Source organism: Panicum hallii, chromosome 3, assembly GCF_002211085.1.
Source record: "Panicum hallii strain FIL2 chromosome 3, PHallii_v3.1, whole genome shotgun sequence".
Taxonomy (NCBI): domain Eukaryota; kingdom Viridiplantae; phylum Streptophyta; class Magnoliopsida; order Poales; family Poaceae; genus Panicum; species Panicum hallii.
The window spans coordinates 14,787,686-14,856,685 of record NC_038044.1 but is presented as its reverse complement, the minus strand read 5'-3'; the positions used below and the strand labels follow the sequence as shown (position 1 = coordinate 14,856,685).

The window sequence follows — 69,000 nt, the reverse complement described above, 5'->3', positions numbered from 1 at the left end:
TCTGGTAGATATCCTATTATTGTGGATGGCTTTAGGATAATATTGGTTTATTGAGTCCGCCAAAATATATACTAGAACGCATTTTCTTGTTCTGCCTGTGAATTATGCCAAGCTTAAGAGCCCTCTCTGGGGTCCAATTACTGGTTACCTGCTAATAGTTTCAATTGCCTGCAAAGAAAGAAGTGCTAATAATTTCATGCTCTTTTCATCCTGTCCTGTTCTCTTATCAAATTGTGAACATCACCTTCTTCATGTCCTAGCTGTTTAAAATGATCTTTTCGTGGACTTTGTGTTTCATAAATTTCAGATACATAATTGATGTGAAAAATGGATAATAAAAGATTTATCCTCATCATGGTCAAAAGCTTCATACTGGTATCTAAATGTTTTTTTCTTCATATAGGTTTATACTTGTGAAATTAATGGATGTTCGGAAGGAAGTGCAGTGCCCTATATGCTTAGGTAACCATATGCTTGTCAACTTGCTTTCAGATTCAGAGTTCCTCTTTACTTTGTTCTTTCTACAGTTCTTCTGATAAGTGATAACTTTACTTGCAATTGGAGATAGATGTTGCTGTTACCTAGATGTGAGGTTACTATTAGTATTTGCTACAAAGATGAAACTAGTGAATTCCATAGATTACATGTATGCAGGTTTGTAAATTGTCATTGTTTTCTGATAAATAAGGAGATGTATGTGGAAGTGGAACTGCTTATTTGAAACTTTCAGAAAAAGCCAGAAAGTCGACCTCATGATCTTAGCATTTTATGATTTTCTTCAATAAGTGGTTCCTAGCTGGTTTACATTTGGAATTTCATTTGTGACATTGTAAATAGCATCTGCGTGCAAAATATGCATACCTGACCATCTGTCCCTCCTATGGTCCTATTTTGCAGGCATTATTCGAAAGACAAGGACAGTCATGGAGTGTTTGCACCGGTTTTGTAGGGACTGCATAGATAAATCCATGCGACTTGGGTAGGGTCCCATATGATATCTGTCAAAAATGTCTTGTGCCAGTGTCATTTCTTAAAAAGTGGAGGCCTAACCTGGCTTCAGTGTCAAACCTAAAAATACACTTTATTTCTATGACAATGTAAGTGCTGCTTTCTGTTTGCAGAAATAATGAATGCCCAGCATGCCGCACTCACTGTGCAAGTAGGCGTTCCTTGAGGGATGATCCTAACTATGACGCTTTAATTCTGGCTTTGTATCCAGATATTGATAAGTATGAGGAAGAGGTGATGTATAAGTTCTCCAGAAACCGCACTTTGCTTTTTTTGGTTATTCTGTTGCAGTGCTTCTAAATTTGTTCAATACTACAGGAACTTGCTTTCAGTGAAGAGGAAAGAACCCGTAACAAAAAGGTAGATCTATCTGTCTGTCAATAAACAATTCATTTGAGGCTGAAGGGAAATGATTTTGCTTTGTTGCTTGATATTTTGTTCTTGCTGGTTGTTATTGACATTGGCTTCATTTCTGATGGAAGATTCAAGAATCCATCGCTGAGACATTTCGGAGACAAACAGAAGCACTTGTGAAGAAGCGCTCCACTGCAAAAACAACAGATGCAGCTTCAACAAGAAAGACTCGACGGAACATGCGATCAAGGAGGAGAGGGCGAACTAGTTCTCCTGATATTGTTCCAACTGATTTTGAAGATGAGGATAGGGAAGAAAATGGTAATGATGGAAGCAAGGAGTCATCATCTGTTGATGACCGCTCCCCAGATGTAAGGCCGAAAAGAGCTCGGAGGTGGCCCGTGCCACGGCGTTCCCCTGCTAAGACTACTGGGAGTATCGACAATGGCATTGAGGACAATGATGACTCAGGAGGTGCTAGAGACTTAGTGACTGCTTCTCCGCTGCGGGGAGAGATGCTTGCATGGGGGAAAAATGGCACTCGCAGCCAAACCAGGCATGGAAATGCCAGTGGCTCCAGTGGAAGGATGGCCAAGGGTGGCCGTGTTGCTAAGTTGGTGGATCAGCTCCGTAATACTGATGACTTTGATCGTAAGGTAAAAAGAAAGTACAATGCATGCACGACCTTCTAAATTTTCCGTTGCAATTTCCTAATTATGCTTCAGAATGTTCATAATACTAATGGACTGACAAAAATGTTGGCTAGAAAGGGTAGCTGAGGTAGCATAACTTGTACGAGAAGTCCATGACTAATCGATTTGGTTTGCTGAATACTGTGCTTCTTTCTTGCAGTTGAGCTTGTATCTTGTCCTGCTTCCACTTGATGGACAAAGTATGCCTACACTGGAAAAGCCCTACCTCAGTTGTCAGCCAACACTATCTGTTCAGCATCTCTGCCAGGTAATCATTTGCTTCCAGAAACTTGTTGGTCCTGAGCAATTTTAGTTTACCAGATGAATAAGCAAAGGCTCTGCTTCTGGATCTTTGCAGTTTGTTGCTCTTCAGTTATCTCGGCAACCCAAAGAAGTCGAGATATACATTAGGAAAAGTTCCATGGATGCATCTTTGTCAGCCAATAACACCTGTAAAGATGAGATAAAGCCAGATCAATCTAATGGTTTGGAAAGATTGTGGGAAGAGAAGTCTCTTTCGGAGCTGTACCCTTCACTCACCACCTGTCAAGGAGATCTGGTATTTTCAATCTCCAAATTACTACCCAACCAGTCTTGTAGCTATTTCATTTCTGCTTCTGTTCTAACCCTACTGCATTGTTTTCCTGTCTACCCCAGGAATTGCTATACTCTCTGAAAAAACAAGTGTAGATCAATTTTCTTCACAAGTTTTCCTGCACTATCAACTCCGATCATCGCCTTGAACACCATGGTCTGCAAGTATCTTCACCTGGTGAAAGCTTTGTACATAAAGCATTCAATATAGAAAAAGGGCGCAAAATAGCCTATTATTTACCGTTGCTTGTTTTAAACTTGCTCTGAAATATTGTGACATATGTACCCGGTTCATTGGTTAAAAGTGTATGGAACCGAGTACAATATTGATTGTGCCCCATTGGAACTGATTTAAGTAACCGAGCAACTCTGTTCCCAACTGATGTTTGGCTTGCTGTCGTCATCTTGCGTGCTGTGTTCACGTAATCCATGTTGTCGCTGCACGTGTCAGTGGATCAGAATCAGCTGTTAAGTTGACAAATACTAGTTTGCGGCAGGGCTAAACTTTAATCCTATTATAGTTGTGTTTAGTTGATAGAATATTTAGTTGTGTTTAGTTGCATCATATACTTTAACCCTATCACATCGAATGTTTAGTTGTGTTTAGTTGCATCACATCGAATGTTTAGTTGCTAATTAGAAATATTAAACGTAGACTAATTGTATAACCTCTAGGTTAATTCCCGAGAGAAATCTATTAAACCTAATTAATCCATGATTAGCCTATGTGATGCTACAGTAAATATATGCTAATTATAAATTATTTAGGCTTAATAGATTCTTCTCACAAATTAGCCATAAGTTTCTGCAATTAGTTTTATAATTAGCTCATGTTTAGTTATCATAATTATCGAAACATACGATATGATAGAGCTAAATTTTATTTTCGGATCAAAAACACCCCTTAAAATACACACATAGAGAGGTATGGATCGTAAAATCTGCAGCTTTATGGGGGCAGTATTGGAAATTTATTTCTTAAGTCGAGTGACAGTAGAGTAGCCTAGGTCCTGAAAAGTTAAGTACAATAAAGTTCACCGGTCGTTGCTTGACCTGTGCGAAGCTGACAGAGCATATATAACAGGTGACGTTGCTTGCGCAGTCCACCAGCCTTCTTCCTTCGTTGCTGGCGTGCTGCGGCGCCCACTTCGTTTCGGTCAGCACTCAGCAACAAGACCCCCCGAGGCCCCGAGTTCAAACTGACCAGTGGGGCCAACATCGCACAGGTCAAGGTTCGCGACAGCGAACTTCTAGGTCTGACTCCTTTCAACTCAAGGTAGCGACTAGCGAGGGGTATAAACGTCACTTTGATATTTAATCGCTATACTTTTATCTTCTCCTTCTTTTAGTAAAATAATATTAGCAAGTTCTCAGTTTCTCTCACTGGATCACCTCGGGATCCAAAGTACCACTAATTATAAATTAGTAATAAGTTACTTCTAGTTTTCAATTTATATTTAAAAGTGATGGTATTCGGTGGACCAATGGCTTCATCCTAAATTGTATTGCTAGGTGGAACTATTTACTTTGTCGTAAAATTTAGATTCTATTTGGTAGAGCTTCTTCTCCGATTTTTCCAATACCAAACGGGTAAAAAAAAGCCTCCAAACAAGAAGCTCTTATGAAACCTCAAAATAGCTTAAACTAAAATAAAGGAACCGAGCAAAGTAACTTCACCTGTTTCTCCTCTCTTCTCAAATATTAATTGTTCATAAAATCACCTAGTTTGCCATCGAGAAGCTATTTTACTAGATATTTTGCTAAATTACTTCAGCTGCACCGAAAAACTGCTTCATCACTAAAGTCGACTCCATTTTATGAGAAACAAGAGCCCAACCAAACTAGCCTTTACTTCAAACAACTTATCTTCAAAGCAGTACAAAATGTCCTGAGCTGTGAATATTTATTGACAAAGGCACTATACACTATAAAACATACTGAGGTTGTCGGCATTTTACCGCCTGCCCACCGAGGGATTACCCAAGGTGGTAAGTTTTAGGTAGGGTGTCGCCGAGATCAGGAACTCGAAGGTGCAAGCAACACAAGGTTTAGACAGGTTTGGGCCGCGATGTGCATAATACCCTATGTCTTGTTTGGTAATTTGTATTGCCTCAGATGTTTATCCTCTTTGAGGGGATCCCTGCCCGCCCTTATATATCCAGGAGGATAGGGTTACATGAATCCTAGTCCGACACTAGCTTAGGAATCTTACTCAAGTATAACTCGAGTAGCTTTCTTCTGTATCGACTAGTTCTACTTCGTATATGAGTAGAGTACAATACAGATAAGGTGTAGGACATGTCCCATTCTCTATTCCTGTATGAACTACGTTATGTACACAGTCCCGTAGTCCCGGGTCTGACAAGCCCCCGAGCTCTTCGTAGCTGAGTACTGCAGGTTCCTCGAGTACTTCCGAAGTAGTTTTCGGCTTCCTTTGAAGCTCCGTCTTGAAATTCTTCTTCGAGTACTTCCTTGGCTACATCGAAGCTATGAGGTGCTCATGCTCCGAATTACTTCTTTTGTATGGGGTGCGATGGAAAATCGCACTCCGTATGGAATAGCCACCGAGTGTTAGGTTGAATCGAAGAATCAGGCTGAGGGTCAACTTAGTTTTGAATCTTCCTTGCTTACTCTTCGAATACATTCGAAAAATAAGTAGTCGATGTCACATATCCCGCAGCCACCGAGCCTTGAATCCAAATCTCTTAAGCTTGGAAAAAAGGATCCAATGGTCATGGCATGCAGTGAAAAAATGTTCCCTTGAGAAATAATTGGTGTGATGGTACAAATAATAGAAATTAGATTTGTAATTCGAAAAATCCTTTTTTTGGGACAATTAACCCTGAAAAAATGGTTAATCAAATAACTTTTCCAAAATCTACCAAATAACCTCTCATCTTCCGAATATTCCCTTTAGCGACTCTTTCAACTTCCACACAGTAAACCGCTAACCTCCTGCTGGTTATTTAACCCCCGCGGTTACTTAGGGTTAAACCCGTGCTTTCAATTTTCAATCCGTCGAGTAATTTCTGAATCCCCCAATCAGATCCATGCTCCTTCGTCAACTCCATTCCCCCAAACTAATCGAAACTCTCCGCGCCCCTCTCTGTAGCACCCGAGCGCATGCGAGTGAAGCGTCTTGTGACAAACAGATCTGAAATGGCACCCAAGAGATCCAACGAGAAAGATGGGAAGGAATCGCAGTCATCTTCCGGGGAGTGGACTTATAGTAAGTGCTCCTATAACGATCTCCTGAATCTTGTTTCTGAGGGTTTGCTTCAGGGAAAGGATCTTGTCAACTGACGCCCCTCTTTTCGCCAATCTCTTCCCATGGAGAATGTAGACGAGATCGTCTCATTCTACCATTTTGCTGAACGGGGTTTGGCCCTCCCCACCTGTTCCTTCTTCCGTGGCCTTCTTTATTTCTACAGGCTTGAGCTCCATCATCTCAACCCTAACTCGATCTCCCACATTACTATTTTCATTCATTTTTGTGAAGCTTTCCTTGGAATCGAACCCCATTGGGATCTTTTCCGCTATCTCTTCCGTGTGAAACCGCAACCCACCTCCAATAATCCATCTATTGTAGGGGGCGCCGGCATTCAGCTTAGGCAACATGCCGGTGACAAATATCTTTCCTACAAATTCCCCTCCAACATCTCTGGATAGAAAAACCAGTGGTTCTACATCGGAAACCATGCCCCCCAACTTCTTGAAAGATCGGGTAAGCCCCGTATCCTGCGTCCGGAGTGGAACAAAGAGCCCTCCAAGGAGGACATGGACCAAGTTGATGAGCTGCTAGCCCTCATAGCAGCCCATAAGGAAATGGGGGTAACCGGTGCTTCTGTAATGCTGTCGTTTTTTAAACATCGAATCCAACCCATCCAGCAGCGCCACACTTTAGGCTACGAGTACATGGGTGCTGAAGACCCATCTCGGATGTGCGCAGAGGAATTGACTGACGATGCCGTGCTCATCCGGGTCAAGCGGGTATTGCTGGATGTGAATACAGTTCCCTACGTCCCGGAGCTGTACTCCGCACAGAATCCTCCAGAGCCGGTAAGCTTTCGACTACTTGGAATACTGTCTGTTGTTCTGAAACTTCCGCTAACTGATAATCTTCTGCAGGGACATACCGCCTTGTACCGGAGTTACCCGCCACAATCCGACATCCCTCGACCGTACCACCTGCTCCCCAGCGCTGCAGCTGAAGCGAAGAAGGCTCAATCGTCTGATGATCTGTCCAGCGGCGAGACAACCGAGAGCGAGATCCCCCTTGTGGAGAAGGCGGCTGAAGGGAAGGCGAGCAAGGACAACTCCCCCGGCTCATCCGTGGAGTTGGTAGAAGCCTTGCCATCGGTCCCTCGGGGTCGTCGGATGGTGCGCAAGCGCAAAACGAGCATCGTCGAATCCACCAGGTATGTAACCACCGTCTTTTGGGATTGTCGAGTCTTGAGGTTGTTGGATGCTCACTTTAAGTCTGTGTTGCAGTCCTTCTTCTTCTCCTCCCGACCCCAAGCGCCGAAAGGTGGCCGGGACCGCTTCTGCTGGGGATGATGTTCCAGCGGTTGGTTCTGCGGAAACTGCTGGGATGGACCCGTCGACTACTTCTGCAGGGATCGTGACCATTGCCGTGGCGGTACCTTGCCGGGGCTTCTCGCGCCCTCGGCTGGTGTAACCCCGCCACCGGCAGTGAGTACCGTGGTTGTAAAACCACGGGTACTGAGGCTGAAAAAGCCAACCCTGAAGAAATCCTCTCTGTAAGTGCAGCTCCTTGTTCATAATGTATCTTCTGCGCGTAGCGAAGTGCTTGGCGCAAGTTTGGATCATTGCTGCGTTCGAGTATGGCGGTTACCCTGGCGATGTTAGCCACGGGGGTTCTGAAGCCTCGCTCGCTTACGACGGCGAATTCGGCGTCCAGTTCACTATGCATAGATCGTATGCGCTCGTTGACCCTCCTTCGCCGGGCTGCGCGGGCTCTATTCCTGGCCCTTCGTGCCTCGCGCTTGGTGTCATTTTCATTGCCGACGTTGGCTGTGGACTCGTCTTCGGATATCATACCAAGTGTTTCGTTGGGTGAGAGGCCATCGTCCTCCCCCTCTTCTGCCATCAACACTTGGCGTGATATGAGTTCGTCGGAGCTCGCTTCGACTAGCTCAGTCGATTCTTCTGCCGTGGTGGCTAATGGCTTACCCTCCTGGAAAGGCAAGGGCTCGAGGTGTGCCATGAGTCGGTCTTCATCTTCGAGTAGATCGGAGAGTTTCATGCCCTTCCAATGCACGAAACGACCTTCTGAGGTGGAGGTGATCATCAGACCATTGTACCCGCCGAGGGACGGCCTGGTGTCTTGGCCTGATTCTGAATTGTCACCAAGGCGACCCGCAGCCCCCCGCCATGCGGTGGCTTCGGGTTTCCTGATTTGGAGTAAAAAGTCCAAATCCTTTTCCAATACGGAGAGGGGCTCTGAATTGTTGGCCTCCTGAAGTTCAGTGGCCGAATTGCGTGGACTGAGTCGTGATCGGCTACGCAAGTCCTCAGATTGGAGCGAGTCCGATCCGAGCGTGGTTGTTGCAGCACAGGGTGGAGTCGCGTTGAAAACGGACTCCTCCTCGATCTTCCTGACGGAGCCCTGGATCAACAATTCGTCGAGGTTGTCGATAAACTCATCGAGCTTGCTGTGAAAACTTACTGCAAGAGTATTCGGCTTCATGACGTCGATGGTGTGTCGATGGAAATCGCCTGCGCCGTCTGCAACACAGACCCATGAGCCAAAAATGAACGTCGTGGCCTCGGGGAGCACGGCACTGGTGAACTTGAACGATGCCATCGAGTTCGCCGGTGGATCTTCGATGCGCACTCCTACCTGCGCGCCAGCTGTCGGTGTTTTACCGCCTGCCCACCGGGGGGTATACCCAAGGTGGTAAGTTTTAGGTAGGGTGTCGCCGAGATCAGGAACTCGAAGGTGCAAGCAACACAAGGTTTAGACAGGTTCGGGCTGCGATGTGCGTAATACCCTACGTCCTGTTTGGTGGTTTGTATTGCCTCAGATGTTTATCCTCTTTGAGGGGATCACTGCCCGCCCTTATATATCCGGGAAGACAGGGTTACATGAATCCTAGTCTGACAGTAGCTTAGGAATCTTACTCGAGTATAACTCGAGTTGCTTCCTTCTGTATCGACTAGTTCTACTTCGCATACGAGTAAAGTACAACACAGATAAGGTGTAGGATATGTCCCATCCCCTATTCCTGTATGAACTACGTTATGTACACAGTCCCGTAGTCCCGGGTCTGAAACATTAAACGTTAGCATGTTACAATCTCTCTTCTTCCTCTTCTCATAGTCCACTCTCATCATTCGCCTTTTATTTTTCCCTTTTACAAAGATAATGCATGAGTACATAAACTCCTCACAATCATATGTCCGAGTAAGCGAATCTATCACAAAATAAACTCTAAACCGCAGTGGGTATAATTATACCCTTATCTCTCACTACCACATTACAAGATGATTCCAGTTTCACTTCTACACGAAGCATAGTCATCCTTTTCTTTTATAAGGGTATGTTTGGGAGCACTGCGCTCCACCAACTTGACCATGGTCCATGGAGCAGCTCCAACTAGGTGCTCCGAAAAAATATGGAGCCGATGATCTGTCTGGCTGATAGCATAGCTCCAGCTCTTAAAATTGTGGGATTTGATACGAATGGTCTATTTTACCCATGGACCATGGTGCATGGAGGATTGTTGTTTCAAAGCGGTTTGTTTTTTCCCTGCTGCTGCTACAGTACCGCTGCTACAGTGCTCGTGAAACTGTTCGCTCCTGCGGAAAAAAAATGATGTGTATTTGACATGTTCTAGTGACTTGTCCCATAAAAAAAAATGATCGAATGCAGCAGGCAATTTGCATTGATGTTGCTGCAGCTCAGGAGTGCGCGGGACGAGTTTGTGCTTGATATCATGAATCCAGCAGTTTGTCTTATTCAGTTATTCAAGCATAACATGGTTGAAGATTTTCTAATCAAGGCATATACATGAAAAATTTATTTCGATTGTCAGATCATATGCGCTGGTTGATGTAACGATCCAGGTCCGTGCGGAATCGAAGACGCTCACCGCCGCCGCCTGATTGGTCGTCGTCGTTCATCACAATGAGCGCCTGATTGTTTCCGTTTCGAGGTCATCATTGTTGTACGATGTGGAACCTGCTCTGAAGCTTGTGACACCTTGCTGTCCAATTTGTAATGTACAAACAAACACCGGTTTCTTCCGTCCGTGTCTAGTTTTTATGTGGTGGGTTGGTTCTAATGAATTTTACCTTTTGTCCCCTTGGCATTTTTGTGGCTCAATTCGAGCCCCTCTGCTGCATTCCTCATCAGTAAATGAGTTTAGCAATTGGATACGGATCGAGAGCGAAAACCTTGGAATTGCCTGAATCCTGTAACTCCTTTATCGCGTCGCACCAAATGCTGCTATTTAGTTCGCTTAACAGTTGACGCTACCATTACCATGGGCCTTGTTCGGAGGGGACTGGTTAAGGAATTTTTCAGGATCAAGGAATTGGATACAATTCTCCAGCTCAAATTAGCAAGCATGTTGATCATCTCAAATTTGCCACACTGACGCTCCTTTCCACAAACGAAAGCGTGCATCGGGTGCTCTGGTATTTCTGCTGTTCTGCATATGGCTCATCACACACAAGAAAAAAAAAACGCATATGTGCAGATGCAGCACATCTCAAACGCTACAATGGGAACAAATGGTTCCTTGAACTGGGCAAAAGCTGATCTACATACAATTACCTCGCATGTCTTTGCTATATGGATATGGACAAGGAACTTTATAAAGCAAAAGCAGATGAAACTAGCAAAAGATATCTGAGTTTGCCTAAAACTGCAGATATAAGGACAATCAGCTGAGCTCCTAGCCCTCAGTGTCGCTTATGGCGCACCTCGATCATGTCATCGTCCTCCAGATCAAGGTCCTCAGGTGTAGATGATAGGTTAATTTTCTCACCATCAAACACAAAGACCAGATCGGATGGGTTGAGCTTGGCCTTCTTGGCGTACACCTTGAGAAGCTTGTCAAACTTCTCGTCCTGGAACAGGTATATACAGCACAAGGTTAGTTTAGGACTCCATGTAAACTAGAAGTCAAAGGTAACATAATAATGTGAAAAAACAGAACTAGGCTCCTACATGCTTTGCACTACTTGTTTTCGCAGAATCAAGTTTCAGCAACCAAAGGTGAAGATAGGTTCATAACCACGTCATCTTTTCAACGAGATTGAATGTGCATTAGTTAGGACCTATAATAGCCAAATTGTTGTGACTATCTGTTGGAGAACCTGAACTCTTGAACTAAAGTAGCATATGACCCTATGATTGGTATTCAAAGCAATATATCAGATGGGATGAATTGTGAACAGCAACAACACTAGTTTATGCAAAAAGATAATAATAACCTTATATACACGGATCTGCTGCTGGGCATTCTTGTCCTGAATTGATATGACTATCTTTTCCCTCGCTTTCTCCACTTGTGGTTCGGATTCATCATCTATAGTTATTTGTTCAGGTTGTTCCTTGGACACAACTTCTGTCTTGGCAGTTGCATCCAAGTCTTGCAATATATCATGAGCTGATTCAGTCAACTTTGCCAACTCTTGTCTCTTTAACCTGCATATTGTGCAACTCAGGTGATGGTAAGTCTGCAGCAACAGCAATATTTTCTGATGCCAAATCTATGAACATGAAACACATATGATTAAAATGCCACAGCAATAGTAAGAGCCACATTAGATGCAGGACTTCATTTCAACTTCACTGCTCTCAGTAATGAAATAGTGTACAAGTTTTTACTCATTCTCATACCAGACTATAGTGTTCTCTGAAAGACACTAAAGGCTGGCAAGTTACAATCACCTTAAACATTAGGCTGCAGCTATATTCTCCAGGAAAAATTCCCGAACACCTGACTGCAATGACTTATCTATGAACTTGCTTGCTGTATCACATATAAAAGATGCTCTAAAATTCTTTCTGAGCATTCTTCTAAGTAAATCAAAAGCAATTCTGAGCATGATTCCACTAGTGCAATTCATTCCACCATTATGAAGCATGCCAATGGCAAAGACAACAATATTTTCCCCTTCCAATGCATTGTCATTTAGAAGACTAGCATGCCTCACTTTCTGCAATAAGTAACCCAACAGCAAACATTGCCCCACAAAGGACATAGCCCAGCTTCTAACCGATATATTCCAGCCCTTGTAACTGTAAGCCAGCACACGATGTCTCCTCTGCTCAGCACGAGTGCACACAAGCGATACAGTCATGCAGATTTGAATAAAACTCAAAAGTTATACCTCAGTTCTCGCAACGCGCTATCCTCCTCTGCAGAGGGCTTGAACGCGGCCTTGGGCGGCGGCGGCAGCAACCAATCCTCCTCGTCGACATCCACCACCTTGACGGTGGCGGCCTTCTCGTCAGGCTTACCCTCCTCCTCCTAATGAACACGGACCGAGCAGCAACACATCAACACTCCAGAACAGATCACGCCCCCCGATTCGAAATCGGAGTCGCGCGCACTCACCGTGGCGGTGGCGGCGGCGTCGACCCTGGGGCGCTTGTTGCAGTGCTTGAAGATGTCCGCCTTCTCCAGGTCGCTGTCTGCACATCGAAACCCACAAGGCCCTGAAGCGACTCGCCCGAACGAAAACCTAGCACACGGAGGAGACGACCGGATGCGTACCGTCGAAGCGGAAGTTGATGGTGGGCTGCACCCGCTTGTAGTCGAAGAGCGGCTCCAGCTCCTCGCCGGCCGCCGCGGCCTCCTCCCCTGCCTGCACCAACCAACAGGCGCCATCCATCGACTCGAGCAATCAACAACACCAACAACAACAACGGAGAAGAAAATCGGATCGAATCCAGCAAGCGGACTCGGGTGACGCAGATGGGGACCGAGGGAGGCGACGTACCGTCGTCATCGGGACCGGCGAACTGGGGATTCCTCCGGATTTGGGGGATTTGGTGTGGGGGAGGTTCGCTATCGCTACTCGCTAGGTTTGATTTGAGTTTCTGGAGGGAGGCGGCGGAGCGAAGCGGCGCCCGTTGGCTTTTGCTTGGGAATTTCGGGATTGGATTTGAATTCTGCAGGGCTCTCTCTCTCCGCGACTCCGCCAGGGGAGCGTCTTGGCTCTTGGGAAGGGTCTGAAAGCTGGCGGCCAAGCCTTTTTGGTTTTTAATGGCAAATGGGTAATTCTTCCCGTTTACACAGGTGCTCCATTCACAGGTGCCCTGACCTAGAGATTGCTATTGGGGGGGGCAGCCACGTCACTTTTCATAATCGTTTTGTGCTTTCTAAGATGTGCAGGTGTTTTGAGATATGAATTTGAAATATGTACCAACAATTAGTTTGAATGATTTACAATAACTAGTAGTGATCTGTATAAAAACAGTGTTTTGTTGGATTCATTTTTGAAAGGTTTTTCCTTGTTGTGATTTGTTGCTAGATAATCTATTATCTTAATACAATAGTGTTAAAAAAACCCACCACATTCGCCGAGAGAGTCTAAAAATTCTCATATTAATTAGAAAAGAAGAAAAAATACACCATTGGATTTTATGAAGATCTAACCGTCTATATTATGTGAAGAATTCATATATGATATAAAAATCTATACTGGATAAAAATTTGGCATTTCCTGTTAGATGTGGACTCTATTGTTTTTGTGATGTTAAAAGGTGTACAGGTACTTGGAACTCCATCTTTCCGTTGGTATATATCCCACAAGATGCCTTTCTAGAAACAAATAATGAATCCCCTAATCTAGAGAGAGAAGTACAACAAGCAAAAGGAAATATCAGAGGTACAAACGTCCGGAATAGTTCTTTTCAGCTGATATAAGTTCAACACGTTCAAAGTCAAAAGAAAAAGCCATACGGTCCAGAATACAATTCGAAGTTCACCTCTTCATGAGTCGTGACAGATTTGGAAATAAAATAATGTTCCAAAATAAACTCAATACCTAATAGGATACAAACTGATATACTCACAAGCCTATGTAAAAATTCTACATGCAGTGCGACACAAAAATGTAACAATCCTACTACATGCTATTCACCGCCATAATCAACTCTCATCAAATAATTCGTCTGATGCCCTGATCAAAGAAAAGATTGTAAAGCATGAGTCTACATCTATCAGTAAAGTTAAAAGTTTGCCTTCCTCCTCAATGCACCACGAAGATATATTTGCCACCACGTTCACCGAAAGGGTATAGAAATTCTCACGTTAATCGAAAAATAGCAAGAATATACACTGTTGAAAACTAACAGTGTAGACTAGCCTAAAGAGTCTATGTCCAATACGCCATGTAAAATACGATTAATAAATAGCTAGATTCATAATTTAAAAGTAAAGAAGATTAGTAGTTGATTTCTATGCCATTGATTTTGTGGATCAGATTTTCATAATTTAAAAGCAAAGAAGATTAGTAGTTGATTTCTATGCTACTGATTTTGTGGATCAGATTATGACGGTGTAGATTTGTTTCGATCTTAGGATTTTGAATCACAATATATTTGCTGAGATTCTTTGAAATAAAATTCAATATAATTAAATTTTATCAGTTCTCCATTAGCTTTAGATAGAAAAATCATGATAGGACTATACAAATACAATATTATGTTCAGTTTGATTTGGTAAATATTTATTTTGTTGCCCATCTCTTCGGCGAATGCGACCAGACTAATATCCTTCTCATTTGTGGGTGATGGATGAAGAGGAATAAAGATAAGACCAACGAAACTTAATCCTATAGTCAGGTGTGTTGCAGTGTCGTCCTCGAGGAACGAGAGTCAAGAATAAGTAGTGTAATAAATAAGAAATCGGCTTCCATATTTTCTTTTGATGAAACAAGAGGTACTGATTATTGTTGCTTTCTTCAATGTCGAACAACAAGTTGCTAGCAAAGCAACATGCAGCCGCATATGAAGAAGCGTGGCTAGACAGTAGCAAATGAAGACTAATTGCACAATCATCAAAATATAGAAGAGAAGAGTGGCACATGTTAATTAAGAAGTGATTTTGATCTACAAAGAGATGAGAGAGAGCTCTACTTGGAGAATGCAACAATAATAACCAGTGCATGTAGATTAGGGGTACGATAATAAAAATTCGGTTGTGCAACCATGTTGAGCAACACAATCCAACATGGTCACTAGGTCGGATATCATCCTACCCTAGCACTTTTGGTTCTGCTGAGGCATGGTCATCGTTAGTGCAAGTTGCAACAAGAAGCAAAGAAACGTTAATATCTTGTTGTGGACATCAGAAATGCACCCTCGATTACTATGGTGTAGCAGGGCGGAACTCATTAGAAATTGAAGTTGGAAAAAAGATAAGTACAAAGGAGAGAACTATACCTTGCTTGCACAACAACAAATTTGTTGACCGTCGGCATATAAGCTATGGAAAAGATGCAACAACTTGAAGAAAAAGAATATATAGAGCGGCAGCAATAGAAGATGGGAGAAATTTGAATATGATCAAAACTAAAGAGGATGCATCCACTACACGTTAAAGTTTGGATTCAAACTTCAAAAGTAAATTTTAATGATCTTTGGAGTATTCATTGAGCCACTCACTTAGATCTTCTTCTTAACAAAAAAATTAAGGATAATTTGTCACCGTAACTAAAATTTTCAAACAAAAATGTACACTACCATTCAAATATAAAAATTAATATATATTCCTTTTAAAAGGTAAAAACTTTATATTGCTTTTAATATATACGAAAAATATATTTCTAAATAAGATGTTTCAAAAAAATATGCCATATAATAGGATGATGGAAAAAAACATAGATGGTGTCTTCGTCTAGGATATCATGAGTAAGAAATTACAATGACATGGTACACAAAACTATTTGTATAAATTTCTTTTTGAGTAAAGTACAAAAGTTACTCCTTATGTTTCAAATTATTGGTCACTTTACTTTTGTTCTAAGTCAAACCTCTCTAATTTTTATCAAATTTATAAAACTATTATGATAATTTTCACGATAAAAAATACATATACTATCATTACACAATTTATGATGAAACTAATTTAGTAGCGTAGACATTGCCTTTTTTAAAACAAAGTGAGTAGCATAATAAACCTAGCTACCTGCGCTATTTGTGCGGGACACCTCGCGAGTTCTTAAAAATTCAATGGTCATTGTTCAGGTTGGATATCCAGAGAGGGCAAAATTAATATAATTCTATGTAGTATTACTTTGATATTCCAACATCTATATATATGCACTGACAAAATATTGTATAACCCAATTATGCGAAAAATAGTATGTTTTTGTTGGTTTTCATGAAAGTTTTACATTACGAACTCAATACTTAAATCCTGAAACTTTTGAGATTATTGGATCATCGTGAATGGACTTGGGCTTGAAACATTGGAATTGGATTCATTGTGTCTTTGGTTTGGATTGGATGGTGGTGCCTTTTTTGGGGCTGCCTTTTACTGACACTCGGGTTAGTGGCGGAACTAGGTGTATGGGTGTACATCTGTACACCCAATATTTTGGACAAAAATTTTCAGCAAGTATGTATATACATATAGGTATAGAGATAACTGGGTCAGATCATGTTTATTTGAGCCCAAATAAGAGAAATAGGCATGTTGGGCTGGCCTACTTGCTTTGCCTGCTGCCTCACGGTTGCAATCTCCTCCCGACTTCTGAGCCCTGTCGTTTGTTCTTCTCCCACTCGACTTCTCATCTGAAATCGTTGTGGACTGGAGCAGCAAACAAACCCAAATCATATTTGTATTGTACCTTGTATCCTTAAATCTCTGTTTTCGTGAACCTTAATCGTTTATATACGATGATTGATATAAAGGATGATTGTTCCGTTCGCTCATATCTATGTACACCCAATCTTGAATTCCTGCGTCCGCCACTGACTCCGGTGCTTTGATGTCTAGATCACCTGATTTTTGGGGGGCACTTGTTTACCTCTACAATATAAGACACAATGAAATTCTGCATCCTAATTTTGATGCAGGTTGCCTTGCCAGTCTTTCGAGCAAACAAACTAGCTACAAATCTCGTTTTCTTCCAACTCTTCCCTGCCTGATCTCCCGTGGAATGCCTCCACTCACGCCAATTTTTACTGGCCAAATCAACCAGCCACCATACAACAGCAGCATCTAGCATGCGAGCAGCAGCCTCCACAGTGACACCCTGAAACATCCATCCCATGCCACCGCACACCACCACCAATCCACCATCCCAAGTCCCAAACAGCGCGTTCAGTTCATCCGTCGAGGTTGGTGACGGGGCCCTTGAACCAGTGCCTGGCGCTGAGCACCCAGGACGAGGGCACGAGGAAGAAGAGCTCGCCGACGGCGACGGGTGTGTAGTTGAGCGTGTCCTTGGTCACCGGGTACGTGACGGGCAGCGAGAAGAGCACGGTGATGGTGGCCACCCAGAGCACGCCGACCCAGCCGACGAGCGCGCCGTAGCGGCCCAGGTTGAAGGGCCCCGGCGAGAAGTGCTTGCGCGCCAGCGTCACGCGGAACAGGATCGGCAGCGCGTACGAGATGTACAGCCCGATCGTCGCGATCGACACCATCGCCTGGAACGCCACCAGGCTGCCCAGCGACTGCATGCGGATCCCATCACGAACGGAGCAAGCAGGTCAGCGTGGCGATCGATCACGGCGCGCGAGCTCGATCAAGAGGCGAAGAATCTGATTGAAAGGGCAGGATTACCGGCAGCGCCATGCAGAGGGCGACGGAGACCGAGAGCCAGACGGCGTTGATGGGCACCTCCTGCTTGTTCACCTTGTGCCACACGGAGGAGAAGGAGCATGGCGCCGTCTCTCGAGAACGCGTACGCCATCCTGACAGAAACAACAGTGACAAGATCAGTGAGTGGGTGATTCTGATTTCTCTACCGGCAGCTGCAGACGATTCCAATCAGAATCCAGAACGGAGCAGAGTGGGTCACCACCTGGAATTGCTTGTGACCGAGCTCATGCCGCAGAAGTAGATGGCGACGGCGACGATCCCCAGGCAGACGATCCCGCCGGCGCCGCTCCCGTACCGGCTCTTGAAGGCGAGGTAGAACACCTCGGCGATGGCGTACCCTCCGGCGTCGTTGTCGGGGCTCAGCAGGTAGGGTATGTCCTTCACCGCGAACGTGATGCCGAGGATGTAGCCCCAGCCCACCACGATCGAAATGCTGATGGCGCTGATGATGCCGATCGGGCCGTTCTTGTCAGCGTTCTTGGTCTCCTTAGTCTGCATCAGCAATCAACCGAACCATCATCTGGAAAGCTATCTACTCTGAACAAGTGATGTTGCTCCAGGTTCTTCTTGCGTGTACCAACCATGTGCGCAGAGGCGTCGTATCCTGTGAGCGTGTACTGGCTCATGAGCAGGCCGAGGACGAAGATGTAGAAGTTGCTGTGGATCCCGGCGCCGTTGTCGGTGTTGAAGTGGGTGAAGACGAACTCGGCGCTGGCAGCTCGGTGGCGACGGTGGGCACGGCGATCATGAGCACGAAGACGCCCAGCATGTTCCAGGCCGCGGCGAACTGGCCGAAGAAGGAGAGCACGGTGATGGGGAGGCTGTTGATGACGGCGTGGCTGAGCAGGATGGCGACGTGGAAGGCGATCACCACGTACTTGGACGCCAGGTACCCGCCGCCGTTCTTGCCGCCGGTGCCCAGCAGGATGATCACCTGGATCAGCTGCGCCAGGGAGTAGTTCACGCTGGTGGTCACCGCCCACTGCACAGACAAACAATGAGGTCAGCTCAGTTAGCACCCACTCAGTTCAGAGTTTCAGACAGACAAAAGCGAGGTTCAGAGGAACGACTGCTGCTCACCTGTCCAACGATGTTGAACCTGAAAGAAAGACAAAAAAAAAAGAAGGCAAAATCAGAGCCCAAGAAAAGAAATGTGCTGGAATCAAAAGCATCAACATCGTGACGGAAACTTGCTGGCTACACAGTTTTAAAGTGAGAATGAACGTGACCGAATACACCATGTACAGATGCAGGAGAGTTGTCGCTGTGTTCGTCGCTAAAAGTCCTTGTCTCAATTACAGCCAGTGCTTGCCAGTAGAGAGCATACGGGTGGTTAAGAACAAGCACATGGGAGTGATTAACCATGTGAACGCGATGGAATCACTAACAAAACCCCAAATAGAGTAGTAGCTTAAGCAGCCGTTTAATAATACTGAAAGGTACTGTATGATATTCTAAGCCTCAGCTAACCATTTACTGAAGGACAAGAACTTTACCCCACCCTCTTGTTTTTTACCGGAACTGTAAAAATTTAGCCACGCTGTTCTTCCAGTTCCAGCAAAAGGTCAAAGCACGCGCATTGACCAGAAACCAGAGAGGCAACATGATCCGAAATCAAAACAAAATAAAAGATTCCATGCATTTTTAACCCCGGCCTACACCAGTAAAAACCAACATGAGTAAAAAGCACAGGTTAGCAATCCTAACAAACTACTCCCGTCGAGTCCGTCCCCATTTGGTGGACTCGATAAACGAATCGCTTGCTCCATCAGAGAACAAACGGAATAAAGAAACAGAGGAACGCCAAGCTGTGGCTCACGCCGATACGGTGTCGCAGCAGAGAGAGAGAGACCCACGGGGACGCAACGCAAGAGTATTCTAATCGCAGCCAGTTCACATGATCCTCGCTCGCCGCTGGCTCCTCCGATCACCCCACCGGTTTCCCGACGGGGCAAGGAACCCGGCGGCCGTTCCAAGGACCCCGCCGCAGCATGGGCATGGCGTGTGAGTGAACGGTAAGAGTAGAGCGGCGTGCGTACCATCCGGTGATCCAGGAGGCGAAGGGCGCCCAGCGCTTGCCGGAGAGGCGGGCGCTCCAGTAGTAGAGGCCGCCGGAGGTGGGGAAGGAGGAGCAGATCTCGGCCATGGAGAGGCCGACGGTCATGGTGAAGGCGCCGGCGACGAACCAGCCGAAGGTCATGGTGGCGGGCCCGCCGAAGGTGAGGCCCGTGTTGTAGAGCGTGGTGATCCCCGTCAGCACCGAGATGATGGAGAAGGAGAAGGCGAAGTTGGACAGCACCCTGGAGCACGCAGCGGCGATACGATCGCCGCCGTCAGGGACCGACCGGACCGATTGGAGAAAAGAAAGAAAGAAAGAAAGAAAGAACGCAGCCGGATTGAGGCGAGAGGGACGTACGAGAGGTCGCGCTTGAGCTCCTGCTTGTACCCGAGCTCCTGGAGGCGCGCGAGGCCGGTGTCTTCGCCGACGTCGACGGCCGTCACGGCGGCGCCGCCGGCCGGGGGCTTATTCCACGTCATGGCGCGCGCGCGGGCCGGTCGAGCTGCGACACCGTCACCGTGCAGTGTGTGCTGCAGCAGGCTCGCGCAGGGGGGCAGGGGATGGCGCCGGGTTGGAGCTGGTACTTGAAGGAACGGAATGGAGAAGGGGGCGGGGGGAGTCCACGAAGAGGAGGAACAAGTATGGCCGGCTCTGGGCGCGCGCGGCGGGTGCAGTCAACTCGAGACTCCGATGGGGCCCGAGAAGATGGGCACCAGATGTGGATATTAGGGAATGGGTTTGTTAATTTTAATCTACTGGTACTCCGGCTCGGGATCGGGAGCGACACAGATTCTGCCCAAGTGGACGATGGATCAGCGACAGTGGTGGTAGCAGTAAACGATATTCCCTCCCTGTAAGATGATTCCTAAACAGATATATTTTGAAATTAGAACGATGCATATCTGCCATCTCGCATCAACTTTTTCTATTCTTTCAAAAAATATTTTTTCTAAGACTAAAATTATTATTATTTATTGGAGAAGTCCATTTTACTCCCATCACCAATCCACTTTGTACGTTTAACCCGGAATAAAATTTATGCTCAATTTACATTCTCAAACTATTTCAGTTGATCCAATCTACCCTCTACTAAGATTTCTCTTTTTTTTCTCTTCGTACAAGTGAATTTTTAACTTCAAATTTTGCACTGTGACCTGCAATATGATGCCCTATGCTAGAAAAATGCATTATGAATTTTTGATGATTAATTTTCATGCAGAATTGTATCTTTATGATCAATTTCGTGTTAAACTTTCCTAACCTACAAAAATAATCATGAAAAAATTTTAATGTATTTTTTTAACATAAGGCATCATGTTCTCTATCCGCTCATAAAATTTGAACTTAAAATTCAATTTGTACGTGAAGAAACAAAAAAGAGAAATATCAATTGGGGGTATTAAAATTGTTCAAGTGAGTAAATTGAGCCTAAATTTTGCTCATGGGGTTAAGCAGATAAAACGAATTGGCGATTGAGTAAAATGGGCGTTTTCCTTATTTATTTGTGAAGAGGACTAAACTTATTCTCGACTTACTTGGATATGTAAGCCACATGCATGGTGTATATCCTTGAGTACAATATGCATGGAAATATGTATCCTCCTACGTATATACCAGGTGGCACACAATGGATAGGTCCAAGATACGGAGTAAACGACATGGCGTGCCATATGGCATGCAAGAAAGACAAACGGGCATTGGCATGTTTAGAGTCAGCCAGTCAGGGGGCCTATGGACATCCTCGATCGAGTAGAATGGTTTGCTCTTACACGCATATAAATAAATTGGCACCCTATCCCTGTCCTCTTTACATGTAGTCAATTCGGTATGTAGCACTTGTGGAATAAGGTCTCTAATTAACATTGATTCCCCCGGGGTGTCATTTGCGTGCTCGAAAGCAGTTTTGGTTCTTCTCGCCTCTCGTTTGGAATTTTTGTTTTTGGAGACCATGTGTGCACGTTTGTCATTAAGAATATTTATAATCTTTTCCTAAGCGAATAGAGGTTTCCTAACGTAAAAATTTGAACGGTTTTCCATACACAAAACAAAACTAGAAAAAAGTCCTACGGCTTTACTCCCCTAAATATGATCAAAGTCCGAATAACTTTCTAAACTTTTAAACCGTTTCTTTAACCCCCTAACATTCCAAAACTGATGCACTTTGCACCTTTTGTTCTAAATCAAAAGGCCTTTTGCGCTTACTTTGGGTTTAGAGAAAAGGGTGCGAAAGTGCACCGGTTTTGGAAAGTTAGGGCGTTAATAAGTAGACTGTTATAAAGTTCAGAGGTTATACAGACTTTGCCGTACTTCAGGAAGTAAAGTGGACCTTTTTTTAACAAAAAAAACTATATCTATAGCAACGGAATTACGTACACGCACATCGGACGCTTAGTAACGTAACTCGCTGACAGAAGACAACGTTCACCTCAGGCTCGGCAGGATCCATGCATGCATGTATAAACAAATTAAAATGAAGAATCACGCTGGATCGCCATACCTGAGAGTGCGTGCCCAACTGGAGTCAGCAAAAGCGTGCACCGGTTCTTCCACGTGCCGATTGGTGTGCGTACAAGACGATAGCAGTCCTAACTGGATCCTATATTTAAATATAGAGTTTAAGGGAAAAAATAGTCTCCAATAGGAGTTCTATTTTATAAAAAACTGACAAATCAATTTAGGACTCAGTCTCCCGGGATTTAGATATAGGACTCAATTGGTTGTGTCCTATCTCCCTTTTGCCACGAAATCTAAGTCACGGAGACTTCTTTCCCCAATACCTCTGCTCCAATCTTTCTCCAATTAGTTGTAAATGATATGATTTGAGATCCCGCTGTTGGAGTATAAGCTTTTTTAGATCCTAAACACATCAAATATGTCCCTAATACAAATTATAGAACTCAAATATAGGACTTATGGTTGGAGATGCTCTTATACCAGCTCTTACGTGGTTCGGGATGCGGTTTCAGCGCTCGCACTTCACATGCGGCGCATCCCTATTTGATCAGTTGCTGACTTAAGCGTGTTTGATGCAAGTGCTAATGCTCAAAAATACTAAAATTTAACGCTAGTCTATGGAACGAGTAAAAATTTTGGAATAAATATGAGTGCTAATAAGTGCTAAAATAAACTCGTTTGCGGTGCAGAGCACGATCAAGTAGCAAGGAAAGGAGGTACTGTTCGTTCTGATCGGGCATCATGTGGCCATCCGGGCGCCTACGTCACGCACGTACGGATCCCGCACGGCAGCAGATTAAACAGGGCCGATCGGAACAGGAGACCATTATATTTGTGGTCCGCCGGGCGGCACGCACGACAATGATTCGAACCGGCCGGCAAGATCTTGCCGCCACCGTGCGTCGCCGTCGGAGCTGTACTAGCATCTGACCGGAACAGGAAACCATACCATTTTGTGGAGCTAGCGAGAGGGGATGGCTGACGACCACGACGTGGAGACGGGTGTCGGGAGGAAGAAGCAGCTGGTCGGCGCGCGCCCGCCTCCGCCCGCCCGCCATGGAGCAAATAAACCCTGTCGGCCGGCGCGTCCGCCTAGCCTTTGCGTGCGACCGTGTCAGTGCCACCGACCACCACCAGCGGCGCCGGCCACGAGCCCGGCGGTGCAGGAGGCTGCAGGCGTGCGGCACGGTGGGCAAGCAAGCGAGCTATAAGAACGTGTGCGGTGCGTGTGCGTTCTGCTTCTGCACGTGCGGAACGGAAGATGCCATGCCACCACCAGCTCCGGAAAGCGATCAGCGATGGGTGGTCAAAAGCTTCAACCCCAGCAGCTACAGCGACAGCGGGCTGGGATTATAGTGTAACACCGTATTGTTATTCGGACAAGAATAAGGCGAGCTGCTACGAGTACGGCCAAATAGCAGCGACGTGATCTTTGCTACTACGCTGACGTTTCCCCGTTTCCTCGACGAGCTCTTTTGCCAAAAAAGTCGCGCAGCTGATCGCGTTTCAGGGAAATCTGATCCCCCCGTGCATAATCGGTGACACAAGTTGCAATGGGGAGACTCTTTTAGGGCCGTGCTATCGTTTGTCAACCCATGACACGGCGGCAGCTGCGGTACTAGGGGCTAGGGCCAAACACGAATCATATGCTTCGTAAGAGCTAGTATCTTCTAAATATTTTCGCGCGACTAGCTTTGGTTTTTGAAGCAGCCAGCAGGCCAGCGTTCGAAAGAAATAAAAAAGGAACAGCTCGTGGTAGTATTCCAGAAGACCACGGCGATCAGCATATAGTGTCACTTTTGGCCTGGCAAATCGGCGTCTCCTGCTACGAGAATCCTTCTTGGCCGCTGCGCATCGCAGTTTGTTTATCGACAACTCTCGATAATTTCATAACAAAATTCACGGAGTACGATTTAGATCTTTACAGCAGATGGTATACTTGCATATACAAAATCAAAGAAATACGTAGGGATCTTCAGTGGTCTGCGACCGCAGGGCAAAGTGTGGGCGAGCACAACGGTAGCAAGAAGCCAAACACTAGCAAAGAAAGAACCCAGTGGCGCACCTAACTAGGGGAATGACAAACTGTAGCCACCATCCAAACAGGCCATCACACTGCTACCCTAGTTCCCGGGTTTCTTTCAGTCTTAGAAAAGAGATTTTACTTTTCTGGAATAAAGTAATCAGGATATGATTAAATAGAGTATTTCTAGGAACAAACCTCAATCGGATCCACATGCAGCAACTAGTCACCCCGATATTTCTTTTACAATATAACGGCATCATATTGTCCAGGGGCTTTGCCAGTCTGCGCTATAAAAACTGCCACCTCCAACTAATATGACACCATAGAAAACCACTCGCATTTGAAAAAAAGACGTGCAATATACTCATTCCTGGTTGTGGTTGTGGTTGGGGAAATGTTTAATTTACCGGAATGAAGGTCGATAGCTCAGCACGCATTTGGTATTGCTGTGCTAATCTAAAGGCCCGGACTATACCCTAACACGAGTACATGGCAGGCATTCCTCGAACTAGGAAAGAGACCAGTAAAGCCCCACGGTTCAACTCTGACAACGAATGCCTCCATGTTAACTCCCTAGGCGTTCTCTCATCACAGATTCCTAATGGCAGAATTAGTTTGTTTCAGAATACTTGAAACCATGCTTCTTGAAATATTCCCGAAATCCATACACACTCTGATCATAGTTGAACTGCAGGAGACATAATTCATCGTCAGCTCACCAAAAATATTTGGATTCAACTATTAAACTGATTGACACAAGCTCAAGAATTACTTACAGGTAGCACTTTTACATAATACTTGGTGATGTTAGGATCCACGCTCTTTCCTTGGCTTGCAGCCTGGGAAAGTACAGAAAAGTCATTACCAGACAAAAAGAATGGAAAACATATGCCATCCAAATTATGGTGGCAGAAAAAAAACTATCAGCTCTACAACCAATTAATACAGAATACCTGAGAATGTAACAACATTTTAGTGTTGTACACAGCTGAGCAAGTAATTATTTAGGCTTCCGATACCATTTAAAATCAACCAGCAAACAGTAAATGTAGGTGACATAGGGTTTTTTTCTCAAAGTGAAAGCACTATAGCCCTGAATTAGGTTCCAAAGTTCTGAAAATTCACGAAGGGGTTTGAATCATAGAGGATATATATCTACAGGAACTTGCTTTATATTTACAATATCAAGCAAATTTTTTCTTGAACTTTTTATCAAACAAGAGCACAAGACCTCCAGCTTGTTGAACATCTCATGCACAAATAGTTTCTTCCTCTGGGATCATCCAACAAATATATTATTTATAGCTAGCAACTTATTATCATCTAGCCATGAATACTAATGAAATTATAAAGAACATAACATCAAGACCTATGACAAAAATGCTCATAAAAGAGTGATAGTAACTTAGCAGGACTAAGGTCACAACCAAATTGCATCTTGATCCATTATGCTAGTATCCAAAATCCCAGTGGGCACAAATCAAATAAAAGAAGGTGTGAAATAGTAACCAGAGTAGGAATGGAAATTGCAATGAAGAACCAAAACAAAGAAACTGAAACATTTGAACCTATGTACATGAAGTAAACGAGTATAACCTGTTCCGGATTGTAAAATACTTCAACAAATGGATATTCATTCCTTTGCCTTGTGAGGCAAAACCCTGGATACTTTGGGCACTCGACCTGACAGCAGAGAAGAAGAATATTCACTGCCTACTTTGGAGGGAAGCACAATTTGTAATGTGGCCAAAAGTATCCAACATATATTTGGAGGAAACCAAAAGTTGATATAGACTGGTTTGGTAAGCAAAGCAACCTTATGAAAATATAACTACTCACTCATTTCTAGCTTAATCGAGCATGTTTTGTCAATCCTAATAATGAAGTACCAAAAAGAAATAAGCTATCTGCACACCCAAGCTTTTCATCAAGCTGCTTGTCTAAGTAAAGCAGAAAAGAACATATTAAGAGAAATATGCAAACATAGGCAATATTGAATTTCCACAAATGAAGCTGAAAACTACAATTGAAAGCATTCACAAATGATGGAGGCATCAGATTAAGTTACACAGTAAAATTTGAATGAAACAATCAGGACAAAATTTGTGAATTTATCATCAGATAAACAATGGTTTTAATTCCAACAAATATATTGCAGTTTAGGCCTAATAAGCTATAACATTTACAGTGTTAATTTGGGCATTAAGTAGTTATTGAAGCATTACAAGTCCACAGCCTTGTTCAGGTAGTTCAGCAAATAGAAGTGATCTGACAAGACTGTAAATGGAAATTTTCGTGTAAATGTAAATCAATAGTAGCTTACTCTGACAAACTTGATATGTGGATAAAATGTGGCAGCTGCCTCTTCCAGTACTTTATCAAGATGATGTGTATAAGTGCACCTAAAAAGGTAATTTTCAGGATTAAAGTGAGTGAATGCTGTCATATATGAGTATTTGCTATTCTATTTAGTGTTTCTGAACATAATACAGCAGAGTTAGTATACTTAATAGTAAAGGCAACAACTACAGGCCTTCCTTCATGCAATAGCTGTACAAACTGACGCTCAGATGTGAATGGTATAATTCTTGATGGCCCTAGGTCCTTGGGATATCCAGTGTAATACCTGTATTTTTCAAGTTTAGGATAACATTAAGACATAGCATGACATGATAAAACTAAAATATGTTAGTGCGTTTATTTCCAAGAACACTATATATGCAAGCCGCTAATGCATTGGGCGTGTCTAGATATTTTATTATAGATTTAGATCTAGCAATGACTTCTAGTGCTGGGAAACTGTTTTGCATACTTGTTTGGTATGTAGGCTATGAATGGGTTCAGAATCTATCTTCTTATCTAAATGAAAAATGAGCCACGGTACCAAACCATCATCAAATAGAGCATGCTCAGAGTTCTCTCTAATAATTAAAAAATATAGCAAAGAACATTAACTAGAAGATCAAGTATAAATAGTGTATTCTTCTACACTCCATATATGGTCTGTTATGGCTAATCAATTGACATAACAGCAGTATGATAAATCAATAAACCAGGGTGAGCTGCATGGTACTCTTACTTGCGTGTTGACCGAAGCTGGGAAACCATCCTATCAAGAAAAGACTCGTTCATCATCTCCGAGGATCAAATGCAGCTCTGGTGCAACTTTACCCTATGATAATGAACGAATTACATCAATAATTAACAAAATAAGAACGAACTGATAGAATCTTGCATGGAAATTTAATCACTGACGTACCAGAGAGAGAGAACAAAGACATGAAAAGAACACTGATCACAGGCTTATCTAACATAGTAAAATGGCCTTCTCACACACAAACATAAGCCCATAAGTAACTGATCATTTACTTCACTCCCACTCCCACGCGCAGTGCTGTATGTATGATATGATTAACAACAAGGAGCTGCTAACGAATAGGAGATCGTAGGGCTTGTGAGCGCCACCCAATAACTTGCCTCACGGAACCAAGCAATCAACTGGCCTAACACGATAAGAACTAAAAATATCACAATCATAGTAATAATTCCAACCTAAATGCTCCATTGACATCAACAAGCTAGCAGGTTAAGTGGAAGTGTGAAACAGTGTTTTCTGCAGCATAGCCAGCAGTTCCTAAGGCACTTTTAGTCAATAACAGACACAAATTCATAAGATGATCTCAGAATTTACAAATATCACACAAAGCAATCAATATATCAAGTTATACCTTTACACATATTGCCCATCGTAATACACTTTATATCTGTAAAATCCACCCAAGAACCAAGAAGAAACAGCAATTAAGAAATTCTTTTACCACAGACCAATAGCGCTGCTCTGATTGGTGGAGGGTTTGGATTTGGAGTGGCACGTGTTGGTGCTGGTGGATTGGAGGCGGCTGGAGCTGCTTGTATTTTAGGAAATTCGTAGGGAGAGAAGTGGCGTGTGGGAGATGAGGCCCTGCCTGTTGCTTTTGTCGATGGGGACAAGGTAGGAGCTGGATTAATTGGAAGTGCTGCAAGCTGGTTTGCTCTAGGGGAGAGATTGAGAGGGAGAGGTGAGGAGTGAGCTGCTGCCTCCGATTGGAGAAGAACATAGACAAGCCTCAGGTGGTGACGTCAAGGAGAATGGTGGGAGAGAGGAGGGGGGGGGGGGGGGGGGGGGGGGAATAAGGCGCGGGCGAGTCGAACTGGTGGCGGCGCAAACGTGCAGGGCACTAGGGCAGCGCGGGGTGGGTCGCTAGATGGATGGCAGCTCGAGGCGCACGGGGCGGGCACTCGCGCGCCCAGGCGAGAGAGAGGAGGGGGAAAGAGGCGCGGGAGGGAGGACTCACCTAGTTACTTAACGAATAACACGTGGATAATCCATGTCAGACAAAGAGAAAATAAAGATACTGAAAATAAAAGATACAAATATTTTGTTATACTATATAGATAAATTTATGCATGTTACGTACGCAAGTTTATCCATGTCAGCATGCCATCTAAGCAAAACCACCCTTCAAAACTATCTAGAAGGTTATTTAGACGGTTTTGAATAGTTAAGTGTGTTCAATATCCGATTTTATAGTTAAGAAGAGGGTTATGTAGACTTTTTGGTTATGTTTTGATGCGAAGGGGCATGTGTGTAATCTATATTTATTTTCGGAGTCGGGATTCATGGAACTGGACGTTCAGTGTGGGCTTTCGGTCTTACGGAACCAAACTGATCGGTCCTCGGTTTCTTGCGAATTTCAGTTATCAGAAAATTGGAACCATTCGGTTCCTAAAAAATCTCGGAACCAAGCAAATCGGGTTCGGTTATAACGGAACTGTGAAAGGATCGATGGACCAAGAGGGGGGGTAAATTGGGCCTTTTTCAATTTCTAAAACAAGATAAAGCAACCTTAACCTATGCAAAACTAGAAAGGCACCAATTCACCAATCGGGTAACTAAACTACTTACACAAGCTAGGAAGAATAAAAAGAGACAAAGCCTAGCAAGGTAGAGCTAACTAGTGATCCCTAAATCAAGCACATAAATGAATTGCATGAAAGATAATGCTTGAATAAGTAAAGTGGACAAGGGACAACCGGATTTTTTTCCGTGGTGTCGATGTGTTGGCACACACCCCTAATCCACGTTGTGACACTCACAAAGAGTATTGTCACCTCCCAAGTCACCAAGACGAGGGCGCTCACTAAGAGTCTCCGTTCACCATCCCGGTGTGGTGGAGATCAAGCCACGTACAATCTTCTTCTCCGGGCTTCCACAATCCTTGGCAAGCTCCGCGAGAATCACCTCGATCACCAAGATCGCCTAGGTGATGCCAATCACCAAGAGTAACAACTAAGGCTTTCACTTGAGCAAGAACCAATCACCAAGAATGGATGCACACAAGCTTCTCTCTACTCAAGTTCTTAATCTTGCTTCTTGAATGATTGAATGAACAAGTGTATGAAATGATGAAGCTCAAGGTGGCTCTTGACTGTAGTATGTGTGTTTGGGTGTTGCCTGGTGTCAAGAGTGGTAGAATGACCCATTGGAGGGGTATATATAGGCAGCTCACACGAATAGAGCCGTTGGAGAAAAAAGCTGCGTAGCGCCGGTTAATCCGACGTCCCTCCAATTGTCATCGTCGGTTTAACCGGTGAATGTAAACTGCCCCATCTGAAAACTAGCCGTTACAGCTTGGGCAGATTAACCGTCGTTGCATCGGTTTAACCGGTGAGTGTAGTCATCCATTGATTAACTGAAATACCAAGTCACTGGACAACTGCACCGACGTCCAATTTCAAATAGCGTCGGTTTAACCGGTGAGTGTAGTTGTCCACTGATCAACTGAAAACCGAGTCTCTGGACAACTGCACCGACGTCCAATTTCAAATAACGTCGGTTTAACCGGTGTATTGACTTGTCCTGACCTGTTGAAGCGTCCCCCCATCAGGGAAGACTTAAAAGTGTTAATTTATCAGTCCCAGGAGGCTGATAACACTTTTATTACAATAGATGGTACATCACTGTACAACTCTTCGCGGTAATGGGCAGTGAAGCGCCACTATCGCGAGGATTACAACTAAAACCCACACCACTACACTAGTTACGAAAAAAAAACCCACACCACTACACTAGTTCGCGGTAAGGACCTATTTACGATTCTTGGAAATACCCTGAGCATGTTAAAATGTGTCGAGTATAACTAGGTTTATATATCGAGGGGTTTGGTTTGAAATATTAGAAAGAACAAGGTTTCTTTTGCGAAAGGAAGTGAATAGGAAGGGTATTAGAGGGGGGGGGTCTTCTTGGAAAAACAGGGAAGGCCAGGGGGTTTTGCGTCAAAGGGCCACCTTCTTCCTCCCCCCCTTCACAGGAAACAGGGGAGAGGGGAGGGGAGCTCCGGCGCCGGCCATCCCCGGCGGCCCGGGCTCGATGGCAGCCCCGAGGGTGGGGGAAAAGGAAGAGGGGGCCAAGGGGACTCGATTCCCCCACTCACCTTGAGCCGGGGCAATGTGTGGGAGTGGGGCGACAGAGGGCGGCGGGCGGCGGCCGTGCGAGGCGCGGCGGCGGCGCTGGAGGCGAGGGAGGTGGCAGGCAGTGGCAGTGGAGGCCGTGGGGGAAAGAGGGGCGGGGTGAGGGCCTATTTATAGGCCCTCAAAGGCGGCGGGTGGCGGTGGCCGGTGGGGAGGCCGGCGAGCGGCGCGGAGCGCCTTAATGGCGGTCGCATCGTGGCATCCGTGTCGCCGAGTGGCGGCGCAGGCGGCGAGGTCGGGGCGACGTGACGTGTGCGGGTACGTGGGGCGACGCTGTGCAGCGCGCGCGGCACAGCAGCGGCGGGCGGCGCGTCGTCCGTGCGCGCGTGCGCGCGTGGCGCGGCACGGCGCGGGCCAGGGCGAGGGCGCGGCAACGGGCGGCGCGGCGCGACGGTCAGCGCGGTACGCGGGGCACGCGGAGCACGCGGGGTGGGCGTGCGTGCGCAGCACGGCCGGGGCAGCGCGGGTGCGAACGGCGGCTGGCACGGCGCGGCGCGGCAGGGGCTTGTGCGCGGCCGTGGCAGGGGCTAGCGCGCGGGGGGGGGGGGTGCTCGGGCGCGCGCTCGCGCGTGAGGGAGGAGGGGCCGTGGCTCAGGGCCAAGCAGGAGGGGGTGGCGGGGCTGAGCAGTGCCCGGGCAGGGGAGAGGAGGGGAAAAGAAGAAAGGAGGGGAAAAGAAGAAAGGGAGGAAAAAAAAAGAAAGAGAGGGAAAAAGGGAAAAAAAAGAAATAGGAGGGAGAGAAAAGGAGAAAAGAGAAAGGGAAGAGAGGGAGAAAGGGAGGGGCGCGTCGGCGCCGATCGCGGCGGCGACCGCGGTCGGTCGGCCACGCGCGTGCGTCGTCCGCGCGCCGCGCGAGAAGAACAGTATCGCACTGGCACCAATTGCGGCGGCGACCGCGGCCACGCGCGCGCGGGATTCGCGCGCTGCGCGAGAAAAGAATCGCACCGGCGCTAATTGTGGAAAGGCGGTCGCGCGCGGTCGACAAGCTACCGAGCGGTGCGGGACGGGACAACGATCTGGTTAGGGTTAGGGTTTTGACAACGAGTGATTTCTAAACGAAGCACCCTAGCGCGTGTTTTAATTTGGTGGATTTTCAGGGCGTTACAAACCTACCCCACTTAAATGAATCTCATCCTCGAGATTCGGCTGACTTCTAAACAAATGGGGAAATTCCTTCTTTAGAGCCTCCTCGCGTTCCCAGGTCGCTTCTTCTACTCCGTGTCTGCTCCATTGAACTCTGCATATCCGTACTTCGGAGTTTCTCGTCCTCCTAGTGACGGTGTCCAGAATTTTGACCGGTACTTCCTGGTATCGCAAATCCGGCTGCAGATCTATTGTTTCCACCGGCACATGTTCTCCCTCGGGTACTCTCAAACACCTTCTTAATTGCGAGACATGAAACACTGGGTGTATATCCGACATTTCTTTTGGTAACTCCAGTCGGTATGCCACGGCTCCGACCCTCTTCAGAACTCGATACGGTCCAATGTACCGAGGGGCCAATTTTTCTTGTACTTGAAACCTTCGCGTTCCCCGAATGGGCGAGACCTTGAGATAAACAAAATCACCTGGGTCGAAACTTATTTCTCGCCTCTTCTTGTCTGCGTAGCTCTTTTGTCGCGACTGGGCTGCTTTCATTTTCTCGCGGATTTCTGCTACTTTTTCTTCTGCTTCTTTTATGAGTGCGGGTCCAACTAGGGCACGTTCCCCAACTTCCGACCACATCAAGGGGGTTTTGCACTTTCTTCCATAGAGAGCTTCGAACGGCGACATGCCCAAGCTGGCTTGATAACTATTATTGTACGAGAATTCTGCATAGGGAAGGCTCTGCTCCCAGTCCTTTCCGTAGGTCAGGACACATGCTCTCAGCATGTCTTCCATAATCTGATTTACCCTTTCGGTCTGACCATCCGTCTGTGGATGATATGCGGAGCTGAAATCTAATTTGGTGCCCATGGCCTGATGCAAGCTTTTCCAGAACCTAGAGGTCAATTGGGTCCCTCTATCTGAGACAATCCTGCTAGGTACTCCGTGCAGCTTTACTATGTTCTCCACATAGAGTTTTGCCAGCTTTTCTCCTCCATAAGTGGTTCGTACAGGTATAAAATGAGCAGATTTGGTGAGTCGATCCACTATTACCCATATGGAATCGTGTCCCTTCTGAGTTTTGGGTAGACCCACTACGAAGTCCATTCCTATTTCATCCCATTTCCAGACCGGAATAGGCAAGGGTTGTAATAATCCTGCCGGCTTTTGATGTTCGGCCTTGATCCTTTGGCAGGTATCACAATGAGCCACGAATCGTGCAATATCCGCCTTCATTCCATTCCACCAATATTTTTGCCTTATGTCCATATACATTTTGGTGGATCCTGGGTGGATGGAGTAGGCTGAGTTATGGGCTTCGTCCATGATTAATTGCCGGAAATCTCCTTCCTGGGGCACACAAATCCTATTCTCGTACCACAGCGTCCCCTTATCGTCTACTCTGAATCCTGGTGCTTTGTTTTCTCCAGTTCGTTTGTAGATTTTCATTAACTCCCGATCCGAGCTTTGGGCTTCTCTAATCTTATCCTCTAATGTCGATTGGACGTTTAGCACTTGGCTGGAACTTTGAGGTATAATGTGCACATTTAATCGTGCCATTTCCTCTCGCAGGTGGCCATTCGTGGGCCCATAGGATTTTCGACTTAAGGCATCGGCTACTACGTTTGCTTTCCCGGGGTGATACTGAATTTCCAAATTATAGTCCTTGACCAATTCCAACCATCTTCTTTGCCTTAGGTTTAAATCCGGCTGAGTGAAGATATACTTCAGGCTCTTGTGGTCGGTGTAAACCTCACACTTATTTCCAATCAGGTAGTGTCTCCAAATCTTAAGGGCATGCACTACGGCTGCTAATTCCAAATCATGGGTCGGATAATTCTGCTCATGAGTCCTGAGTTGGCGGGAAGCATATGCGACGACTCTCCCGTCTTGCATCAGTACACACCCTAATCCTTATCGGGATGCGTCACAATAAATGACAAAGTCCCGATGAATGTCCGGTAGGGTCAGCACTGGGGCGGTTGTCAACCTTTGCTTCAATTCTTGAAAACTTCTTTCACAATATTCCGTCGAGGCAAACTTCTTCTCCTTCTTAAGAAGTTCCGTCATGGGTCGGGCTATCTTGGAAAATTCCTCGATAAATCTCCGATAGTATCCGGCTAATCCAAGGAAGCTCCTGATTTCACTAACGTTAGTTGGTCGCTGCCAGTTGGAGACTGCTTCGACCTTCTCTGGGTCTACCGCTACGCCTTCCGCGGTCAGGATGTGACCAAGGAAAGCTACTCTTTCCAGCCAGAATTCGCACTTGCTAAACTTAGCATAGAGCCTATGTGTCCTCAGCTTATCCAATACTACCCGCAGATGCTGCTCATGTTCCTGAATACTCTTGGAGTAGATAAGTATGTCGTCGATAAAGACTACGACAAACTTATCCAGCTCGTCCATAAATACCTTGTTCATGAGGTTCATAAAATAGGCAGGGGCATTGGTTAGTCCGAAGGACATTACGGTGAACTCAAACTGCCCGTAGCGGGTGACAAAAGCTGTCTTAGGGGTGTCACTTTCCTTAATCTTGAGCTGAAAATATCCCGACCTTAGATCGATCTTGGAAAAGTACTTGGCTCCTTTTAGCTGATCGAAAAGGTCATCAATCCTGGGGAGGGGGTACTTGTTCTTAATGGTAACCTCGTTCAGTGCCCGGTAATCTACGCACAACCTCATACTCCCATCCTTCTTTTTGACAAACAGAACTGGGGCTCCCCATGGTGACGAGCTTGGTCTAATGAAACCAATTCGTTGCAGTTCTTCTAGTTGCTTCTTTAATTCTGTTAACTCAGAGGCTGCCATCCTATAGGGTCTCTTGGCTATCGGAGGAGTTCCGGGGATAAGGTCTATGACGAACTCTATATCCCTGTCCGGCGGCATACCGGGAAGCTCTTCGGGGAACACATCTGGGTATTCGCTCACTACCGGAACTCCTTCTAAGGGCCTGGCTTCCATGCTAAACACCATTGGGTCAAACTTACTATCCCGGGTACGGCAGATCACTTGTACTCCTTCGGGGTTTGTTAGGTGTACTACTTTGTCGGTGCAGCCTATGAGACCATTGTGTCGGCTTAACCAATCCATCCCAAGGATCACGTCTATTCCCCCAGACTTAAGTACTACCAAATCTGCTAGAAAGTCTACCCCACTTAAATTGATCCTTACCCGTGGACAACCTAATTGACAATTGATGTCGCCTCCAGACGTCCGGGTTAATAGGGGTGTTTTTAGTAGTACTGTAGATATTTTGTGTTTCTCCACATAGCTCGAGGATATAAACGAGTGCGATGCTCCAGAATCAAATAATACTGTCGCCAGAGCCGAGTTGACTAGGTACTCACCGAGCACTACGCCCTGAGCTTCTTGAGCCTCCTGCGCGTCGATGTGATTGACGCGGGCTCGTCCGAATGATTGCTGCTTCATCTGCTGACTGTTGTCGTTGTTGCGGATAGGCACTCGGTTGGCGCCGGTCAGGGCTGGTCTGGGCCCATTCACCGTGTTGGAGAAGGCCGATGAAGCCGGCTTGCTCTTGGCATAAGGGCAATTGGCGATGAAGTGCCCTGTCTCACGGCAGTTGAAACAGGCCCTAACATTGTTGTTGTCGGAGGCGACCAGGCTTGTGTTGCCCTGCGAGGCCCTCATGGTATTCTGACTCTTAAGCTGTGCTTCAGGGGCTCGTGATCCTGTCACTTGGAACTGAGTCCTATACTGCATTGGGGCCTGAGATCTTGGTGCAGTGTAGTTGGTGTTCCTCGGCTTTTGGAAGCGGTCCTGTTGGCGGGCCTTACTTTTCAGGAATTTGCGTTTATTATCCTTTCTCTCTTCAGCTTTGGCCCTTTCTGTGAGGATAGCCTTGTTCATCAGGGTGTTGAAGTCCGGATAGATCTGGGGAGTAAGCAAGGTCCGGAGTTCTGGGCTTAACCCCTTCTTGAACATGTCTTGCTTCTTATCGTCGTCATTCACTTCTTCCGGCGCGTACCGGGCCAATTCTATGAACCGGTGGGTGTACTCTTCCACCGACATGCTTCCTTGTTGTAGTGCGCGGAATTCATCCGCCTTGCGCTTCATAGTGGCCGAAGGGATGTGGTAGCGGCGGAACTCCCTTACGAATTCTCCCCAGGTGATGTTAGAGGCATCTTCGGCTGCGGCACAATAGTTTTCCCACCAGAATAATGCTGTTCCGGTGAGCTGGTGGGCTGCCAGAAGGACTTTATCCCGGTCCTGGCATTCGAATGGTTCGAGCTTCCTCTGAATTACTCGCAACCAGTCGTCAGCATCCAACGGGTTGCAGGATCCGGCGAAGGTAGGTGGCTTGGTCCTTAGAAAGGCCGTCAGCTTGTCGCTCATATTCTGCCCTCGTGGCTGCCAGTTAATGAGGGCATTCGCCAGAGTCTCCAGTATGAGGGTCTGGTTATGGATGATCTGCGCCAGGTCTCCGAGGGGTGGGGGTGGTGGTAGTTGTTCTCCTTCTCGACTTCCCCCTCGGTTCTGGCTTACTTCTTGTTCTCCTTGGGGAAGATCTTGTTCAACGGGATGTGCTCCGACACTAGCGGCTACGGGGTTCCGGCCACGAGAGGCCCTCGCGACGTTCCGGGGGGTCACCTGTTGATTGGGTAAACTAGGGTTACGATTATGTGATGTTTAAGTTGTTTAATTCGTATATATATAAGGCAGAATCTACCTCCTGCCGGTACTCATATAAATAATCAGCACACAACAAACCAGCACACAACATCACAAACAACAAGCACAAACCATTTTATTACTGCAAGGGGGGTTACAACTTAGGGTAAGGCTAGGTATCGTACTACTCGTCTGGGATCAGGTACCACAACAAAAGTGGCTGGGGACACATTACTAGGGTGGCGCCGGTCATTTCACTCGCGGGGCAGGCCTTCTTCTGGGGCGGGAGCGTGAGTGATCCCTGCTCGCCGTCCTCTGGGTTTCCATTGGTCGAGGGTTGCGCTGCAGCATCTTCTTCGGCGGCAGCAGCGGAACTTTCAGGGTTCTCGGGTGGGGCTTGTGTGTTTCTGAAGAGTGTCCCCCATCCTATGATGAGTGTCCTGAGTAAAACATGGTCTTCCCCAATTGCCGGGACTGGCGTTCCACTTCGGGTCCAATCTTGCATACGCCGGTCTCGTGCTTGTCTGAGGCTCTCTTGGGCTACTGCTTCGCTGCTAACCGCGGCTGCGGCTCTTGCCTCAGCATGGGTGGCTCGGATCTGCTGCAGTCTCACTGCGAGCTCTGCTTGCTCGGCTCGATGGGTCTGCTCCCTCAGACGGTTAGCTTGCTCATCAAAGAGTTGGTCCAGGGCGGCTAGGTAAGTAGCCACTTGGTACAGGGGGCCTTCCTCGTGGCGACGTCGTTCCAGGTTTCTCATGCGCGCTTCCCAGACTGGGGTCCTGATGGCCGGCGGGAAGAATTTCGCTGGCGTGGGGGCGAGGTGTTCTTCAAAAATCCGGCACAAATAACGGAGTGCTTTTCTGATGGCCAGGGGGTAGGTATCTTGGTGTCTAAATCCTGTGGCGGTCGCTCGCCAAGGCTGGATGTCGGGGTAGCGGTTGCTCCTGGCGATGACCAGGATCACCCCGCAGCGGAGGGTACCATGGTGCTCATACTCTCGGCTGTAGTACCTTGGACGTTCTGTAACGCCAAGGTTCTCCAGGGTGTTGATTAAGAGGCTGGGAAATCCAGGTGCACCTTGGCAATCGCCCTGGGTCCATCCTTCTTCAGCCATCTGAAACAGAAACAGGGTAAACAACCTGGTACAGGTGCAAAAGGGAGTGGACGATATTTATTATTACAACAGGGGTGGTACAGTTTTCATAGATGCGTGGTCATTAGGGTAGGGTTTTAGCTAGAGGTGCTAATCCTATCATGGGGATTCTTCCTCGGCCCTGATAGAGCGCTTCTTTACTGGAAGGAACCGATCCATCTCGTTTTCGGTCTGAGTACCCTTATCCCAATGGGTTTCCATGGGTTCTTCTTCCTCTTCCTCTATCCATCCACCTATTCCATTGCGATTCTCGTATTCTTGTATCTAGACTTGGAGGGCGGCTAAGGAATACTCGGCGTTTGCAGCTCTTGTCCGTTGTTCCTCCAGCTCCTGGGTTAACTTTTCAATCCCATGGATTAGCTGCTTCAGTTGTGCCGCCTGCTCGCGGTAGAGTGCATCCAAGCCAGTGAGGTAGATGGACAGGTGGGAAACCGTGTCTTCTAGGTCTTCTTCTTCTCGTCCAAGTCCCCTCATCCGGGCAATCCAAGTGCGTCCTCTTCCCTCGGCGGGTGGGAAAAATCCCATAGGAGTCCGCTGGAGGTGGCGCCTGTAGAGCACACGCAGCCGTCGCAGGGCTTTACGGGCGGCTTTTCGGTAGGTGTTGGGGAAGCGGAAACCAGCAGTGGAGATGAACCAAGGGTCCACATCAGGGTAGCGGGTGCTTCTCTCCACAAAAACCATCATGTCGCACCGAAGGGTGCCTCCGGCGATGTACTCACGGTAGGCATACTCCTGTGGTTCCATGATCCCAACGCGTTCCAGGCTGAGCAATAGTAACTTGGGGAGGCCAGGCTCTGCGTGGCAGATTCCGCTAACCCATCCATTGCTAGCCATCTGGAACAAGGCAAAGACCAGTGGTGAGTGTTTGTGCAGAAAATTTCTAAACCGGGACAAGTCCTAGGGTCTGAAAAGGGGTCTCGCTCCTAGGGTCACGTCTTGCGGCCAGCCTACGGCTCTGATACCACCTGAAGCGTCCCCCCATCAGGGAAGACTTAAAAGTGTTAATTTATCAGTCCCAGGAGGCTGATAACACTTTTATTACAACAGATGGTACATCACCGTACAACTCTTCGCGGTAATGGGCAGTGAAGCGCCACTATCGCGAGGATTACAACTAAAACCCACACCACTACACTAGTTACGAAAAGAGGATCATCAGAGTCTTGCGCCATGCGGAATCCAACGGTGGCCTCAACCACAGGCAAGACTGGGTGCAGGACGAAACCCTACTCGTTGTCTTCGGGGACGTAGTCTGGGTCTTCCACTGTAAAAGTAAGAATGGGGTGAGTACAAACGTACTCAGCAAGTCCAATTACACCCACGGAGGGGTATAACAGAAGTTAATGCACAGGACAATCCAAGGATAAAGTTATGGTTCATTTGCGGAAAACTCTGTTGTGTGCAGGGGTTTGTTTTAAAAGCATTTTTAAAACGAGTTTTCTTGTACCAAGGAGCACACGGTGTTGATCCACACAGGATCCAAGTTTTAAACTGCTACCGGACTCCCCGTCCGCCGTAGCACACGGCACATCTGCCGGACACCTTCCAAACAACTCACGCCAGCCCAACCATTCCCGAAGAGAAACACTAGTTATGTGACCACACTATAACTTGCCCAATACCGTGGGCACGGCTATTCGAATAGATTTTTCAACTCTGCAGAGGTGTGCAACTTTACCCACAGGTGGGGTACCACAGCACGAACACCTTAGTGCCGGTGCAGATCCCATCGAAGCCCTTACCCACCTTAGCTAGACCTGACTAGCCACCACGGGATTTATCAAGGGGTCATTCGACCTACCACCGAGGTTTAACCGGGGCATAAGTCACACAAAGCTTATCCCGTCTCCTTGATCACCCGTTGCTCCCAGCTCTCCTGATGGCTATCAGACTAACTAGTGGGGTTAGGCCAAGCCGTTGCCCATACAACGGTCAAGTGGTTTGCACGACAGGAAGCTAGGTGAGACGACACATCAACTCGGTCCTTAGGGGTGACAAGATGGATATCTCCCCTCCACGCTCAACCACACAGGTACGAGCACACCAACGGCAATTCACACAGAAATGCCATCCATCCCGTCCGACTCGTTTCTCAAATCCACATTTTACCCTTTCCCACACACACGCATTTTCTTTATAAAATTAGGTGGTCAAGGTATGGTTGTCACAACAAGGGTGGCTATCCTACCATGGTTACGACACACAAAACTATGCAATTTTATAAAACAGGCCATCGGGTTGTGTTTATAAAAACTAGGACAAAAAAACATGCATCAAAGGGCGGAATTGAACTTGCCATCGTCAAGTCCTTGCGGGAGGTCCTGATCGAAGCACTGTCCCTCGGGTTCGGGGTCGCAGTACTGGTCCTCGTTCACTTGGTCACAGTCGGGACCTTCCTCGTTCACTCCGTGTCCTACGATGCAAACAAATAAACACACAATCAAGCACAAAACTAAAAGCTTTTATCGTTGAGCTTGAGTCAGAAATAATTTAGTTACGGGGATAGGGTTAATATTTTTGGGTGGCTTCTTAATGGCATGGCTAGAACTATACTAGAAAGGGCGTGGTAAAGTTTCGGGTTGATCGGAGGTCGTTTCGCACATAAAATGACGAGTTAAAGGTGGTTTCAGGGGTTAGACGGGGGTCCAGGGGCTTGTTCATAAATATCCGGAAAGAGTAAGGACCTATTTACGATTCCTGGAAATACCCTGAGCATGTTAAAATGTGTTGAGTATAACTAGGTTTATATATCGAGGGGTTTGGTTTGAAATATTAGAAAGAACAAGGTTTCTTTTGCGAAAGGAAGTGAATAGGAAGGGTATTAGAGTGGGGGGGGGGTCTTCTTGGAAAAACAGGGAAGGCCAAGGGGTTTTGCGTCAAAGGGCCACCTTCTTCCTCCCCCCCTTCACAGGAAACAGGGGAGAGGGGAGGGGAGCTCCGGCGCCGGCCATCCCCGGCGGCCCGGGCTCGATGGCAGCCCCGAGGGTGGGGGAAAAGGAAGAGGGGGCCAAGGGGACTCGATTCCCCCACTCACCTTGAGCCGGGGCAATGTGTGGGAGTGGGGCGACAGAGGGCGGCGGGCGGCGGCCGTGCGAGGCGCGGCGGCGGCGCTGGAGGCGAGGGAGGTGGCAGGCGGTGGCAGTGGAGGCCGTGGGGGAAAGAGGGGCGGGGTGAGGGCCTATTTATAGGGCCTCAAAGGCGGCGGGTGGCGGTGGCCGGTGGGGAGGCCGGCGAGCGGCACGGAGCGCCTTAATGGCGGCCGCGTCGTGGCATCCGTGTCGCCGAGTGGCGGCGCAGGCGGCGAGGTCGGGGCGACGTGATGCGTGCGGGCACGTGGGGCGACGCTGTGCAGCGCGCGCGGCACAGCAGCGGCGGGCGGCGCGTCGTCCGTGCGCGCGTGCGCGCGTGGCGCGGCACGGCGCGGGCCAGGGCGAGGGTGCGGCAACGGGCGGCGCGGCGCGGCGGTCAGCGCGGTACGCGGGGCACGCGGAGCACGCGGGGTGGGCGTGCGTGCGCAGCACGGCCGGGGCAGCGCGGGTGCGAACGGCGGCTGGCACGGCGCGGCGCGGCAGGGGCCTGTGCGCGGCCGTGGCAGGGGCTAGCGCGCGGGGGGGGGGGGGGGGGTGCTCGGGCGCGCGCTCGCGCGTGAGGGAGGAGGGGCCGTGGCTCAGGGCCAAGCAGGAGGGGGCGGCGGGGCTGAGCAGTGCCCGGGCAGGGGAGAGGAGGGGAAAAGAAGAAAGGAGGGGAAAAGAAGAAAGGGAGGAAAAAAAAGAAAGAGAGGGAAAAAGGGAAAAAAAGAAATAGGAGGGAGAGAAAAGGAGAAAAGAGAAAGATAAGAGAGGGAGAAAGGGAGGGACGCGTCGGCGCCGATCGCGGCGGCGACCGCGGTCGGTCGGCCACGCGCGTGCGTCGTCCGCGCGCCGCGCGAGAAGAACAGTATCGCGCTGGCACCAATTGCGGCGGCGACCGCGGCCACGCGCGCGTGGGATTCGCGCGCTGCGCGAGAAAAGAATCGCACCGGCGCTAATTGCGGAAAGGCGGTCGCGCGCGGTCGACAAGCTACCGAGCGGTGCGGGACGGGACAGCGATCTGGTTAGGGTTAGGGTTTTGACAACGAGTGATTTCTAAACGAAGCACCCTAGCGCGTGTTTTAATTTGGTGGATTTTCAGGGCGTTACACCTGTAGACCATGTTTAACCGACGTATAGAAAACTTGAGGCGTCGGTTAATCCGGTGATAAGGATTTTTCTGATTTTGCCTTTTCTGACTTGAGTTTTGAATGAAATCCAAATATTTCTTGAGATATAAGTTAAGAACCACGTATTTGAGCTTCTAGAAACTTGAGTGATCATTGTGTGCATCCATTTTCAAATGACCATGTCCATGCTCACGTTACTAAGCCTAAACCCCTCTTAATAGTGCGATCACTACAAAACTATAAAACCTATACTAACCTAAGTGTCCTTCTCAACCTTATGACACTTAGGACTAGAGAGATCCTTAGTCTTGACATATTATTGAGTTGAATGCCGAGATCGCCTTTTTGAATAATGAAAATTAGGGGCCTCTTTTGACATATAACCAAATGAGCGATAATGATCTAAAAATCTGCACAAACTCATTAGTCACAATAATGGTTGTCATTAATCACCGAAACATACCTTGAGGGCCTAGATGCTTACAATCTCCCCCTTTTTGGTGATTGATGACAACATAAACATAGATAACGAGAGAGCGAGAAAGATAAAGCGCGAATAAACACAAACAAACTTGAAAAGAGAGAATCAAGAAACTCAATAGCTCAAATGAAATCCATAGATATGTCTCAAAAGCTCAGCATGCTCAAATGACAAATGTACATATCCATGAACTAACACCAAATATAATACAATAAGAAACATCAAGGTCCTGATCACGAGCTCTCTCTAATGCTACCCTCCCCCTGACTCCCTCTCCCCCTTTGGCATCAAAGCCCAAAAAGGGGCGATCTACGGATCCAGCTGACGAGGTACTGCAAGAAAGCGATCTGGGTCATCGTCGTCGTCGGATGGTGGATCCTCGGAGACTGAAGGTAGCTGCTGATCTGAGGTGCCGGCAGGTGCTGAGCTGACTGGAGGTGTAGCAGTCGTCGAGGCTCTGGTGCTAGCACTGCCGGGGAGAGGATCCGTGGAAGTAGTAGCCGGCTCAGCAGAAGATGTGTCAACATCTGAAGTAGTAAGAGCTGATGCTGCCGGCTGTGACGACTGCGGAACTAAGGACACCTCTCCGCCTCCCCCTGAAGGTAGTGGCTGTGGTACGACGGGGAGGCCAACTGACTGCACTGCTGAGGGTGACTCCTGGAAGAGTGAGGTCGCAGGCAGTGGAGAGAAGAGGGGACGACTCGCAGACCCAAGTAATGCTGACAATGAGAACATGATCTCCGGGGTCGCGGAAGAAGCTGGAGCAGTGGAGGCTGGAGCTGGTGTAACTGCAAGTGGTGGTGCTCCAGCACTCTGAAGGCCTGTCTGTCCTGGCTGCTGTGGGGCGAGTCCGGTGTGAGAATATAGCTGTGAAATCATCCCGAACATCGCCATCATGCCCTGCTGCATCTGCTGAAACTGAGCGTCTGTCCTCTGAGATACTCTGTCAATGAGGCCGACAAAGCGCTCCTCTGTAGCAGCTCGCTCTCGGGCGGCCTCTCTCTGAATCTCTGCAAGCTGGGCCTCATGGGCTCTCCTGGCCTCCTCCTGTGCACGGCGGTCCTCTCTCTGCTGTGTGACCAGCTGCTGCAGAAGTGCGGTGAGCTCAGACGGCTGAGACACCTGTGACTCTGAGACAGTAGTAACAGCAGCTGTCACTGGAGCTAGCTCTCCGGAACCTCCTGCCTCGTGATCATGACTCGCTGGAGCAGGTGCAGGGAAGTACTCCTCGTCCTCGGAGGAGTCTGACTCTAGGTCTGACCAATGAATCTCATCATCTCCTCCGGGAAGCTGTGCCTCTGCGGCTAGCAGTGCCTCATCCTCCTGTGCTACACGTGCCTGTACCTCAGGTGACAGCCGTGCCATGGCAGCTCTATCAGCCTGCCTGCCTCTCCTCCGGTCCGAAGGAGCTGTCGGACGGTAGACAGGGAACCATGGAACCTCGTCCTAGCGGTATACTGCACTGACTGGTGACTCAGCTGGCACAATCATAGAGCAGATAAAACTGATCCAGTGAGCATATGGAAACTGGCGCACGACCCCCATCCCATCAGTGATGACATCCTCAATCTCAGCCAAGATAAAATCAACTATGTCAAATGGCTCATGAGTGAGTATGTGAAGAAGTAGCAGCTGCTGCAGACCTGTAAACCCCTCTGGGTAGCCACTCCTCGGGAGCAGAGTCCTCCGGAGTGCCATGTGAACAGCGTAGGCCTCTGGGGTCAGTAGGCTCGGGACTCTGGCGTAAGAAGCCGGGAAGGGCTGGCGGAAGCACTGTGAGATTGCCTCGTGAGAAGGTGCAATTCCGCCAATCATGGCTCTGCGCGGTGGATCTGCATCACCATATACCATCTCATGCAGGGAGACGTCAACCAAATCAACTCCTAAAATCCCTGCAAGTATCGCTCTGGACAAACCAAATACCTGCCCTCCAAACATAAAGTGAACAGCTCTGCGCTCTGGGGCTATCCAAGCTGTGGCATAGAAAACCCTGACCCAATCCTCAATGTATCTGTTCCTCTCAATCGAGAGCAACCTGGGCAGACCCCTGAAGTGAGCAAAGTGCTCCCTGACATCAGCTCCCCCTGCAGCTGTCCTCAAAGAAACCCAGTCGAGAACTCTGTGAGGAAAGATCCTGTGGCCCCGCCTCTGATAGGTCTCGTAGAAACTGGCCTGAAGGAGTGTCCAGAATCTACGATCGACCCTGCTGTCTCGTGTCACCGGGAACCACTCCTCCTCCTGTACACTCCACCTGAGCCTCTTGACCTTCGCCGCATTGGCCTTGGTCAAGTTCTGGAGCAGCACACCTGGCTCCAGACGCACGACAGTATCCATGCGGAACACTGCGCGCTCGGCCGCTAGGGACTCGGCTCGACGAGCTGCTGCTGCTGCTGCTGCTGCTGTGGACCTGCGAGGCTCCTGTGGCTGGTGACCTCCTCGCGTCCTCGGTCCGGTGCGACGCTCGGTCGCTGGTGAAGTCTCCTCTGCGGGGGACGTCTGCCGGGTGCGGCCAGAACGTTGTAGAGCTGGTGACTGCTGTGTATCCTGCCCCTGAGACTGCTCAGACTGCACTGTATCTGAAACTGAATCGGACTCTGCCGCTGAAGGTGACTGCTCTGACTCTGCTGCTGCTGCTGCTGCAGCTCTGGTGGCCCTGGCACCTCGGACTCTGCCCATCCCTCTGCCTCTGCCTCTGCCCCTGGCTGGCGTGTCCCTGATAGCAAACGGACGAGCACGGCCTGATGCCTGCTCCTCGGCGGCCTTAGCCACCAACTCGGCCCTCTCGGCCTCTCTCGCTGCGCGAGTCCGCTTGCGCGCGGGCTCCTCAACCACGATCTCCTTTCCTTTCCTCTTGTCACGACCCATCTCGACAAACAACAGAATCAAGAAAGCGGAGCGGTCAGCGAGGGCTAGCGCGAAGGTTCGGGCAAAATGCCGAACACGTGGCGTGCGAGGCGTGGATGCGTGAATGTGGTGCAATGCGCGTGGGCAGCGGCACGGTGGAGGTGCAGGACGTGCAAGCGACGGTGTGGAACGCACTGGCGATGGCACGGTGGAGCTTGGGCGGCGCTGTGGTGGCGGCGACGGCGTGGTGGCACACGGGCGCAAGTGTGCGGGGCGGTGCGCGTGTGCACGGGCGGCAGGTGACGGCGGCGGTGCGCAAAGTGTGCGGGAGCGGTTGTGCGGGTGACGGCGCGACGCGCGGCGGCGCTACGGGCGGCGGTGTGACGGCGGCCGGTGGCGCAGCGCGGCGGCGGAGGCGACGGCGAGAGGGAGAAGGCGGAGCGACGGTTGGAAACCGAGAGTGAGCAGAGGGTCGTGAGCGGGCAAGAGAGAAATATGACAGGTGGACCCCGCAGATTTTCTTATCGCCGGTTGATCCGACGCTTAGGTTTTGAACACCGGTTGATCGCGTCGGTGTAGTTTACCAGAAACTCTGCCAAATCTGCATCTGTACGCCGGTTGAACCGATGATCTGAAAAGTGAACTCGTCGGTTGAACGATGCAAATAACAGTTGATTTTCAGGTCGGAAGCATGTTATGTTCACCGGTTGATCCGATGCTGCAAACTTTGTATACACCGGTTGAACGCCTGAAATGACTGAGCTGAGACTGACATTTAGCAGCGCCGGTTAAACCGATGGGTATAGATCCATTGAACGTCGGTTTAACCGGTGAACCCAAAAACCCTCTCTCAGCTCACTTTTCTATGCTAAGTCCAATGAACTTTTAAGATTCAACTAAACTCAAGTTAATGGACTTGCATAGGCGACTTTACCCCTCAAAGTAAAGAGGATAGCTTGATAACTTAAATAGTTTTACTTTTCAAATTCAAGGATAAGTCGCAAGAGAGACAAAGCGCCAAATTAAGATGCATGAGTCATGTCATAGGAATATTGAAGGAGGAAAGCTTCAAACTCACCATGACATTGCTCACCAGGCAATAACGCACCTAACACTTTACTCTTTTCACTTCTCATGAATTAAGATCTTGCACGTAAAACAAGTCTTATTTTCATCAAGTGATCTCCTTTATGACCCTTACGCATGCAATGATAATGCAAACCATATGCGAAGGAAAGGTAAACATAAAGTGCACAACTATATGACAAGCAAATGCATGGCGAGAATTTAAATCTACTTGTCAAGTTTGATCCCACGGAAAGCTTCATCATGATGAGCCTTTCTACAAGCCTAAAGGAAAACAAGTGGACCACCACCTCTAGCTAAACCCTTGCTCATCACTATCTTACCCTGGTTAGACAAGTGTCCTATATGTATGCATTTTTCTATATGACATGGCAACTTACATGACGTTTGCCGCATCTAATACATTAAGCTCATTTCTTAGCCTAACAAAGGTACTCTCGTCTAAAGGTTTTGTGAAAATATCCGCCAATTGCTCCTCGGATCTCACACCTTGAAGGGAAATGTCCCCCTTGGCTTCGTGATCACGCAAGAAGTGATGGCGAATATCAATGTGCTTTGTACGAGAGTGTTGAACTGGATTCTTGGCAATTTTTACGGCACTTTCATTGTCACAAAGGAGTGGTATTCTTCCTAGTTTCACACCAAAGTCCAAAAGGGTTTGCTTCATATATAGAATTTGGGCACAACATGCACCGGCAGCTATATATTCCGCTTCCGCGGTGGACAAAGCCACGGAATTTTGCTTCTTACTCGACCAAGAAACTAGAGAACGCCCAAGCAAGTGGCAACCCCCGGAGGTACTCTTGCGATCCACACGGCTTCCGGCAAAATCCGAATCCGAGTATCCCAAGAGATCTAAGCTAGCACCTTTGGGGTACCACAAGCCTATGCTAGGAATGTGCTTGAGATACCGAAGGATCCTATTCACAGCCGAAAGGTGTGATTCCTTAGGGTTAGCTTGAAAACGGGCACACAAGCACACACTAAACATTATATCGGGCCTAGATGCGGTAAGGTAAAGCAAAGACCCTATCATAGAACGATAGAGGGATTGATCAACAGTTTTACCGTCCACATCCATGTCGAGATGCCCATTTGTAGCCATAGGAGTCTTAATTGGCTTGCATTCATCCATCTTGAACTTCTTCAAGATATCTCTAGTATACTTTTCTTGATAGATGAATGTCCCTTCCTTCATTTGTTTGACTTGAAAACCAAGGAAGAAAGTCAATTCGCCAATCATGGACATCTCGAATTCCCTAGACATCATAGTAGCAAACTCATGGCTTAGTAAATCATTAGTTGAGCCAAAGATAATATCGTCAACATAAATTTGACAAATGAAAAGATCCCCATTGACGTCTTTTGTGAACAAAGTGGTGTCCACCCTCCCGATCTTGAAACCTTGCATGATTAGGAAGTCACGAAGCCTCTCATACCAAGCCCTTGGGGCTTGTTTGAGTCCATAGAGTGCCTTGTGCAACCTATAAACATGGTTAGGATTCCTCGGATCTTCAAACCCGGGAGGTTGCTCAACATAAACAAGTTCGTTAATAAAGCCATTTAAGAAAGCACTTTTTACATCCATTTGATATAACTTAATATTATGATGTGAAGAGTAAGCAAGAAGAATGCGGATAGCTTCAAGTCTTGCGACCGGAGCAAAAGTTTCACCAAAATCCAAACCTTCGACTTGAGAAAACCCTTTTGCCACAAGTCTTGCTTTGTTGCGTACCACCACCCCATGTTCATCTTGCTTGTTTCGAAAGACCCACTTTGTGCCGATAATGTTCTTGTCTTTCGGAGGAGCTTCGAGGACCCATACTTCATTGCGGGTGAAATTGTTCAACTCTTCTTACATGGCCATCACCCATTCCGAGTCCTCAAGTGCTTCCTCTATGCTAGTGGGTTCAATACAAGAAACAAACGAGTGATGTTCGCAAAATGAAGCATACTTAGAGCGAGTTCTTACTCCTTTGGAAGGACTACCAATGATTTGACCGATTGGATGATCCTTGGAGATGCGACCATGCTTCACTAGCGGTATTTGCGTGGATGCTTGTTGGGGTGGATCATGAGTGACTTGTGCTTGTGGTGGAACATTTTGCTCTTCTTGTTCTTGGATTTGGGGTGTTGGCGTTGACACATTTTCTTGAGGTAGTGGATCAACTTTATCTTGATCTTCATTCACTTGGGGTGCCGTGGAGGTGTTTGGCAAAGATGAGGAAGTTCCTCCCCCTTGATCATTGTCTTCATGCACCTCTTCCGGCTTGATATCCCCAATGGACATCTTCTTTAAGGCTTCTTCAATCTCTTCATCCCCTACATTTTCATAGCCAACAACCTCCTCTTGGGAGCCATTAGATTCATCAAACTCCACATCACATGTTTCTTCAACTAACCCGGAGGTTTGATTGAATACTCTATATGCTTTGGAGTTTGATGCATAACCAAGAAAGAAACCTTCATCACATCTATTTTCAAACTTACCGAGCCTTTTCTTCTTATAAATGAAGCATTTGCAACCGAAGACTCGAAAGTATGATATATTTGGTTTCCTCCCGGTGATGAGCTCATATGGAGTTTTCTTGAGGAGTCGGTGAGGATACACTCGGTTGGATGCATGACACGCCGTGTTGATTGCTTCCGCCCAAAACTTCTCGGACGTGCCATAATCATCCAATATTGCTCTTGCTAGGGTGATGAGTGTCTTGTTCTTTCTTTCCACCACACCATTTTGTTGAGGCGTGTAGGTGGCGGAAAACTCATGTTTGACTCCTTCTTCATCGCACCATTCTTCAATCTTCATATTTTTGAACTCGGTGCCGTTGTCACTCCGGATCTTCACGATTGGGGAATTGTATTCCCTTTGAGCTTTTCTTGCAAATGACTTGAAAATTTCCGGAGTTTCACCCTTATCGCCTAGAAACATGACCCAAGTGTAACGTGAAAAATCATCAACGATTACTAGGCAATAGAGGTTACCACCAATGCTCTTGTATGAAGTTGGACCAAAGAGATCCATGTGTAGTAGCTCGAGCGGCTTGGAGGTAGACAACATCGTCTTGATAGGATGATGAGTTGCAACTTGCTTCCCGGCTTGACATGCTTTGCATAGCTTGTTCTTGTCAAAAGTGACATCCTTTATGCCGGTGATCATCCCTCTCTTGTGGGCTTTCTTAAGGTTGCTCATGCCAATATGAGCAATTCTTTTATGCCAAAGCCACCCAAGAGACGACTTGGTGAAGAGGCAAGTCATGGTGCTTATTTGCTTTGTAGAGAAATCCACCAAATAGATATTGCCATGCCTAAACCCCGTGAATACCAATGACTTGTCTTTTTCATGAGTCACTACAACACCATTCTTGTCAAAGGCACACGTTAGTCCAAGATCACATAATTGTGCAATAGAGATGAGATTAAAACTAAGTGCTTCTACAAACAAAACATTTGAGATGGATAAATCTTTTGAAATTGCAATTCTACCCAAACCTAAGACTTTCCCCTTTGAGTTATCACCATAGGTGACATGTTCATGATCGCCGGGGTCTTCAAGTGAGGTGAACATGCTATCATTGCCGGTCATGTGTTGAGAGCAACCGCTATCAAGTACCCAATGTTTTCCACCGGCTTTGTAGTTCACCTACACACATGAGAATTCATTTTTGAGTTTTAGGAACCCAAACAAGCTTTGGGCCTTGCACATGTGTGACAAGAGCTCTTGGGACCCAAAGTTGCTTGGGGAGCTTCTTCTTCGACTCCTTAGCAATTTTGCCAATGAACTTGGCCTTCACCTTGCCCTTCACTTTACTCAAGAGAAAATGATTATTTTGTAACATTGATGAGGAATTCTTGGGTAATTTAGGAAGAGGACGTGATGGTAAAGTGCACTCCCTAGTGTAATGCCCGGTGACTTGGCAATGTTGGCAATATGAGCCAACTTCCTTGATGAAGCTTGTCTTGATCTCCGGAGAAGGAGTTGTAGCCATGTTTGGCTCCGGAAATGAACCAAGACCTCTCTTACCATAGTCACGGGCATTGTTGAAGAGAAACTCCTTGTGGATGTATTCTCCCCTTGAGAGTTTCTCCACACTACTCCTGAGGCTTGCCACTTGATCCATCAATTCCTTTTCCCTAGAAGAAGCAAGCTTGGGCACAACACTAGTGGCATATGCATCAATGAGTAGGTCATCACATGAAGTAGAAGCATTGACCTTTTCATGAACAACTTTCTCAAGACTTGGGTCAATTACTTCATAAGCAAATTCAAGTTCTTGATACTTGTGAGCCAACTCCCTATGCTCTTGTTTGAGCTTTTTGTGGCTCTCTTCAACTTGCTTAGCAAGTACAAGTGACTTATTGTGCTTTTTGAGCAAGTCATTGTACTTACTAAGTAAGTCGGAGTGGGCAAGCTCTAACTTGGCATGAGTGCTCTCAAGAATTTTGACTTTGCCCTTTTCCCTCTTGATGACGGATGTATACTCATTGATGAGGTTAGTAAATTCATTTGGATCAAACTCTTCATCACTATCATCTTCACTATCTACCTCACATACCTTGATGTTACCTTTTGCCATGAGGCACATAGGAGGCGGAGGTAGAGATGGTTCTTCATTGGTGAGGGCGATGGTGACAATGTCTTCTTCATCACTTGAGTCTTCGCTTGATGAGACATCGGTCACCCACTCTTGTTTCTCCACCAAGAAACTTTTTTTGGTATGCCTTTCTTCTTTGGGAAGAGCTTGGTCTTCTTGTCATGGGTCTTCTTCTTCCCAAATCTCTTGTTTTTGTTCTTCCTCTCCTCTTCTTCATCATCGCTTGAATCATGGCGATGCTTACTCTTGTTGTCCTTGCTTCTTTTGTCCGGCTTGGGGCAATTTGGACGGATGTGTCCTTTTTCGCCACAATTGTAGCAAATCTTGTTCTTGACATCCATTGGCCGGAACATTCCCTTCCTGGAGTCAAAGTTGAAGCCCTTCTTATTGATCTTCTCATTCAAGCGTGTGAACTTTCTCATCATGAGAGCAAGTTCTCCATCATCTTCAACATCGGATGAGCTCTCATGATGATCATCTTCTTCATTGCTTAAGCTTGAGTCTTGTTTGACCATCTTGAGCTTGCGGGATTTGTTTGTCTTGGTCTTTAGAGTAATTGACTTGCTTGATGTTGGCTCTTCGGACATACCAAGAATGCTCATTTCATGAGCGCGAATTTCGCCCACAAGTTCTCCTACTTCCATTGTGGCGAGATCCTCCTTTTGAAGCATAGCATTGATAATGTTATACTTGGGCTTCGGGAGGAGCATGAGGATCTTGCGATTGATGGATGCACTGTCAATTTTGGATATTTCAAGTGCATTAATGTCCTTGACAATGACATTCAAGCGAGAATACATATCATTGCAATTTTCATGAGCTAGCATTTTGAAGGAATCATACTTAGCTCTAAACAAGTGATATTTTTGCTCACGAACTTTGGTGGAACCTTCATGAATCTCAATGAGCTCCTTCCAAATATCACTTGCTAGGTCCATGCCATTTACTCTAGCAAAGACCTCCTCACTAATAGCTTCGAAAATTGCATTTCTAGCTCTAACATTCCATTTTAATTGGTCGGGGGTGGGATCTCCGGTGAACCCGACTTTAGTTGCCAACCATACTTCGGGGGCAATCGCATCAAGGTATGCGGCCATGCGAACTTTCCAATAGGCAAAGTTCTTGCCCTCGAAGTGAGGCGGCGAACCACCCATCTTGGCCATAGCTCTAGGCGGTGAAGCCTAATGATCCAAATGAGCAACGTGGCTCTGATACCAATTGAAAGGATCGATGGACCAAGAGGGGGGGTGAATTGGGCCTTTTTCAATTTCTAAAACAAGATAAAGCAACCTTAACCTATGCAAAACTAGAAAGGCACCAATTCACCAATCGGGTAACTAAACTACTTACACAAGCTAGGAAGAATAAAAAGAGACAAAGCCTAGCAAGGTAGAGCTAACTAGTGATCCCTAAATCAAGCACATGAATGAATTGCATGAAAGATAATGCTTGAATAAGTAAAGTGGACAAGGGACAATCGGATTTTTTTCCGTGGTGTCGATGTGTTGGCACACACCCCTAATCCACGTTGTGACACTCACAAAGAGTATTGTCACCTCCCAAGTCACCAAGACGAGGGCGCTCACTAAGAGTCTCCGTTCACCATCCCGGTGTGGTGGAGATCAAGCCACGTACAATCTTCTTCTCCGGGCTTCCACAATCCTTGGCAAGCTCCGCGAGAATCACCTCGATCACCAAGATCGCCTAGGTGATGCCAATCACCAAGAGTAACAAGCTAAGGCTTTCACTTGAGCAAGAACCAATCACCAAGAATGGATGCACACAAGCTTCTCTCTACTCAAGTTCTTAATCTTGCTTCTTGAATGATTGAATGAACAAGTGTATGAAATGATGAAGCTCAAGGTGGCTCTTGACTGTAGTATGTGTGTTTGGGTGTTGCCTGGTGTCAAGAGTGGTAGAATGACCCATTGGAGGGGTATATATAGGCAGCTCACACGAATAGAGCCGTTGGAGAAAAAAGCTGCGTAGCGCCGGTTAATCCGACGTCCCTCCAATTGTCATCGTCGGTTTAACCGGTGAATGTAAACTGCCCCATCTGAAAACTAGCCGTTGCAGCTTGGGCAGATTAACCGTCGTTGCATCGGTTTAACCGGTGAGTGTAGTCATCCATTGATTAACTGAAATACCAAGTCACTGGACAACTGCACCGACGTCCAATTTCAAATAGCGTCGGTTTAACCGGTGAGTGTAGTTGTCCACTGATCAACTGAAAACCGAGTCTCTGGACAACTGCACCAACGTCCAATTTCAAATAACGTCGGTTTAACCGGTGTATTGACTTGTCTTGACCTGTAGACCATGTTTAACCGACGTATAGAAAACTTGAGACGTCGGTTAATCCGGTGATAAGGATTTTTCTGATTTTGCCTTTTCTGACTTGAGTTTTGAATGAAATCCAAATATTTCTTGAGATATAAGTTAAGAATCACGTATTTGAGCTTCTAGAAACTTGAGTGATCATTGTGTGCATCCATTTTCAAATGACCATGTCCATGCTCACGTTACTAAGCCTAAATCCCTCTTAATAGTGCGATCACTACAAAACTATAAAACCTATACTAACCTAAGTGTCCTTCTCAATCTTATGACACTTAGGACTAGAGAGATCCTTAGTCTTGACATATTATTGAGTTGAATGCCGAGATCGCCTTTTTGAATAATGAAAATTAGGGGCCTCTTTTGACATATAACCAAATGAGCGATAATGATCTAAAAATCTGCACAAACTCATTAGTCACAATAATGGTTGTCATTAATCACCGAAACATACCTTGAGGGCCTAGATGCTTACAAACTGAATGAACAAAACTATGAAAAAATTGGAGAGATCAAGTCATCAATCTTCAAATGAATCAAAACTAAGAATTATAGATTTGAAGCAGTGCAAACACATCACCGACGAACGCCATCATCTTTTCCGCTTCAAGTCAATCTCCACGCCATCCATGCATTCAGCCAGAGGAGAGCTGCTCGTGCGCCCAAATGCCACCGCCGTCGTGTGCCCACCCGCAGGTCTCGCCTCGCCGCCGCGCGCTCGTAGGCCAAGCTCGCCTCGCCGCCACCCGCGCGCTCGCAGGCAGCCTCGCCTCGCCGCGGTTGGGCGCTCGCAGGCTGGCTCGCCTCACCGCGGAAGGGAGGCGTGGGATGATGTGCGCCGGGCGAGAGGCCGATGGCGGGCGGGCGGCTCCGGCAGGCGGCGGCAGCGGGGAGCGGGCAGGGTGGTGGCGCGGCGGCCCGCGGCTACAGGCGGGTGGCGGCGGCGGGCTGCGTGCAGGTGGCGACGAGAGGAGGGGCGCCGGGGTGATGGGTGGCGGGTGGGGGCTGGATGGATGAGAATTTGGTTGGCCGGGTGGAATGGAGGTCGGCGGCTTATATATTTAGGGTTTGCTGGGTGCATTGGGCCGGGCTGCATGTATTACTGGTCCCAATGCACCCAGCCAACAATGGATAAAAAGATAATGCCGGGAAAAAATTGTTTGATTCTTCATCATGCATGCCTATGTTTGATGTAAGCTTGCCTATGCACTTAATCTCTGTTGTAATTACAGTAAATGAAGAAAGAAATAGGTATTTGCAACACAACTAGGCCAAGTTACCACAAAATAAACTCCAAACCATATTCGTGCGCATCAAAAGGTAAATAGACATTAAGGTAATTCTTTTATACCTTTTGCAATGAAAGGAGTCGATGCTCTGTGAAATCTTGCTGCTTTTCTACAGGGGCTGATGCTTTAGAGGCCTCTGTTGCTGCTGTTAGCAAATATGGTGGTGCCAGTGTAGGGTACCGCACAAATGTTGGATGCCCTAATTCCTGCTTCTACTGTGATGAAACAGGTTGCTTCTTGATTCTTATTTCTCTTTCTTCAATCTTCAATCATCCATGGTTTTCTGAAAAAATTACCATGCTGAGCAGAGACTTAAGGCTGGGGAGGATCCTGTGACTGCCTTCATTGCATCTTCTGAAGCAGCATCAGCTGGTGCTGAATCCACTAAACAGATGCAAGCAAAGGTACCTTACCGCGGCGGGGGGCAACGGAGGTCGGCGCAGGGCGGTCGCGCGGGGGCCGGCGCTGGGCGGCGCCGCGGGGGCCGGCGGGGGGCGGCGCTGGGCGGCGCTGGGCGTCGCGCGGGGGCGTCGCGCGGGGCGGCGCAGGGGGGCGTCGAGGAGGGAGGATTGGATCGGGGAAGAGGATAAGCTGCGCGAGAAGCGGGTCCGGTCCGGCTGCTGCGTCCAGTGCGTTTTCATGCGATATCCGGAAGTGCTGCTGGGAAGCTGGGCCTAGAAACGGGGTATTTGGCCAGTCCACGACTTAAACTTGCTCAGGAGCTGTGCCAAACAGAACCTTAATTCGGATACTAACAATCTGGGACCGAACTGATAACTGATTTTTTCGGTTTCAGATATTTCGGTTCCGGTTAGTTATGCCCACCCCTCACTAGATGTGTTTGGCATGGAGATCTGGGAGCGGAGCTGAAATTTGTGGAGCGGAGCAGTTCCAAACACATCCTAAAAATAAGCAAACTTGCTATGAACCCCGTAGGAAGTAGTCTTTTAAGCATGCAAAAACAACTTTGAATTCATTTTCGTTTTCAACTGTGCATCAAAACAACTTTTTAGTTTTTTTGCGAAACAAAAACAACTTTTTAATTCAATTTCATATCAGTTTTCTAAATAAATTTTACTTGACATATGTCAAAGAAAGCAAGATTATGGCAAACAATCATTGATGCCAGTACTATCTCTACTACCTACCGTAACCGTAACGCCGCTAAAACCACATGTGGCAGCACGATTTTTTGAAGGAAACAGGTAAAAATAAAAGCCAAAAAGGCAAATTCTGAACTGTAAACTCCACGCTGTGCATAGCCGCCAGGAGCGGAGCGCATCAGGTCTGTCATCTGTGCGGCGTGCGAGTGTGCCGCCGGCGCCGAGATGCTGCCGTCGCTGGCTTGCGCCGGCCGCGCTCCTCTCCGCCGCCTCGTCTCCACCACCTCCTCTCCCCGGGTCCTATCGCCTCACGTCCCGTACGCCATCAGCAGCCGCGGCGGCGGTAACCTCCCGCCTCTCCTCCTCCCGCTCTACGCTTGCTCCTCGCCGTCCCGCGACGGCGCGTGCGGCCCGGCGAGCGGCGCCCGGAGAGGAATGAGCTTCTGCGCCCGCGCGGTGGACGTCGGGGACGAGACGCCCTCCAGCTCCGCTGCCGCGGGCTCCGACCTCTCCGCGCCTTACCTCTCCGTTCGCATCAGGTGCCGCAAGCAGGACGCGGTCAGTACATCGCGCTCTCTCGGAACTTCGTAGACACTTCGATTCCTTAACCTACCTCGACTAATTTCAGTGTCTTATGCACTTTTTTCGTGTGGCATTGCGAACCAGGAAGTTCTCTCCGAGGCGCTCTTGTGCTTCGGTGCTAGCTCTGTGACTGTGGATGACATTGCCGATGCTGGAAATCTCGATGAAGTGAGTGAGTACTTTTTTGTGCGAGAATATTTGCAATTTCCTTGAGCATATACCGTTCAGATGAATTTCCGGCAATTGTTTGGGGGTAATTTGAGTCCACAAGAAATGTTAATTATGCAGATCTCCATAACCTCCATATATGCCGATGGGGAAGACGTGGACTCGAGCGTTTCAAGTGCCGCTAGCTCAGCTGGTTTGAACTACAGCGCAGTGTATGAAACCTCTGTTGGGAAGCAGGGCGATTGGGTGGCAACTGTGCAGGTTCGGACTGGATGTTTGTACACTTTTCCTGTACATGGCCTTTAAATGCCACTGTTGCTCTTCTGTTCCCTCCATTACGTGTCACACACAGTCCCTGTTCGTTTCCTGCCCCTAAACTTTAGACCCATCACATTAAAGAAAATTAAATAAAATCTGTTTATAAAACTTTTTACACAGCTGGGTGCTAATTCGCGAGACAAATTTAATAAACCTAATTAATCCATAATTTGCCACAGTGATGCTACAGTAATCATCCGCTAATCATGGACTAATATACCTCATTAGATTCGTCTCACGAATTAGCACTGGGGTTCTGCAATTAGTTTTGTAATTAGACTTTATTTAATACTTCTAAATGACAAGATTCTCTTTGATGTGACACCTCTAAACTTTAGGCCCCAGGAAACGAACCCACCCTTAGACCGTATATATATGCTTTGGTAAGTTTTGACTTTATAGCTAGGCGTATGGCTCATAAACTGGGGTTAGCCATTGGCATACTGTTTATGGGATCCATTTTCTATAACCTTTGAGTTGGGTGCACGGTTTTTGCTTGTCAAATGCTTGAAAAGTTAGATTACTATTGTGGTTGCTGCAGGAAACATACGAGTCCACTGAAGTGGCTGACGGTCTTTGGGTGGTTCCAAAATGGAGAAGTCCCCCTGTATGTATTCACATCATGCTGTTTTCATTTGTTTTTTAAAAGAAATTCTAAGGATGCTGCTTGTTTTTTCTTTCTGAATGCTAACAATCTTGAACTGAGAGATTTGTCCTCAACCTTTTCCATTCACAGGATCCACAGGCCACAAATATAATCATCAATCCAGGTTTGGCTTTTGGGACGGGGGAGCACCCGACAACTAAGCTGTGCCTTCTACTTCTACGGGAAGTTATTAAAGGGGGTGAACATGTCTTGGATTATGGAACAGGCACTGGAGTTTTGGGGATTGCGGCTCTGAAGGTACCAAGTCTTTGTATGTTTGTTCACTGCTGGAAAGTGTCACGATAATAAGGCAGTGTTTCCCTATTTCATTCGCTCAATGTTCGCTTATGAATGCAGATGGGTGCTGCTCTCGCTACTGGGATAGACATAGACCCTGAAGCTATAACCTCTGCTTCTGAAAACTTGTTACTGAATGGTTTACGTTCCAACCAAATGCCTGTTTTCTTGGTACCAATGAATGCTCAGCCTTCATCCTTCCCAAATGCCGTTGACAAATCAGAAGAGAACAAACTAATCAATAACCCTGACTTGAAGTCTTCCAGAGGAACATACGATGTAGTTGCAGCAAACATACTTCTGAATCCCTTACTGGAGCTGGTTGAGGACATAGTTGGTTATGCAAAACCTGGTGGAGTAGTTGCCATTTCTGGAATTTTAGAGGAGCAGGTAAAGGAATTTGACATTAATTTTCTAACATCGTCATGCCTCCTAGAGTTTATTTGCTTATTTATATGTTCCCTTTTGTACTTTTTGTCTCATAATTCAGGTGCCAAAAGTCAAAGACGTTTACTCAACATACTTATACAGCGTATCGGTATCTGAAATGGATGGATGGGCCTGTCTTCAAGGAACGAGGAGAGTGTAGTGGCAAACTTTTTCTCTGCCACAGTCAAAGTGCGTTTGACCATACAATTTTCTGACCATTATGAGAGCCTTTCCTCCAGAATTAGAAATTTTTATCCTAACTTCTTGACTCTTTTTGGTAGGATTACTTGAATATCAGAGATTGAATGTTTTGGACGACAATAGCGTGTCGAGTGTATGTTCCCTATGATGGATTAAATATGTTTGAAGTGATAATCATACAACCTACATTATTCATTGGTCATGGCATGCTTAAACATTGTTGATTTTTGCATTGCCACACCAACTGTTGAGATTGTAAGTTTGGTTGCCACCTCGCTGCTTGAGAAGTCCGATTTTACTGTATTTGACAGACTGATAAGGCTTGAGAAGTCCTATTCTACTGTATTTGATTGACTGATATATCAATTTCAGGGTTTGGGAAGTCCTATCTTACTGTACTAGACTGACTGATATATCAATTCTTGGACTTGAGAAGTCCTATATTTTTACTGTATTTGACTGATTGACATATCAATTTCTGGGTTTGAGAAGGCCTGTAATGACGAACAGATCACACGCTTCTCCGTGGTAAGCATAAGGTATATGAAATGATGAGCAGATCACATGCAACACCCCAGCTTGATTTTCTTTGTTAGGCTATATCAGCCTAGATGAACGAACACTTTTAGTACACTGGAAGTAGGATTACAAGAAATGTTTAAAAAATACCTTTTCAGTTAGTGCAGCAAATGACAGAGATACTAGTCCTCAACTAGTTAAAAAATCTATATTCCTTCACAGATTTGATTTTTGATATTCTTGTAGGCAACATGTCTTGAACTTCTGGAAGTAAGCCCCATTGTTCTCTGACAACACATTTCTGCTGAAATCTGGGAGCAAACTATGTATTACTGGCACACAGTGTCTCTCCTGAACAAGGCTTTGCCCAAAACACCATAGTAGAGTGGCATGTAACAGTCTGACATTTTGTTAGGTAATCTGAATCCCTCAACCAATGTTTTCCCTGACAAAGCAACTTTTGCACTTTGCCCATGACCAATAACTTGAAATCTTTGTTTAAAAAAAGGACATCGAAATCTTATCCCTACAATCCCACTTCCATTTCTCGATAAAAATCTATATTTTGCTGGGGATCTTGTGCTTAAAGAGTTCCTTTAGATCTGTGCTAGATTTCAGAGTTGCTTGCTTATCACTAAGAAACTTTGAGAACTCCAGAACCTTTTCGTCTTTGGTCTTTTCAGGGGGGTTGTCGATAAATGGGGATGATGATGGTGCCAGAGCCCAAACCGATGAGAGCACTTCATTGGGTTTGTCCAACTCCTCCAGAATTGCGGGCTCTCCAATTTCTGCCAAGAAAGGAGAAAATTGAATGCATTTCTTATTTCATATGTATTCAAAAGGGTTTTGATATCATCATTGTTGACTAAAGTTGAGAGAAGAGAAAAATACAGGCACACTTAATTAGCACCTGAATACTTGAAGATTGTTTCGAGTGATTTGCATGGGATGCTGAAATTCAGATGAGGTATTGTGCTTCCGGCACCATGCTTAGCATTACTGGATATAGGAACAAAAGGAATAAGTGGTGGGAAAAAAAAGAGGTTTTTAGAAAAGGCATACTTCACAATTCTTCTAGTCACTAAAATGAATGGAATAATGTTGGCAAGTTAGCTTGCGAGTAGCAGGAACGTTAAGATGGTTTTAAATATATTTCCCAAGTAGAATATGCCCAACATAAAAGATAGCAAGTTCATACTGTCGACGAAATGGTGAAATAACTTGATGAACTTAATAAAGTCCTTGTTACTTTCTGAAGTAGTGCCTCAAAGGTCTTATTATATACCTTGTTATTATTCCAACCATTAGCCCATGCGAATTAACAAGAACACCACCACTGGCCCCTGGATGAACTGCTGCTGTTGTCTGCAGCATTACTGGCATGTCCATATTGTCAGCCTCCACAGTACCAGAAAGATGAGAAAGTTGAGTTGATGGAATTTGGACAACCTTTGACACAACCCCAGAGGATAGAGACGAGCATAGGCCTATATTCAACTGAAATATCAGTTCCATAATATCAAAACTCAAAAGTCAAAACAGTTGAAAGGGCATGCACATTGACCAAAAGAAGCATCAAACTGCTCCAAGCACCAGATTCTAAGATTTGTCACCTGATCGAGGTCCAAAAAGGCCATGTCCAACAACATATACAGATGATCCTGCTGTTGGGCAAACAAATTCTGGTCTGATTGTATTTAATTCAATTGGAACCTTTTCCATTTGAAGCAATGCAACATCAAGCGGACCCTTCGAGATAAAAACCACACTTGCGTTGCACCACATCTGTCTCTCCGCATGGTCCAAACGAACTGATATTCTCTTCTCTCTTTTGAAACCCAAGTTAAACAATGAAACCTCATGTTTGACAGCATCTTCATTAGAAAATTTGCATTGCTGCGGCTGCAATGATTTGTTTTCTCTGGCATTGAGATATTCTCCAGCAAATGAGGTTTGTACACCTGAAGGTGAAGTTCTTCCGAATCTCCAAGGTTCCAAGAGATGAGCATTTGTCAGAACTAAACCCCTTTTGTTCAGAATAATTCCTGAAGCCCAAGATGATTCACCAACCGTAACAAGAACAACTGCGGATATAGCCTCTCTTATAGAAGAGGGTGAGATGCAATACTGGTTAATTTTGTTGACCATAGAAGAGAAAGACATCCTTAATTCCATTGTTTTACTATCAGCATTTTTGTCAGGTAGCTCACTTGGGTCTCCCCCAATTTCCTCCAGTTTCTTGTTGTTCCATCCAGTGCATATTGCATCCCATGGAACCACGAGCTGGTATGCAGATTTTAAGATAGCTAAGTTTACATTTATTCGATGTGCAAATGTATCTTGTTGAAACCAGTGAACTCACCTGAACTTCTATCTTGCTGCCTTTCTGTCTTAATGGGTTCATCAGCAACCCCACAAGGCAAGAATTTTTGTCAAACACTGGACCACCTTCCATACCTTGGTCCATTAAGACATTATCAAGAGCTAATGTCATAGTATATGAGAAAAGAAAAATGGATTGATATTTACCAGGGAGACAGTGGATGTCAGCCATCAGCAACGAGCTCCTCATAGCGCATGGAGGAAGGCAATTCGCAACAGCACCAACTGATATGCTGCTTAATGAACGCACATGTGTACAAATGAATACACTCTTACTCTGTTTTAGGATAATGCGGCACAAAAAAAATACTGAATAATAGAATGTCATGCTGTTCTAGTTCCAGAATATCAGCATCTAGTTACAGTGAATATGCCTTCAAGGTCAATAGACATACGTGGAACAAAAGCTACGATTGCATATGCTTTGGAAGCTGTAGTGATGACATGCAAAGCAAAGAGTTAATAAAATGCTAGATAGCATCAGTTTTACATTATCTCCATACATATAGCATATGGAATAGTATCAGGTTTTGCAAAGTCTGGAGTTTAACATTACATAAGTCAAAATTATGAATGCCTATTTTCTTGTTATCAAATCCAGAGATTTGATGGGTTGCATGTGCTAAGTTCTGGTGCAACTAATAGACATCCTGCTAAAACCAGTAGAATAAAATAATACCTGTTGAAGAAATGGAAGGGTGACAGGAGGCCGAATGGAGATCCTACTACCAGCAAAGAGTCTCCTCGGTGTTGCATCTCTGAAACATTGATTCGTCTTGCATTCTGATCACAAATGACCTAGAGTTTTAAGTACAGGAAAAAAACTATAGCTTGTAATTTCAAGGTGCTAAATGTCCAGGAAAGGAAAACGTCAACCTGTGCCTTACATTTGAATTGATGGTTGAAATTCCTAGAATAGCAATTCTTGTGGCAGACTTGGCCAACATCAATGTGCCTATTGACTCTACAGATGCATTATTCCTGTTAGACTTCAGGGAAGATCTGATATCATTTTCAACCTGAGAAACACTAATGTTAGTCAATTTTAGTGCAAGACAAAGAGGCACAGCAATTTAATTTGATAAACAAAGAGACCTGTTTCTGATTATCATCGGCCAATGACCAGCCTACATCCCATGATGGTCTTCCGATGAATGAGTCGTCATGTTTTAGTAAGGATAAAACAGAGTCAGCAGCTGTAGGGACATCAACCTAATGAAGAAATCAGGCTGCTGATCAAACATTTAAGCATAAGCATTGAGGGTGAAGACTAACCAAAACCTACAAACTTTTCTCTTACTATTCAATAGAAGCAACCTTTCTCCCATTAAGTGCAATGTAGATAAAACTCATAACTAAGGGTAAATACAGTTCACTTGTAGCTAAGCAAAATAATATAAAAAATAATATTTGTAAGATGTAACAAGGACATTTAAATGAAATTACTCTTTTCTTACTTATCTCAGTCTATTCCAAATGAGCAGCCCAAAGCCATTCTTAAGTTCTTATTGTAGGTAATTGGTAGGATGAGTGGATGACAGAGAACATTTCAGTGGAAAGCCAAGCAACTAGTCCTTACCTAAAAAATGAATCATCAACAGCTAATAAAGATTAAAATATTTAGTAGAACACTGCATAAAACACAATTTTGACAGTGGTTTAATTAAAACCAATAAGGGGCTGCTGCAATGCAGAGTTGCATACCCCATTCAACTGAAAAGTAAATGCACATGGTGTGTAAAAAAAAATAATTCGAAAGTCCACTTGTGCATCACCGCTTTTTCTGAACACAGAACACCCTCAAAATCTAAATGAACTAAGAAAACAACAGCCTTTATCCTATTACATATTAATGCCTGCTAATATTTCACGCATCTATTTGTAGCACTATAACCTGACTGAAGAAATGACAGTACTTACCATGGCAAGCAATCGAGCTGAAAGCCACCGTGGAGGTCCAGACTTTCCATCTCGAGTGTTCCCCAACTCCTCATGCTGCACACGGCATAGCATATTCAGGAATTCAGGAAAAAGTTTTTTGAAACTGGTATTTTGGAAAGATATTCCTACAACAGTACAAGTATCCGGATAGTATATCATGCATTAGCTACATATTTGAGTTCTACATGTCATTGAATCACTTCCATCAATCATCAGTGTGAGTCCGTTTAAGTTTTCTTCGCAAATAACTGATTATCGGTGCTGGAATGCTAAGCATGAAGTGATCTAGGATGCCAAAGTCCACACAGACGCTTATTATCCTTACCTCAACAAGCACATCAATACGTGCCTGCGGTACCAGCCTCGGCTGAAATTCCTGCAGGCATCCAAACAAGTAAACAAGCAAGCAAAAGTTTAGCACTAGAACGAGTGATTACAGAGTCCTGTAACCTACTAACCTCGCCGGGGTTACCTCGCTGCTCCGCGACCAGGAACGGCTCGACGAGCGACGCCGCCGTGAGCGCGACGTCCCCCGCCGCGTGCCCGCGGGCCGCGCAGACACGGTCGAGCAGCGGCGGCGGCTCCGCCAGGGCGCCCCGCGGCAGGAGCAGGGCCGACGCCGAGAGCGTGGTGGACCCCGACCTGGAACCCAAACCAAACCCAGCACCAAGTCAGCACAGGGCTTCAGGAAAGCTCGAATTCAGCCAGCGACACGACGAATCGGGGGGAGGGGGGACGCACTGGTGGAGGTGGAAGGCGTGGCGGCGCATCTTCAGGCCCTTGGGGTCCTGGAAGCGGAGGCGCCGGACATGGGGAGGAGCACGGCGACGGCGGTTAGCGAGGTATTGCTGATTGAAGATGAGGTGGTGGTGCGGAGTCGGGGACTGACCGGGCCGACGATTCGGGCCATGGCGGCGAAGTGGCGCGCCGCCGCGGCGATCTCCTGCGTCTCCATGGCGGCGAAGTGGCGCGCGCGGGGACTGATCCGCAGAGCTGAATAGCCGATAGCTACGGTTGCTTCTCCGTTGGGGAAGCTTCTCCTTGCTTGCTCGGGGTCTGGATATGCAAAAGCGAATGTGAGCTGCCGGTGAGTCAGAATTCATATAGTTTCAGATGTGCCGTTTAGCATCTGCTCGCCCTTTTAGTCCTCCTCCAACGGGTGGCGATGTCGCCAGCTTATGTCGGATTCCTTCCGACGTGGAAGAGAGAGAGGAGTAAATCAACGAGCCAGCGACTATTCCCTGATAGTCTCGGATAGAAACAGAGGACGTTAAGAGTCAACCTAAACATCGACGCGGATCGTTGCGCTTCCCTCCCCAAATCCATACCGAATCGTCTTCCCTTTGAGCGTCGCGCGTCCCGCCTCGGAAGCGCGCCAATTCTCCGGCTAAATCCTTCCCCGCGTCTCACCTACGCGCCAATCTCCCCTCCCGCCCGCGCGACTGCGCTCTCCGTCCTCTTCCCCCCCTTTATTTTCCTCCTCCAATTTCTTGTTTCGTGAATCTACTTGCTAGCCATAGCTGTTGCTGGACAGCTCCCGTTCTCCGCTCATTGCTCGGGCCTGCCGTCAACGAAGGCTGCGGCGACGAAGACGTTCCCCACGTCGACGACGACCCGCGCGGCAAGATAAACGACCGGTCCAAGCGAGTAGTAGCTCCGCCGCCGCAAACTCGTCTGGATCTGCAGATGCTCCTAGGTGTATCGACGGCACCATGTCAGCCTCCCTGTAGACCCTTCGTGCCATTGCTCCACCTATAGGAGCCCAAACCGGTAAATCAGATGTGATTCAGTTGCAGCAAACTATTAATTTCTACCTCCGCTCGTGGATGTGTTTAGAGTAATGTTCTCTCCATTCTGCAGCTCGGTGGAATGGACCTATACCACAAACCAACTCGTTTGGCTTTGCACCTGCAGATTGGTAAGACCGACTCCAACCGTTCGCGAGTTGACTTTGCTGTACTACTGTGATGAGCTAATGATTCATATTATCCGGGCTGAGTTGAGATGTTTATTTTCAGCCTATTTACTTTGACCTTTTGTGCAGCAGCACAAAAGGGCCACAGAGATAGTTTGTAGCTTATCAGCGTACCTTCTTTACACTTGCCGTCATTAAAAGCAATAAGAAGCAACCCTATAGATAGTCCGTTAGACCATCTCCGGCACAGCAGTATCTCCCATCTCCCTATTATTTTGGAATTTTTGCTACTATTCACCTCTCCAGCAGTCCCCCAAACTTCTCCCCTAAAATCCGGAGGCACCCCGCGGCTACCCATTCCTACAGGCTCCTTCTCTCTCCCCCATTCGCGGCCATCCAATACCGTAGCGACACATGGCAGCGGGCCCGCTTGCTGTTGGATGCCTTCCCGTCCCGTGGAGACGACGCGGCGCGCGGAGGAGTAGGGCGTGGCCGTCGTCGCGCGGAGGAGCGGGGCGTGGCCGCCGTGGAGGAGCGCCGCCGTGGAGAGCCGGTCGCGGTCGTCGTGGCCGGGGGCGGCGGTAGGGCCGCCACCCCGACGCCGGATCTAGAGCAGGGCGCTGGCGCTCCGTGCAGTACCTCCACCATCGTCGCCCTCGTGCTCGCGCTCACCGTGTTCAGGGTCAAGAACCCCATCCTCACCATGAATCGCGTCACGCTGGAGGATCTCGGGGAGGAGCTCGGGGAGGCGGCCAGAGGAGCTCGTGGAAGGGGCTCGCGGAGCTCGGAAGGGCGTCGGCTTCACTTCTGCTGCTGCTCGGGAGCGGAGCGAGGAAGAAGACGACGCTGTTGGATCTCATGCAACTGCACGGCGCGGGTCACGCGAACGACTCGCGTCTGATGCGCTCTGCTCTGCGCGTTCCGTTCCGCGCCATGCGCTCCACGCCCCGCGCGCCGCGCGCACTTGCCACGCTCCGCATGGCTCCCCGCGACTCTCCTGTAATCTAGCAATCTAGCAGAGATTAGTTAGTCTCATGCATGCATGTAACGTGTATAAATACTACACTCTGAATCAATACAAGTGTGGTTGATTCAATCCCTCTCTACATGGTATCAGTTACCGTGTGATCCTACATCCCCGCTTCCGCTCCAGCGCCATGGCGCATTCGCCGGCGCACTCCTCATCCTCTTCCAACTCTGGCGACTCCGGCCTCCCTCTCGGCGCGCCTCAACCTGCCTCCCTCGCCGTGGTTCAGACGGTCAACATCCGCAACCACGTCCCCATCCTCCTCGACCTCTTCGACTCCAACTACAGCCAGTGGCGCTGCCTGTTCGACTCTGTTCTCGGCAAGTTTGGCCTCGTCGGTCACGTTCGCTCGCCGCCGCCACTCAACGAACGCGATGCCGAGTGGCGTCAAGTTGACTGCACCCTCACCAATTGGATCTACACCACCATCAACAAGGGCGTCTTCGACCTCGTCTACAAGCCCGATGCCTCTGCGTTCACCATCTGGACGGATATCGAGGGCCTCTTCCGCGATAATGAGATGCAGCGCGCGGTTCTCCTTGAGGCCGAGTTCCGCAGCATCATTCAGGGCGACCTCAGCATCTCCGACTACTGCGCCAAGTTGAAGAAGCTCGCCGACAGCCTGCGCGACGTCGGCCACCCCGTCTCCGAGCCCAGCCAGGTGCTGAATCTGCTTCGCGGCCTGAACAAGAAATTTCGCCATGTCAAGCCGGTGCTCACCTCCAAGACGCACACCTTCATGAGTGCGCGCTCCTACCTCCTCCTCGAAGAGCTGCAGCTGCAACAGGACGACAAGGCGGAGGCTGGCCAGGCGTTCCTCGCCAGCCACGGTGGTTCTGCCGGATCCGCTCCGCAGGGCGGCGCCTCCGGCCACGGTGCCCCCTCCTCCGGCACTGGAGGCTCCTCCAGCGGCGACACTGGCGGCAACCGCAGCTCCCGCTCCAAGCACAAGCGCCGCGGACGCGGCCCCACCACCGGCTCCACCACATTCGGCGGCAACAGCTCCGGCGGCGCACCCCAGCGCCCACCCGCTCCGTGGATGGGCAACTTCAACCCGTGGACTGGGCTTGTCCAGGCCTGGGGCGTGCCCTTCCGCGCGCCCGGCTCCGGCGTCCTGGGTCCTCGTCCGCCGTTTCAGGCCCAGCAGGCGATGATGGCCCATCACCAATCTCCTACTGCTCTGGGGCCTTCTTCCTCCTACGGTGCGTCGCCATGGGACACCAGCGCGCTCTACACCGCCCTGAACTCTGCCGGCGTCGCCACCCAGCCGCCGAGCTCCGCAGATTGGTACCTCGACACCGGCGCTTCATCGCACATGTCGTCTACCTCCGGTATCACCTCTTCCCCTCGGCCTCTCCCCTTTCCCTCTTTCGTAACCGTTGGAAACGGCGCCCGGCTGCCTGTAACCCATACAGCCGTCGCTACCATTCCTACATCTTCTTCTCCTCTCCATCTCAACAACGTTCTCGTTACTCCTTCTCTGATAAAAAATCTGGTGTCCGTCAAACAACTAACCCGCGACAACAATGTCTCAATTGAATTTGATCCCGTTGGTTTCTCTGTCAAGGATCTGGCCACCCAAACGGTGATGCTCCGATGTGAGAACTCCGGCGACCTCTACCCTCTGCGGCTGCCACAACATCATGCTCTCACTGCTTCGTCAACACCTTCGGTGGAGCTGTGGCACAACCGTCTTGGGCATCCAGGCTCGCGCGCTCTCCATCAGATCCTGCAAACCTTTGATTTCCGATGTAATAAATCAGCAGCTCATTCTTGCCATGCTTGTCAGCTGGGCAAACATGTTAGACTGCCTTTTGCCTCTTCAGAAACACCAGTTTATTTCCCTTTTCAATTAGTGCATTCGGATGTCTGGACATCACCAATTTATAGCAATTCGGGTTACAAGTATTATGTTGTTTTGATTGATGCTTACACTCATTACATATGGACTTTCCCCGTTCGCAGCAAGTCTGATGTTCAAAATATCATTCGCTCCTTCTTCTCCTACGTCCATACACAGTTTCAGCTCCCCATTCTAGCTCTCCAAACTGACAACGGGCGCGAGTTTGATACTCATGCCCTGCGCCATTTCCTAGCTGCCCATGGCACTAGCTTTCGTCTCTCCTGTCCGCACACTTCACAGCAAAATGGGAAGGCTGAGCGGATCTTACGCACGATTAACGATTGTGTTCGCACGCTACTAATCCAAAGTGCAGCTCCCTCTTCGTTTTGGGCGGAGGCCCTGAACACGGCGACGTACGTCATCAACAGGCGCCCTTGCCGCGCCACTGGAACCATGACGCCACACCAGCTCCTCCTCGGCTCCCCACCCCTCTACGACGAGCTCCGCGTCTTCGGCTGCCTCTGCTACCCCAACCTCACACCAACGGCCGCGAACAAACTCAGCCCGCGCTCCGTGGCGTGCGTCTTCCTCGGCTACCCCAACGACCATCGTGGCTATCGCTGCTACGACATCGCCACGCGCCGCGTCTACACCTCTCGCCACGTTAACTTCGTCGAGACCGTCTTCCCGTTCCGGCTTGCGACGCCGGCCTGTACACCCCCGACGTCGCCGTCCACGGCAGCGCCCACCGACGATGATGACCCGCGCCCCTGTCCGGTGCCTGGGCCTGTGCCGGAATCGCCTCCCACAGTCCACACCGGCTCGTTGCCGTCATCTCCAGGGGCACCCACCTGCTCGCCGGCCGCAGTCACGGCCACGCCGTCGCCTCCACCTGCTACCGTGCGAGACGCACCGCAGCCACCCCAACACCACATGGTAACTCGCGCCAAAGCAGGGATCCGCAAGCCCAACCCCAAGTACGCCCTTGCCGGTACTACGTCAGCTATCTCTCCCATCCCACGCTCCGTGCGCGCAGCACTCAAAGACGCCAACTGGCGTGCGGCGATGCAGCTCGAGTACGACGCCCTTCTCCGCAACAACACCTGGACACTGGTTCCCCGACCCCCAGACGCCCAGGTGATCACCGGAAAATGGGTGTTTCGCCACAAGTACCGGTCCGACGGGACCCTCGAACGCTACAAGGCCAGGTGGGTGGTTCGTGGCTTTCATCAACGACCGGGGATCGACTTCGGCGAGACCTTCTCCCCGGTCGTCAAGCCAGCCACTATCCGCACCGTCTTAACGCTGATCGCCTCCAAGAAATGGCCTGCGCACCAGCTGGACGTCACGAACGCGTTCCTCCACGGCAACATCACGGAACGCGTTCACTGCCAGCAACCGACGGGGTTTGAGGACATGGCG

At 47.6% G+C, this 69,000-nt stretch overlaps 6 protein-coding genes and 1 pseudogene across 16 annotated transcripts in view; 3 read left to right on the top strand and 4 right to left on the bottom strand.

Annotated features, from left to right (window-relative positions):
- The window catches only part of LOC112886271 (putative E3 ubiquitin-protein ligase RING1a), a 5,015-nt gene extending 2,041 nt beyond the window's left edge, over positions 1-2,974 (top strand). The window contains exons 3-10 of the mRNA XM_025952113.1: positions 404-462; positions 898-979; positions 1,122-1,242; positions 1,327-1,368; positions 1,491-2,018; positions 2,215-2,322; positions 2,413-2,613; positions 2,712-2,974. Of these exons, the coding sequence (XP_025807898.1) occupies positions 404-462; positions 898-979; positions 1,122-1,242; positions 1,327-1,368; positions 1,491-2,018; positions 2,215-2,322; positions 2,413-2,613; positions 2,712-2,744 (1,174 nt within the window). The 3' untranslated portion in view covers positions 2,745-2,974. The remainder of the gene's footprint in view (positions 1-403; positions 463-897; positions 980-1,121; positions 1,243-1,326; positions 1,369-1,490; positions 2,019-2,214; positions 2,323-2,412; positions 2,614-2,711) is intronic.
- A 7,431-nt stretch (positions 2,975-10,405) lies between these two features.
- On the bottom strand, positions 10,406-12,873 carry LOC112886516. Of its 2 annotated transcripts, none has more exons than XM_025952434.1 (6): positions 12,627-12,873; positions 12,401-12,491; positions 12,242-12,318; positions 12,015-12,151; positions 11,112-11,325; positions 10,406-10,745 (listed from the first exon to the last, which is right to left on the bottom strand). In XM_025952434.1, the coding sequence occupies exons 1-6, from the start codon at positions 12,633-12,635 to the stop codon at positions 10,578-10,580; spliced, it is 696 nt and encodes a 231-aa protein (XP_025808219.1). In that variant the 5' UTR covers positions 12,636-12,873; the 3' UTR covers positions 10,406-10,577. The 2 variants fall into 2 exon arrangements, with proteins under 2 accessions (XP_025808219.1, XP_025808218.1); XM_025952433.1 differs by having other exon boundaries at positions 12,015-12,154; positions 12,627-12,869.
- Positions 12,874-16,504: 3,631 nt separating this feature from the next.
- Positions 16,505-20,241, bottom strand: LOC112883992 (annotated as a pseudogene).
- Positions 20,242-24,165: 3,924 nt separating this feature from the next.
- On the bottom strand, positions 24,166-28,139 carry LOC112887849. 4 transcript variants are annotated; one of them, XM_025954128.1, is made up of 7 exons: positions 27,819-28,139; positions 27,080-27,172; positions 26,507-26,626; positions 26,324-26,402; positions 25,597-25,683; positions 24,777-24,839; positions 24,166-24,688 (listed from the first exon to the last, which is right to left on the bottom strand). In XM_025954128.1, the coding sequence occupies exons 2-7, from the start codon at positions 27,133-27,135 to the stop codon at positions 24,611-24,613; spliced, it is 483 nt and encodes a 160-aa protein (XP_025809913.1). In that variant the 5' UTR covers positions 27,136-27,172; positions 27,819-28,139; the 3' UTR covers positions 24,166-24,610. The 4 variants fall into 4 exon arrangements, with proteins under 4 accessions (XP_025809913.1, XP_025809914.1, XP_025809911.1 ...); XM_025954129.1 differs by having other exon boundaries at positions 27,826-28,139; XM_025954126.1 differs by having other exon boundaries at positions 27,729-28,138.
- A 27,304-nt stretch (positions 28,140-55,443) lies between these two features.
- Positions 55,444-58,400, top strand: LOC112884791 (ribosomal protein L11 methyltransferase). 2 transcript variants are annotated; one of them, XM_025950361.1, is made up of 8 exons: positions 55,444-55,868; positions 55,977-56,060; positions 56,181-56,321; positions 56,920-56,985; positions 57,115-57,282; positions 57,382-57,711; positions 57,812-57,939; positions 58,032-58,400. In XM_025950361.1, the coding sequence occupies exons 1-7, from the start codon at positions 55,536-55,538 to the stop codon at positions 57,908-57,910; spliced, it is 1,221 nt and encodes a 406-aa protein (XP_025806146.1). In that variant the 5' UTR covers positions 55,444-55,535; the 3' UTR covers positions 57,911-57,939; positions 58,032-58,400. The 2 variants fall into 2 exon arrangements, with proteins under 2 accessions (XP_025806146.1, XP_025806145.1); XM_025950360.1 differs by having other exon boundaries at positions 57,812-58,400.
- A 111-nt stretch (positions 58,401-58,511) lies between these two features.
- LOC112884790 (glyoxysomal processing protease, glyoxysomal) lies at positions 58,512-64,207 on the bottom strand. 6 transcript variants are annotated; one of them, XM_025950358.1, is made up of 15 exons: positions 64,076-64,207; positions 63,683-63,849; positions 63,535-63,581; positions 63,252-63,435; positions 63,119-63,169; positions 62,773-62,847; positions 61,948-62,064; positions 61,740-61,871; positions 61,532-61,650; positions 61,000-61,085; positions 60,833-60,927; positions 60,084-60,753; positions 59,756-59,957; positions 59,381-59,469; positions 58,512-59,258 (listed from the first exon to the last, which is right to left on the bottom strand). In XM_025950358.1, the coding sequence occupies exons 2-15, from the start codon at positions 63,746-63,748 to the stop codon at positions 59,029-59,031; spliced, it is 2,163 nt and encodes a 720-aa protein (XP_025806143.1). In that variant the 5' UTR covers positions 63,749-63,849; positions 64,076-64,207; the 3' UTR covers positions 58,512-59,028. The 6 variants fall into 6 exon arrangements, with proteins under 6 accessions (XP_025806143.1, XP_025806139.1, XP_025806142.1 ...); XM_025950354.1 differs by having other exon boundaries at positions 63,535-63,849; positions 64,076-64,201; XM_025950357.1 differs by lacking the exon at positions 64,076-64,207 and having other exon boundaries at positions 63,683-63,893.
- Positions 64,208-65,865: 1,658 nt separating this feature from the next.
- On the top strand, positions 65,866-67,337 carry LOC112885264. The gene is made up of 2 exons (XM_025950922.1): positions 65,866-67,066; positions 67,303-67,337. Exons 1-2 carry the CDS (start codon positions 65,866-65,868, stop codon positions 67,335-67,337), a joined length of 1,236 nt encoding a protein of 411 aa, XP_025806707.1.
- The last annotated feature ends 1,663 nt before the right edge of the window (positions 67,338-69,000 follow it).

Coding starts and splice junctions, on each gene's coding strand:
- LOC112884791 (XM_025950361.1), top strand. CDS start 55,536: ATGCTGCCGTCGCTGGCTTGCGCCGGCCGCGCTCCTCTCCGCCGCCTC. Junction 56,986..57,114: donor CAAAATGGAGAAGTCCCCCT/GTATGTATTCAC, acceptor TTCCATTCACAG/GATCCACAGGCCACAAATAT. Junction 57,283..57,381: donor TGGGGATTGCGGCTCTGAAG/GTACCAAGTCTT, acceptor TTATGAATGCAG/ATGGGTGCTGCTCTCGCTAC.
- LOC112887849 (XM_025954128.1), bottom strand. CDS start 27,135: ATGATGAACGAGTCTTTTCTTGATAGGATGGTTTCCCAGCTTCGGTCA. Junction 26,627..27,079: donor CAGCTTCGGTCAACACGCAA/GTAAGAGTACCA, acceptor TGAAAAATACAG/GTATTACACTGGATATCCCA. Junction 26,403..26,506: donor GTTGTTGCCTTTACTATTAA/GTATACTAACTC, acceptor TTACCTTTTTAG/GTGCACTTATACACATCATC.
- LOC112885264 (XM_025950922.1), top strand. CDS start 65,866: ATGGCGCATTCGCCGGCGCACTCCTCATCCTCTTCCAACTCTGGCGAC. Junction 67,067..67,302: donor GCACATGTCGTCTACCTCCG/GTATCACCTCTT, acceptor TTCTCTGTCAAG/GATCTGGCCACCCAAACGGT.
- LOC112884790 (XM_025950353.1), bottom strand. CDS start 63,896: ATGAATTCTGACTCACCGGCAGCTCACATTCGCTTTTGCATATCCAGA. Junction 62,848..63,118: donor GTATTGATGTGCTTGTTGAG/GTAAGGATAATA, acceptor TGCCGTGTGCAG/CATGAGGAGTTGGGGAACAC. Junction 60,928..60,999: donor TGACATCCACTGTCTCCCTG/GTAAATATCAAT, acceptor TAATGGACCAAG/GTATGGAAGGTGGTCCAGTG.
- LOC112886516 (XM_025952433.1), bottom strand. Junction 12,319..12,400: donor CATCAACTTCCGCTTCGACG/GTACGCATCCGG, acceptor TTCGATGTGCAG/ACAGCGACCTGGAGAAGGCG. Junction 12,155..12,241: donor ACGCCGCCGCCACCGCCACG/GTGAGTGCGCGC, acceptor CGTGTTCATTAG/GAGGAGGAGGGTAAGCCTGA.